Source organism: Adiantum capillus-veneris, chromosome 14 (assembly GCF_014529385.1).
Source record: "Adiantum capillus-veneris isolate H3 chromosome 14, ASM1452938v2, whole genome shotgun sequence".
Classification (NCBI taxonomy): domain Eukaryota; kingdom Viridiplantae; phylum Streptophyta; class Polypodiopsida; order Polypodiales; family Pteridaceae; genus Adiantum; species Adiantum capillus-veneris.
Genome location: NC_140944.1, coordinates 38352703 through 38424791, shown reverse-complemented (window position 1 = coordinate 38424791; position 72089 = coordinate 38352703).

Below are 72089 nucleotides of genomic sequence, written 5' to 3'. Positions count from 1 at the left end.
GAAGTTAGAATGATACCAAAAGCTTGTTCGTCTTTCCTTTGTTGCTCGGCAGAGAGGGCTCAAGTTACTGCAATTGTAGTGCTTGCTTCATCGATTGCGAAAGGCTTGACCACATTCTATAGGTTTTTTCGCATCAGATAACCTTTGACTTTAATTTGCCAGGTGTGGAAGACGGATCCATTAAACTTATCCACCTTTGATGCCATCCTTGATATGCTTTGTGATATGCCACAAAAAACCCTTGCTGACTAACCTCTCAAGCGGTGTTTTAAAGTGCTTTGGGAATCCCACTAATTAATGTGCAAATGCGGATTAAAAAATTCTTGACAAGCTACTCTACTATCCGTCCATACCTTCTTTTGTCGCCTTGGTAGACTTTGAAAAATTGCCTAGATTTCCTTGCATTTTGAGGTGCTTGTTGAAAACAATAGCTAAAATAAGCCGGCTTCAAAAGCTTAACCGATATGCTGCAAATTGAGTACGGAATACTGAACGTGGGAATAGGGTGTGACTGTCCACTTGCTTAGAGGGTTCATGTAGGTTGGCCACTATTATTAAATAGTGTGAACACAACCAAAAAAATTCTTCTTCGTTCTCTGTAGCAATCAGGCGATGACGAGCAAGATAGGTTTACTCATAGCGGGCTGTACAGGCAGATTTAGAAGCACTTGATGTTCAAAAATCGCTGCTTACGCCAGGGTGAATCCTCTGATGCCGATCATGGGAAAAATTATGTAGTTCGATTTCCTCCCTTCTCTCTACATAGGTGGCTGCTCCCGTGTTGCTGATTCGAGAGCCGAGGCCGGGTAGGGCTCTGATACCATATGATGAGCTCACAGCTATGGCGGGTGTCTTTGGAGCATGGCGTGCAGCTGTGGTGTAGCAGATGAGGAAGAGAGAGAGAGAGAGAGAGAGAGAGAGAGAGAGAGAGAGAGAGAGAGAGAGAGAGAGAGAGAGAGAGAGAGAGAGAGAGAGAGAGAGAGAGAGAGATTTGATATTGCAACTCAAAAAGTAATGCTACATACCTATTGCATTAAAATGTCTTTACATATATGACTTTGTGAAGTGACATCAACCACTCCTTGACTCATGCAATCTCCACTAAGCCTCTGCATGTGTGAAGAGGTGTTCCCACAGGCTAGACATCACTGCAAAGGTCTTGAATACCCAACAGTCACAAGGCTATCACTTATGCTTCTCAATTATGATTGGCTAAGCTTTGCAAGGTCCAATGGGGTGCCATCATGAGTAAATTGCAAGAGGGGTCGACCAAGAGAGAGAGGGGGCTGATTTTGTGAAGGCATTATCACACACACTCTCACACAATCTCATGTGTGAAGCAAAGAAGACTCTCTCCTCCTCAAGCCTTAATGAAAAGCTCATCACCTACTCCAAGCTTGTGAGAAGGGAGTCTGACACCAACAACTCTTGGCTTTGTGATACAAATCCAACCAAGAGCCAAGCTCCAATGCATGCTCATCTCCTCTACCATGCTAATTACTAAGCTACGCTAAGCTATTATGAGTGATTAAGTGAGGAGATATACTTCTTTCTCGTAAGACTACTCTTTCTTCCTCTCAATCTACTCTCATACCCCACTAGCTCTCACCATCTTTGAAGGTGTGTGAGGTCTTGTCTGAGACCGTGAGGGAATTGATGTTGTGTTTTAAAGTGTTTTCTTAGTGCTTGAAGCTTCCATATTCATTGCACTTGCTAGTTAATGAAGGAACACCAAGAATTGCATTGTAAAATGTCTCCCTTGATGGGGAAAACCTATAATACAAAGCCTTTTGGAGGGGGGACCGTTTCCATATAAATCCGGTCCTCAAATGTTGTCAATAGCTTAATTTATCTCTCTTTTGAAGTATTGTTCATGCCTATCTAACTAGGTGTTATACTTTTTGTTGCTCTCTCCATCCAAGCACTCTTGCTATGCTCATTAGGAATCTATTCTAATGAAATGATCACCGTGTCTATGCTATTTTTTGCTACACACAAGTTACTAGGACATTAAACCATTACAAAATGGTTGTTTTTTGATGTTTTGACATGGATAAGTGTTTCGATGCTTAAGGGGGACCTTTGCATATAGTTCAGTTTCAATTTTTTGCGATCGATCGTGATTTATGTACCTCCTTAAATGGTTGAAGAACTTGGTAGGATTGTGCCCCTGGGTGTTGTAACACCTCTCCTTAAGTTTCATTGCACTCCAAATTTGTTTGGATGCCAAAAAGGCGTGATGACCTAGAGCGGTGAGATTGGACGCATTCTGATTCTCTGATTAGGAAGTGGTTGATCTTCTTTTGTCGTAATATGAGTAGCTCTCTGAATTTAGTTTGGTGAGATTGACAATCTCATTAAGTCTCCGTGCCCTATCTTGAGTTGCTTCCTTGCATATTGACATTATGTTAGTACAGAAAAGCTGTGTGTCGGACGAACCGCTAACATTGGTGCCGCTGCCAGGGAAACCGATCCTTAGGTGGTGAGTGACTTAGTGTACGAAAAAATCCCTTCCAAAGCTTTTGACACCCATTCCGTTTACACATAAACAATAAGGCAGCTAAACGTAGGTTTAATTCGTAGTAGAGACTGGTGTCCAAGACCAGCCAGTGCTACTCCTTATGAGCACAGAAAGCTGTGAGTGAAGTACAAGAGAGTATTTCGTTCTTTGATTTTCCCATTCTTGAAAAGGACCGTTCCACCACACACTTTGTTGTCGTTTTTGTGTTGTTAAATTCATTTATATTTGTGGCTTTATTTCACTTTATAGGAGTAGGTTAGGTAGCAATTTACACCATCATTCTGGGCCAAAAGGATCGAGGAAAAAATTGTCAAGAACCTTATTTTGGTGTTGAAGACCGTAACTCTGAAAATTTGAAATATTGATGGTCAAAGCTTCAAAATTGAACCAAACCCAGAAAAACCTTCAGAAAGGGGATAGAAACACTTGCTAAAAACAGACTGTGCATAAAATTTCTAATTTGCCTGTCCAACATGGATCGTGATCCATGTACCTTTTTGGCAAAATGGCTAAAATTGTTTCCCTTGCTTTGAATAGGCTCTCAGGCATCAAAACCTTGAGTTTGGTCAGAAATATAGTGCTAAAAGACCATTTAAATCAAGAAATTGGGTTGAGCAGAGCAAAACCTTGAAAATTGAGGAAAATAAGGAAAAAATGAACTTTTACTTGAAGAAAAAAATCTTAAGGGTAGCCACAAGAGAAATACCTACATGAACGCTGGACCAGTGCTGACTCAAATTGCCTACCAAGCATTGGGAATGATTGCTGATATACCACATGTAGAAGCACACATAGATTTGATCCACAAATCCAAAAGAGCATTAAAATTGATAGCAGGACCTTCCACAAGGCCAAAACTAGAGGTCAAACAAACAAGGAAGGGTGCAACAAGAACTGACACTTACACTGAGAAGTTGGAGTCGAATGCATCTAATAGCGAGGAAGCTGGGTCTAAAGAAAGAGATACCCCTTCTGAATACTAGTCTTCAGATGACGATCATGGGAGTGAGTTTTCCATGAGATATACAATATTGAAGAAGAGAATAGCCTAGGCGGTAGAGGCCATCCCAGTTACCCAAGCCAGAAGAACAATGGAAGAAGCACAGGTGCAAAGAGAAAGAATCCACCAACAGAAGCAAGAGGAGAAAAGAAGTAAGGGAACAGAAGTGGACAATGAAAAAGAAGAAATTTAGCATTGGATCTCAGAATTCAAAGACCCCTCACACAAGGAGTTCCTGCAATATGAGATAAAAGTGTTGGAGTCAGCTACCCTGCTAATGATCACTCCAGATGAAGTAGTGAAAAAGCCTTGGGCATGAGATGGTCGGCCTTCCACTGATGCGAGAGGAGGCCAGATTATGGCTACAAAAAGTCTACATACCCTTGAGCCAAACAGCAGAGGGGATTACAGAGATGTTCTTGTCACCGTGCTACAAATTCAAACTATCATTGACAATCAGTCTCTTTGGCGAAAGAAATGGTTTGAGCAGTGACCATTAGATGAAAAATAATATAGGAATGGTCCACAGCATCTCAGGGTTGACCCAACTTACTATCCCATCAATAGACGGTGATCCTGAAACAGCTTTTACTCTTGGCAAAGCAAAAGACCGGCAGTATTGAGCTACTCTGTCATAGAAAAGCCAAGCAAAAAAAATCCCTCGTCAAAGAAGTATATGGTTTAGACACTCAAAGGGGTCATCAACATGATGAAGAAGATCCCAGATCTTGCATGCCAAATGCTCATGAAAATTGCCAAGATGCTAATTACCTGCATAATGGCATTCAATGATATAGAGGCAGCGTAGCATCCCTAGCAGGTTTTTGTGGAAGGCACAAGAGGGCTTTGCTGGAATATGGAGACAAAAATGCAAGAAAAAATGTCTTCATGGGATTCTATGCGAGAGTCATGTTCCTGTCCTCCCACTACATGCAGACCTTCGAGGAGGCATTCATGACAGGATTCTTTGAGGTAGACTCCTCTATATTTAATCCCATGACCGAAGATCTGCCAGCTCGACACATATCCTATCAGAGCACTCTTAACAATAATCCCTTCAGAGAGCTGTACAAAAGTGGAGATCGAGGCAAGGGCACAAAAGTTCAGGCACCTCACTGTGACATTAGAGAAGAGACTTATCAATCACTAGAAGACAGTCAAAGATAGATTGCATGAGGATGTGCAATGAATAGGAAGGGGGGAATGTTTGGTGGACATAGCATATTGACACGTAAAAAGGAGGATATACACCAAAACTTGTTGTACTCACTCATTTTTTCAAAAGAATCGGTGTAATTCTGCTAATAAGGATTCCCAATTGTAATATATTTTGTCATGTCCTCTTAGCTTCTTTGAGTCTACACCCCTTGTAAGTGGCCAAACGACCGTGGGAAAGTCCTCATAGCTCTTAAGTCAAACCCCTTAGTTTTGACTAAGACATGATCATTAGCTGGAGAAGTATTAGACGTTTATGGGTGAGAGCCTCTTGCTGCTACAACTTGTAATCCACTTTTCTCCTTGTCTGGTAATCAGAATTCAATTCCAAATAGCACATTGTGTTCCTTGTCTCTTGCTCTACAATTTAAGTGTAATCATTCTCAATTGTGTTGTAGTTTGCGACGTATTGTTTGTGAGATAAATGCATTGATTTGAGGTCTTAAATGATTTTTTTCTATGTTTTGACCTTGGAGAAGTGTTTCTATGCTTAAGGGGGACCTTTTCATGTAGTTCTGTTTCAATTTTTTGCACATCTTTTGTGATGGATCGTGATGCATGTACCTTCCCAGGTGGCTGCAAAACTTGGTAGGATTGTGTTCCTAGGTGTTATAATAACTCTCCTTAAGTTTCATTGTATTCCGAATTAGTTTGCATGCCAAAAAATGAAGGGGATCGGGGAGCACCACAGACGAAGAGTGAGAGAGAGAGAGAAGGAGACACACACGATGTGGGTGGGGAGACTCAAAAAGTGGCAGCTCCCCCTATACAGTATACTCACTATAAGTATAGGGTAATAGTGGGCGGGCGCCCATGACCTGGGTGACCGGTCAAGGCACATAGGCCTTAACCCCAACAACCTCCCACTTAAAGGCCAATGTGCCTTTAAGCAAGATCTACTAGTGTACAACTAATAGAAGGTGAGATATTCTCTCAACCTATGCCCACTGACTCTCGATGAGCTAGTGCATCCGGCTCTACTGATAGACAAATATCCCGCTGCGGAAGCCACACAGAGCTAGCTCCAAGCTCTGCAAAGAGTCTACAAGAGCTCATGCACTCCTGCAAGTATCTGTCTAATACCTGCAAACCTCCCCTATGCTCTATGCCGAGATCAGTCATCGAACAACTAATCAACCCTGCTGCAAATGCTCCCACTGCAGCTGCTATGTCGGGCCTCGAGATCAACATCTCGTACATGAGGACACCGAACGTTGATGCAACCCTGGCAACCTCTGCCACCTCCAACTCAGAACTCAACTCATGGCAATCCTGTCCCTTATCATAGAGACCATGGCACTCTGACTCCGAGCTCTGGAGTGATTCCTTGTGCCCACCACATATCACATGTGTACCAAGAGTATCCATCTGTCCTGAATCTGCATCAAGCTCTGTCATAAGCATATCAAGAAATGACTCCACAATAGCCGACATCTCAGCATCCATGTGAGTCATCTCTGTCATCACCTCTGATGACTCATCCTGCTGTGACTCACTAGAGCTGTCTCGCTCTACTTGTGCATCCGTAGACGCAACCTGCACAACAAGGTCACTGCTCTGCACTCCATGCAAAGCATCCTGCAACCCACAAGCAAAAGAGACTCGCCTGCTCTCTCGCTTTCTACCTGGCTGCATGATCACAGAGACAACACCGTCTCTCCCGTGATCCACATGCAATGAGTAACCTGTACCACTCCTGGCACCTCTCGCAATCACTAGCAAACCCAAATGCATCACAAAATCTCGCTCTCGTAGCGAAATCTGACATCCACAATCTCTAAGCTGACCAATCGAGATCAAACTCACTGTCAAATCTGGTACATAGCGCACATGTCGTAACAAGTAAGATGCACCACTCGGTAATGACAGTCTCACATCTCCTGCACCTGCTATCGCATGCATCGATCCATCGGTCAAACGTACACTGCCAAGCATCCCGCTAGAATAGCTACAAAACCATTCACGATGCGATGTGACATGAAACATAGCATCTACGTCTAGCAACCACTGCGAAGGGAGTGCACTATCCACATGTATAGCATCTCGTGCATAGCTCGAGGTAAAAGTGACATCCCCATCACTAGTATACTCCGACACTACATCTGCCTCAACTGTCAAAGCAACTGAGTCCATGGCATCACTACATACATCTCTGAGACTGCCATGTCTCCTACGATGTCGCATATGATGAAAACAGCGCCGTCTAACGTGTCCAGAATGACCACAATACCAACATGTCACCTGTCGGCGTACTGTGAATGTACATGTCTCACACGAGTCCTTGATGACTCAGATCTATCATACATATCATGTAATCTGCGCCAAAGGGCTCTAGAAGTGTCCGCAAGCTGCAAAGAGAGTGTAGATAGTGCCATCTCCTCTAGATCCTGCCACTGATCGTCAGACAAGCATGAAGGTCTACCTACATCACCACTCAATGGTACATGCAACCCTCGCTATGTCAATGCATCAAGCATACACTCTCTCCATGCTGCAAAGTCTGATCCATCAAACATGCGCATTTCGGAGAGATCATAATCTGAGCGATCACTTGTCTCTGCCATGAGCACAATGTAGCAAACTAAAAAGAAAAATCACCTCACCAACAACACCTTGAAACTGTCTACAAATATGGCCAGAAACACAATGTAAAACCTGTGAGACACACTCCAAAATAGAGCTCCCGCAATGTCAATACAAGCCTCGCCTACTCTAGTATCACACTGCAATCAAACGCACTACTTACAAGACGCATTCATGACGACCATAACCTTGTGCATAATCTTCACCGAATCAGCCCTGAAATTCAGCCCAAAATTACAAAATTCTCAGCCCTCTTGCATGGCCAAAAACAGTCCGTAATTCAGCCCCACACTACCAACCGTAGCGCATAAAGAATCAGCCCAAAACTTCTCCAAGAAGTTATGACTTGTTCGGTCTGAAGATCACCTGCACACACGTCGTCATAAAGCATACATCTGTGAGCTAATCACCAAGCCCACATTGTGCGGTATCGATGCATATACACGCACAAATCTCCCACCTGCAAAGAACACCGCACGCAAATGCTGAGTGCAACCTGCAATCTCTACCTAGATCGCATAAATGATGCGCATAAAACTCCTTGGAAAATTTCGCCAGAGTTTCGTCAGTAAAACGGCCACAAAACCAGTAACCAAACTGACTGCACGCTCAAAACCATGAACAACCAAAGCGCATCAACCGCACTCCAAATGCATGCACCAATCTCCACACTTTGCATACATCATTGCAAACACCTGCAAATCTAGTACACAAATATCTTCTCTACCTGTGACTGCCAAAAAACATGCTCGAGGCATACATTGCCGAGCTCAAAATGCAATCCCATTAGTCTCCCTGAGCATCAAACCACATAAGGCATACATCGTATCCTCCCACCTGTGAGGAAACTTGCAGCAAATATCACTCTCACATCTGAGAGCAAACCATGTGTGGAATCCTCAACACACAATAAACAACTGCTGCAGCAGAAAATTCAGCGTTCAGAATTTTAAAATTCTGATATGACGAGCGCGTCCGGAGCGTGCCAAAACCCCAAGGTAGACTCCTGGATCACATGTATCTGACTCCGGGTGTGAAAGCTATGCCAAAAACCTCCGTTTCGACCCAAAAACGCAGCAGAAACTACCAAAAGAGGGCTGAAAAATGTAGCTCCTCAACCGTAGCTCGAATGAGGTTTCTGATGGCTCGAATGGCTTCGAAAGGGGGGGAAAAACATCAGGACGCCTGGTGGAAACGCTCTCGAAAAGCTGAATTTGCCGATGCCGAAGTCGAAACCCTGTTTGCACTCTTGAAAGTGCGCACGCGCGCGGACGTGATTTCGGGAATGAAACTGGCTCTCCGCTGTCGTCGTGACTGTGCACACACGCGCTCCCTCCGTACCTACGCTCTGATACCAATTGAAGGGGATCGGGGAGCACCACAGACGGAGAGTGAGAGAGAGAGAGAAGGAGACACATACGATGTGGGTGGGGAGACTCAAAGAGTGAGCAGCCCCCCTATACACTTATGCTATGTATAAGGTATACAAGTCAGTGGGCGCTCAGACTCTGGGCGGCTGGGCAAGGCACAAACGCCTATACCCCAACAAAAAGGCGTTATAACCTAGAGTGCTGAGATCGGACATAGACTGATTTTCTGACCAGGAAGTGGTTGATTTTCTTCTTTCGTAGTATGAATAGCCCTGTGAATTCACTTTGGTGAGATTGACACTCTCATTAAGTCTTTGTGCCCTATCCCGAGTAGCTTCCTTGCATATTGACATTATGTTAGTACAAAAATCTATGTTGTAGACATCCGTCGGGGCGACCCGCTAACACCCCTTTGAGAGAGAGGGCTTGATAATACCTAGATAAATGTTTAACTAAACTAGATGCTCATTGGATCCCTTTTAAGTCTAACCAATAGGATTCAAACACTCCATGAGGTCAACATGGGGAGGAACTCCTCTTGTGGCTTGGGCTTGCCTTGAGTGTGTGTGTGTGCGCACGTGCACGTGCGCGTGCATGTGTGTGTGTTTAAGTATGAAAATCCCCTCATAATTGAACCATACTTAGACAATTGTATTAAATAATATATTAAATAACAATATTTTAAAACAACATGTCATAAACCTCAATTATCATTTCATATATACCAATACAACATTCTGTATCTAATGGATAATATAGTCATTTCGATCAAAATTTTGATCTCTGATCATTACAAATTGATATCTTGATGTTGTATCTCTGTGTGTCCATCCTTCGGGATGAGCTTCCACTACATCTACATGGAGAAGGATCCAACTGTTACCTGCATCCATACAAAAACATTCAGTTAGAACTGGCTATGTTTGTGCGTTTTGCAGGTGTCGACACTGGATCTAGTTGTCATCCATGTCACATTTGTAGACCTAGTTTACAACTTCCCCTTAGGATTGACTATTAAGTTAAGATTTCAACTAAGATAACCTCTAAATGTATATACATGTGTATCCCAATACTCACCTAGCTCTCTCAAAAAACTACTAGTGTCGGTTACCATATATGATGTAATTTCCTATGTATTTCTAGGTTATCGATCAATGTAAAACACCTGGTAAAAATCGGACAACACCTCCTTTGTAATTTGAGTAATATTTCAAAAAACTCAGTTTATGACATCTCACAACGAGATCCTCCACAGGAGATTTACGGCTTCAAGACCTAAAACATATCTTATGTCATGTATATAAATAGCGTAATTAACAGTAAAGTATGGATGCCTAGCAAGTCCCCAACCAAAAATCAATATTAGGTTAGTTGAAATTCATGATTCAATACATAGTTAAGAATTGTAAATCTGAATAGATACAATTCAAAGTCTTTCCGAAGATCATCAGTATTGCGCTTGTACTTGTTCCTTATTGTGAAGACCAGTCGTCTACCTCTTGTATGAATCCCTCGCATGAGATTGTAGACCCTCACAGTAAACCAAATGCTATTAGCAATCAACTAACTTGCTGAGTTTGAACAGAAAAAAATTTAGTAGCAATCAACTAACTTTTGTGTATTTATGTATATTGACCCGCCTTTCTAAAAAATCTGTAACATACCATGTAATCAGAAGAAAGGTTAGTAATTCACTTCATCCATCTACTGAAATGGAGATAACGTATCCCATGCTAATCCAAAAATCGAGGAACTTTTTTTGTGGGAATGACATATAATAAATGAGTATAACACACTTTTTTTCTTTTTTCCTTTTGTTGCTGACTGCTAATTTTTCCAAATATGTACTGCCTCAAAGAAAACCAGGTCATCCCAAAACCAGCAATACAATTTCCAAACTCTCAATATGGCTTTCAGGAATCACAAAATTACCTTGAAAGAAATTAAGAATTCTTACACTTAGGTTCTAGTTAAACTTTAAGGTAAGAAAACCTCTGAGTGTAGCGTCATATGTATCCTAGTATTCACTGAGTTTCCCCAAAGAAATGATGTATGTATTTTTGGGTTAATGATTATTGTAGACCACTTGATGAAAAATCGGGTAGCATCTCCCTTGTAATTTGATTAATTTTTCCAAAACTCAGCTCGTGCCATCTCTCCACGAGACCCTCCACAGGAGGTTTTATGGCTTTGTTGACAATTGTGTATGTAATGTATCCAAACTAGCGATAAGTCGCATGTTATTAGCTTGTATAACCATCTTAAAGAAATTCTGGTAGCATCTTGGTTGTATTTCAAAAGGACAAAAAATCATTTAAACATACCATTTTACTACATGTCTACATGTTACGTACTCGCAACTGATCCGAGGATTTAATTTAAACAAAAAACCAAAAGCGTAGTATCATATAAAAGTGTCCAATCTGATGTGCCCATTAATTGTAAATTGATAACTACATTTGTTCATTATAGTTTTTGTACCAAGAACAATCATTACCAAGTATCCACTAAGGGGGAGAGATTACAAGCCATCCGAACCAGGTACAATCGTGATTAAAACACTAAGAATTTTCATCAATGGTGAAATCCCTTCACCGCCTTTTAATGAGTCAAAAAGAGCAATTCCATAAAAATTATTAGCATCCTGTTTGTTTACTTAGATTTTTTTATTATTTTAGAAAACCTTAATCATAACACTGACTTTATGCTCAAATAAACCAGATCATTATCTTTTTACTTCATTATCCAATATTATGTATTCATCTTAAAAAGGTAAGAATTTCATGTTATCTATACCATTGTCATCATACGCCACAAATTCACTCCGTTTGATAGTGAAAGAATTCAGCATTTCTATTGAAAGACAGTGCATGCCTAATAATTCCATTTTACACTAGTTTTTTCCAATCAGTTGAATCAAAATTAGCCAAATATCCCAGTAGGCATTAGAGCCTACTGGGATATCCCAGTGGTTGCCATTTGAGGATGAATTTGCAAGTTTGAGAGTTTTCCAGCAAAACGCATGCCGAATGTGGCAATATCATGATGTGTGTGTGCGTGTCACTTCTTGCTCCCATATTTCTCAGCTCCAAAGTGGTCTTGCTGCTCGATGTTTTTGTCACTAATCCCTCCAGCTTGTGGATTGTAGAACATGCACTATGCAGCCTAAAAGCTATCAAATAAGTTTTTCTTGTAGGCACATTGAGACCATGATAAGAGGCACACCAGCAAAGCTGTGCAATGCCAAGATATGTTTATCTTGCAAGCAAATCGATACCATGACAAGAGGCACATCAGCAAATCTAAGGCCATGCCAAGAGGAATAGCAGCAAAGGTGTGGCATCACATACGGGTGCTTGTGTGTGTGTGTGTGTGCACGCGCATCTGTCTGTGTAGAGAACAACAATCAAGTGGTTATACAACCAACAATGTAGAATCGTCTTCTTATGCAAGCATTAATGAACACCAGATCTAGGTACTCAATGGCCAGATGCAAGCACAGAATTTGTCAGCAAATTTGGGAATCATTTTCAGCATAGTCAAATATAGAACTTCAAGGGCATGGTACTCTAGATGCGGGCCATTATAGCTAACCTTCAGCAACAAAAGTAATGCATGCTTTTGTGACATCCACTAGAGTTCCGACAAACCTAGTGCGTGTGTGTGTGTTGAAAACCTAGCGCGTGCGTGTGTGTTGAAAATGGTACCTTGTGTACATTGGAGCACAACTAATGATCTTCCCAAGCGATTGTGAGTGGCATGATACAAAAATTATTGCTAGGTAGGGTTTTGTGAGTAGTTGACAACATGCCAAAATTCATGGCGCTAATCTAACATGCTAAAATGTGTGTGTGTGTGTGTGTGTGTGTGTGGTGCATGTGTGTGATGAGCACTCATATGATTACGTGGAGAACTCACCATGAGAGGGCGGGCACACGGGAGACCATTGTGTCATGCGAGCAGGGAGCACGTCATGCAACACAGGTTCTATTGAGAAAGTATAGGGAGAAGGAATGCAGAGGGAGAAGGAATGTGCGAGCCTTTCTACTCAGAGCACAGAGAGGGAATGCAAAGAGAAACCGCTTGAAGCAGGAAAGCTATTGCCAACTTGTATTAAAGCTCCAGAGACGGCAATAACAACCAAACTTAAAGTAGGTACGGCATATAGGTATATTTCCTCCACTATTGCCAAGTTGTAGATGGAACCAATCCATAGTTGCTGGGATTCTTTGTTGATATATTTGGGCATTCAAAAATATTGTACAAAACATATCCACTTTATTCTACTTGCATGTGCATATATTTCATGTGGATAATAATGCGATATCAAGGGATGGCCAACCAAGGTTTAATAAATTCACTGCTATCGAGATAGTGAGAGCAAGATTGCCAAAGAGGAAAGCAATCAGCCAAGGGTCAATCAAGGAATTGATAGCCAGATAGGGGTGTGTGTGTGTGTGGCCCTCCCCCATCCAGAGGAGAGATCCCCTTGGTGGAGGATGGTCCACCAAGTGGACCAATCCCCCTCCAATTGTAGTAAATGCTTCCTAAAAATTTCAATGTTTATAGCTCAGTCACTTGTACTTTGATAAAAAGGTTTAGATGCGAGAATACCCATCTATAATGTGTTGAACCGGGTTTAGATGTAAGAATACCCGGTTGTTGTATGATAAAGGGTTCCTCCAGGGAGGAGAGTAAGGTACTATGAAAACTACATACCTGACATCTCATGATTTTGGTTGATGTGTCACCCCAAATTTGCGAACTATGTTGTCATCGTGGTTACTATACAATACTCCGATCTTGCAAGGTAAAGACTAGCTGAAATTCCACACTTGCTTGAGGGTGATCAATGATTACTATATATGGATTATATTTAAGCATGTAGGTGCTTGACCAATTTAGGAGCTGAGAGCCCTGACCCATCCCTTTGGATTGGGTGGATCAAGCTAGTAATAATGTAAATCGTGTTAGAGAGCAGGCAATCCAATTCTTAGGGTATAAATACCCATATCCTAACAAAAATCGTTTGATTGGAATCAGGATAAATTGGAGTAGCTACCTTATTATCTAATTCCAATTGCTAAGTATGGCACTAGTCTGACCAAAGACTAGTAGGGAAAAGGAGTGTGTGTTTAAGTATGAAAATCACCTCATAATTGAACCATACTTAGACAATTGTATAGAATAATATATTAAATAACAATATTTTAAAACAAGATGTCATAAACCTCAATTATCATTTCATATATACCAATACAACATTCTGTATCCAATGGATAATATAGTCATTTGGATCAAAATTTTGATCTTTGATCATTACAAATTGATATCTTGATGTTGTATCTCTGTATGTCCATCCGTTGGGATGAGCTTCAACTACATCTACATGGAGAAGGATCCAGCTGTTACTTGCATCCATATAAAAACATTCATTTAGAATTGGCTATGTTTGCGCGTTTTGCAGGTGTTGACACTGGATCCAGTTGTCATCCATGTCACACTTGTAGACCTAGTTTACAGCTTCCCCTTAGGATTGACTATTAAGTTAATATTTCAAGTAAGATAACCTCTAAATGTATATGCATGTGTATCCGAACACTCACCTAGCTCTCTCCAAAAACTACTAGTGTCGGTTACCATATATGATGTAATTACCTAAGTATTTCTAGGTTATCCATCAATTTAAAACACCTGGTAAAAATAGGATAGCACCTCCTTTGTAATTTGAGTAATATTTCAAAAAACTCAGTTTATGCCATCTCACAACGAGATCCTCCACAGGAGGTTCACGGCTTTAATACCTAAAACATATCTTATGTCATGTATGTAAATAGGGTAATTGACAGTAAAGTATGGATGCCTTAGCAAGTCCCCAACAAAAAATCAATACTAGGTTAGTTGAAATTCATGATTCAATACATAGTGAAGAATTGTAAATCTGAATGGATACAATCCAAAGTCTTTTCGAAGATCATCAGTATTTCGCTTGTACTTGCTCCTTATGCTGAAGAAAACCAGTCGTCTACCTCTTGTATGAATCCCTCGCATGAGATTGTGGACCCTATCAGTAAACCAAATGCTATTAGCAATCAACTAACTTGCTGAGTTTGAACAGAAAAAAACTTAGTAGCAATCAGCTAACATTTGTGTATTTATGTATATTGACCTGTCTTTCTAAAAAACCTATAACATACCATGTAATCAGAAGAAAGGTTAGTAATGCACTTCATCCATCTACTGAAATGGAGATAACGTATCCCATGCTAATCCAAAAATCGAGGAACTTTTTTTGTGGGAATGACATATAATAAATGAGTATAACACTCTTTTTTTCTTTTTTCCTTTTGTTGCTGACTGCTAATTTTTCCAAATATGTACTGCCTCAAAGAAAACCAGGTCATCCCACAACCATCAATACAATTTCCAAACTCTCAATATGGCTTTCACGAATCACAAAATTACCTTGAAAGAAATTGAGAATTCTTACACTTAGGTTCTAGTTAAACTTTAAGGTAAGAAAACCTCTGAGTGTAGCGTCATATGTATCCCAGTATTCACTGAGTTTCCCCAAAGAAATGATGTATGTATTTTTTGGGTTAATGATTATTGTAGACCACTTGATGAAAAATCGGGCAGCTTCTCCCCTGTAGTTTGATTAATTTTTCCAAAACTCAGCTCGTGCCATCTCTCCACGAGACCGTCCCTCCACAGGAGGTTTTATGGCTTTGTTGACAATTATGTATGTAATGTATCCAAACTAGCAATAAGTCGCATGTTATTAGCTTGTATAACATCTTAAAGAAATTTTGGTACCATCTTGTTTGTAATTCAAAAAGACAAAAAATCATTTAAACATACCAGTTTACTACATGTCTACATGTTACATACTCACAACCGATCCGAGGATTTAATTTAAACAAAAAACCAAAAGTGTAGTATAATATAAAAGTGTCCAATCTGATGTGCCCATTAATTGTAAATTGAAAACTACATTTGTTCATTATAGTTTCTGTACCAAGAACAATCATTACCAATTATCCACTAAGGGGGAGACATTACAAGCCATCCGAACCAGGTACAATCCTGATAAAAACACTGAGAATTTTCATCAATGGTGAAATCCCTTCACCGCCTTTTAATGAGTCAAAAAGAGCAATTCCATAAAAATTATTAGCATCCTGTTTCTTTACTAAGATTTTTTTTATTTTTTTTAAAACCTTAATCATAACGCTGACTCTATGCTCAAATAAACCAGATCATTATCTTTTCACTTCATTATCCAATATTATGTATTCATCTTAAAAAGGTAAGAATTTCATGTTATCTATACCATTGTCATCATACGCCACAAATATTTGATAGTGAAAGAATTCAACATTTCTATTGAAAGACAATGCATGCCTAATAATTCCATTTTACACTAGTTTTTTCAAATCAGTTGAATCAAAATTAGCCAAATATCCCAGTAGGCATTAGAGCCTACCTGATCGTTTGAAGTGGTTGCCATCTGAGGATGAGTTTGCAAGTTTGAGAGTTGTCCAGCAAAATGCATGCCGAATGTGGGCAATATCATGATGTAAGTGTGCGTGTCGCTTCCTGTTCCCATATTTCTCAGCTCTAAAGTGGTCTTGCTGCTCGATTTTTTTGTCACTAAGCCCTCTAGCTTGTGGATTGTAGAACATGCACTATGCAGCCAAAAAGCTATGAGATAATTTTTGCTTGTAGGCAAATCAAGACCATGCCAAGAGGCACACCAGCAAAGTTGTGCAATGCCAAGATAAGTTTATGTTGCAAGCAAATCGTTACCATGCCAAGAGGCACATCAGCAAATCTAAGGCCATGCCAATAGGCATAGCAGCAAAGGTTTGGCATCACATACGGGTGCTTGTGTGTGTGTGTGTGTGTGTGTGTAGAGAACAACAATCAAGCGGTTATACAACCAACAAAGTAGCATCATCTTCTTATGCAAGCATTAATGAACACCAGATCTAGGTACTCAAGGGCCAGATGCAAGCACATAATTTTTCAGCAAATTGGGAATCATTTCGAGCATAGTCAAATATAGAACCTCAAGGGCATGGTACTCCAGATGCGGGCCATTATAGCTAACCTTCAGCAACAAAAGTAATGCATGCTTTTGTGACATCCACTAGAGTTATGACAAACCTGTATGTATGCATGTGTGTGTGTGTGTGTGTGTTGAATACGGTACCTTGTGTACATCGAAGCACAACTAACGATCTTCCCAAGCGATTGTGAGTAGCATGATACAAAAATTATTGCTAGGTAGGGTCTTGTGAGTAGCTGACAACATGCCAAAATTCATGGCGCTAATCCAACATGCTAAAGGTGTGTGTGTGTGCACGCGTGTGTGCGTGTGTGCATGTGTGTGTCTGTATCTTGCGTGTGTGTGTTGAGTCCTCATATGATTACGTGGAGAACTCACCATGAGAGGTTGGGCGAGAGACCATTGTGTCATGCAAGCAGGGAGCACGTCATGCAACACAGGTTCTATTGAGAACATATATGGAGAAGGAATGCAGAGAGAGAAGGAATGTAAGAGACTTTCTACTCAGAGCGCAGAGAGGGAATGCAGAGAGAAATTGCTTGAAGCAGGAAAGCTATCGCCAGCTTGTATTATAGCTCCAGAGACGGGGATAACACCCAAACTTAAATTAGGTAGATAAGTAGGTATGGCATATAGGTATATTTCCTCCACTATTGCCAAGTTGTAGATGGGACCAATCCATAGCTGCTGGGATTCTTTGTTGATATATTTGGACATTCAAAAATATTGTACAAACATATTGACTTTATTCACTTGCATGTGCATATATTTCATGTGGATGATAATGCGATATCAAGGGATGGCCAGCCAAGGTTTAACAAATTCACTGCTATCCAGATAGTGAGAGTGAGATTGACAAAGAGGGAAGCAGTCAGCCAAGGGTGAGTGAAGGAATTGTCAGCCAGATAGGTGTGTGTGTGTGTGTGCTCTCATGCCCCTAGCTTGTAGGCTTGCCCCCTCTTTGTAGGACCTTGTTGACTTCAAACTCCTCAAACCCCTAGTCCCATAAGGATGGCAAGTACCTCAAGCACCTTAGTCAGCAAGCACAAAAAACACCTCAAGAACCTTAGTCAGGAAGCACCTCAAGCACCTTAGTCAGCAAGCACAACAAGCACCTCAAGCATCTTAGTCATTAAGCACGACAAGCATCTCAAGCTTGGATCAGGTTCCCACCTCAAGCTCAGCCCTAGCTTGCTTAAGGTCCTAGGTCTAAGGACTTTCAACATTAACCGTTGGAGGTCTTTAATGAAGCTAATCCTCAGGTCTTTTAGGCTCCATTAGCTGGCATTGCTCTTTGCTAGACCATCTCCCATTTGGACCCATTGCCTTTGGTCCCATGCTAAGATAAATCTAAAAGCACATGTCTATATTCTAACTCTTGTTCTCGTTTATTCTCCAACATTAAATGATGAGTTCAGTATGTGAAAATCATTTGGGTTAGTTAGATATTAGATTTTATGACACATTTACCTACCTGTGATCTTCATATCTACACTTGTACTTGAGTGTGTGCCTGTAAACACATAGCTTGGTGTGTATCCTCTTTAGCTTATACATACTTTGGTTGCACCATCATTGCCCAACCCACTTGCTAAACACTTATGTTCAACCAAAAGGGTGTTGGTTGACTCTAAAAATATAAAACTAGTACACTTGAGCACAAAAAAATTGTAATTGTATGTACAAAATTTTATTCTTGGTTCTTGGATTGTTTCTTTAGGTGGGTTGCTCAACCCTTACAACTACATTTGAGGCACATTTGGTACCCATAGGTGCTACTAGGATATGCTACGTAAACCTTGTATGGCCCCGTCCATTTTTTCTTGAGAGTCTTCGGGAAGGTGAAGTTGAGATAGATGTCATACGTCATCACTGAATCCCCCTTCTCTATCTTACTCTTTGACAAGCTCTGGTTGAACTTTATAATCCATTTCTTTGTTTGCTTTACATCAAGGTTTTCCATAGCCTCCATGTCAATCTTGAATGCTTCAGTGCAAGTAATCATATCATGAAAACCATGTTGGTCAGATCTATTAAGACGTCGCATGCCCTTCAATGCACCTGAAGAGAGCACGGGGCATGCAGAGTGTGAGGGAGAAGAAGAAGCATACACAAGCACAATGTGGGTGGAGATCTTACTGAGGGTTATAAAAAATACCTCCATCATCTCCATGCAATGTGCAAACCGCTTGAAGGGTAGGCCCTTTGTGAGAGCATCTATAGGGTTGTCATCCGTATGAACCTTGACTAGATCAATGCGCTTGCTAGCCAATATGTCATGTATACAGATAACGAACTTCTATGCGTTTTGACTTAGAGTGAAACATAGGATTCTTCGCTAAGACAATTGCACTTTGACTATCACAATGAAATACTAGAGTTTGAGTAATTCCAAGATCTCCCACTAGGTGAGCTAGCCATATGGTTCCCCTGCTAGCATCAAAAATTTCCACATAATTTGTGTCTGTGATGTAAGATGACGTACAATGTTGGAGACATGATCTCCATGGAATTACTACTCCAGCAAATAGGTAAGCATAGCTAGACATGGATCTTTGACTATCCACACAACCTGCATAATCCTCATCTATGTAACCCACAAAGCGTAAGCACTTTTTTGTCGTACCTTTCATGTATCTCAAGATGTGCTTCACCACTTCCCAGTGTTTCCTGCTAGGATCTTCCATAAATTTGCTAACCACTCCCATTGTAAACAGAATGTCCGGTCTGGTGGCTATCATGACGTACGTAAGACTACCAAGTGTTGAAGAATATGACACTTTGGTCATTTTTGATCTCTCATCATTAGACTTGGGAGCATCATTCTTGCTAAGTTCTCAATGTTCCTGCATTGGGGTACTCAATGCCTTCCCCTTGTACATATTAAAACGTTGCAAGTCCTTGTGGATATACATTTCCTATGACAACTCCAGTATTCCATGTTTTTTATCCCTCTTGGTACACAAACCAAGAAAGTGACTTGCATCTCCCAAATCCTTCATAGAATACTGCATGCTTAGTGACTTCTTCAAGATGGAATCTCATATTTAGACTTCCTAGAAAATAGTATATCATCAACATAAAGTATTAAGATGATAAATGAACCATCCTTCAATGTCCTGATATACAAGTAGTGATCTTTTGGACTCCTTACGTACCTTGGGACTGCATGTATTTGGCAAGATTCATGTACCATTTCCTTGAGCCCTTGTTTAGTCCATACAGTGCCTTATGATATCTACATGCCAATTCTACCTATGTAGGCTTTTGTGGTTTGAATTCAACACCCTCTGGTTGCTTCATGTAGACATCCTCATCAAGATACCGATGAAGGAAATATCTCTTCTCATCTATCTGGACAAGTTCCTTGTCTTCAATGGCTACTAGTCCAAGCACAAGGTGCAATTTCATCATCTTGACTACTAGAGAGAAAATCTCATCAAAATTATGCCTTTCTTTTTCTTGAAACCCTTAGCAACCAATCTAGATTTATACTTAGGCTTGATATATTTTGCCTTGTACTCCTTCTTATACACCCATTTGCAAGGCAAGGCTTGTTTGCCCTTTGGAAACTCTATCAATTCCTTCATTAGCCATAATCTAGCTATACTTAGATTGTAGTTCATGCTCCCATTTCATGATATCTTCCATCTCAATAGCCTCTTGGTATAGGTAGGCTCTCCATAGTCAGAGACCAAAAAATAGTCTAACAATGACTGAAAACACTCAAAGGCATGAGATACACTTGTAGATCTCCTCAATGCATGTGACTGTTGGACTCTGCTCTCTCAGCAGTATCACTAGCTTGCTTTGGAGCACTACTAGTTGGTAGGTACATCACTAGTAAAATGAGTTCTTTGCGTAAGTGGACTTGAACCTACATCCTCAAACCTCACTTTCCAATACTCAACCTCTTTCACGTTTTGTTTGTGCATCTTTGACTCATTAAAGATCACTTATGAGCTGCAAATAACTCTTTGAGATTTTGGGTGCTAGAGACAATAAACCATCTCTCCATCTACACCGTTACCAATGAAGATGCATTTGTGTGACTTCGGGTCCAAATTCTTTCTAAGCTCTTTAGGCACATGTAAAAATGCCTCACACCCAAACACACATAACCTATCATATTTAGGCTTCTTGCCTATTCACATTTGTTGTGAAATTTTTTAGTTCAATGATGTACTAGGAAACCTATCAATTATATGCACCACTGACATAACAGATTCTTCCCAAAACTCTTGAGGTAAATTTGTCACAGATAGCATGGAAGTTACCCTCTCCTAAATAGTTATATTCATGCACTTAGTAACTTCATTTTGATCAGGTGTGTATAAAGTAGTAAACTATCTTCTCATGCCTTGTTTTTTATAAAAGTCCTTGAACTCATTGGAGACATATTCTCCCCTATTGGGGAAAAGACTTCAAATTTTTGCCCGACTGGTTCTCAACCATAGCTAGGAACTTTTGGACTGCAACAAAAACTTTATCTTTCCTCTCCAAGAGGTAGACCCACACCTTTTGAGTAGAGTCATATATGAATGTCAAGAAATCTAATTCCCCCTCTAGAGACTTATGCGGCATAGGCCCACATAGATCACTATGAACCAAATCTAGAGGATTTTCTAACTTTCTATCCAATGGCCATGAGGTAAGCCTAGTTTGTTTTCCATTTATGCAATGCTCACAAGCTAAAATCAAAATAGTTTAACATAGCGATATAGCCAAAACGCTACAATTGCTTCATTCCCTTTTGACTCATATGCCCAATTTGGCTAGAGTCACAACTCAGTAAAAGGAAACTCCACTACGTAGATAGAGTTCTCTTTCAAACTAGAGACATACAAAGAGTCAATGAGCTAGACTTTTTGGACTTTGAGCATGACCATGTTACCTTTCTTGATTATCCAAGAGCCATTGCCAAACACTATAGTGTATCCAAGATCATCAAGTTGTCTTGTTGAAACCAAGCTGTTAGTTAGCTTTGGCACATGTCTAACATTTTGCATCACAAAATTCAGTAAATTTGTGCATACAAAAATTCACACCTCTAATGCCACATATCTTAAGATGAAGAGAATCACCTAGCTTAGCTGAACCATGTGTAGAAACATAACTAGTGTATCCAAGATCATCAAGTTGTCTTGTCGAAACCAAGCTCTTAGTTAGCTTTGGCACATGTCTAACATTTTGCATCACAAAATTCAGTAAATTTGTGCATACACAAATTCACATCTCTAATGCCACATATCTTAAGATGAAGAGAATCACCCAGCTTAGCTGAACCATGTGTAGAAACATAACTATTGCTTGCGTTCAAGCCTGAGGGGTTCACCTTTCAAAAATACCTATAGCACGATGTCGTGCCATGACACGTACATAGTGTGAAATAAAAATTTTCACCTCACTTTTGACACTTTTTGATGCATGGAAACAAAAGAAATAATGTACATATTGTGATATATGCTAAAGTGACTACTGTAGTCGCTATCATGTACATACCTATCCGGGGAATCCTGGTCCTAGATGTAATGTCTTTGCATGCTTTTCCACTTGATAAGATGCTTAATTTGGCTTGACAATGTACATATTCCAAGTGTTTCATGGTGATACGCTCATCTCGCCTATAAAGATCGTTGCGGGCAAAAACTATCGAAAATAGCAAGTAATAGGCGTCATTACATAATTGCATGGAAAGTGACCCAAAATGGTATATTGATGAAAAAGGATGCATATCTATGCCTTTTCTTCTTATGCTCGTGATCCCACAAATCTTTATCATCACAAGCCCGGCCGAACATAGTGTCATCCTTGCCCCCACCTCGTCCTTTGGTGAAGCAACCCCCACTGCCAATAGTGTCACGGCTATGGTCGCTTAACTAGCAGTAGCTAGCTCGACTCTCTCTCTCTTTTTGTCACCTAACAACGTACCCACAGTTCCCCTCATGCAACTACCCTGATCCACACACACACACACACACACACACACACAAGCTGCAGCTGTCGGTCTTTTCCCTCAGTAGTCCAACTAAGTCTCTCTCTCTCTCTCTGTCTCTCCCTCTCTCTCTCTCTCTTTTTCTCTCTCAACCTTTCTCAGTTGCCTCCCTCTCACCAACTGCAGTCGCCGTTTGCATGCACAATCCTGCAAAATGACACTTCCCAGTTGCAACCACCATCCCACCCATTTTTCTCTGGCCTACTGGTGGACACACACACACACACGCACACGCACACACACATGGATTTTTTCTCTCATAACTCTCTCTCAATCTCTCTCTCTTTTTCTCTCTCAACCTTTCTCAGTTAACCTCCCTCTCACCAATTGTAGTCGCCGTTTGCATGCACAATCCTGCAAAACGACACTTCCCAGTTGCAACGGCCGTCCCACCCATTTTTCTCTGGCCTATTGGTGGCCACACACACACACACACAGATTTCTTCTCTCACAACTCTCTCTCTCTCTCTCTCTCTCTCTCTCTCTCTCTCTCTCTCTCTCTCTCTCTCTCTCTCTCTCTCTCTCTCAATCTCACCTTGGTGGCTGTTAGTGGGCTGCAGCCTACACTCATCAACGCCTTTCTCTCTCTAGCTCTCTGCAATTGTCCAACTCGGCTCTCACACTCTCTCTGTCTCTCTACACCGACCAAACCCCCACTCCCTCTCTCTCTCTCTCCCCCTCGTATGCTACCATGCCCCCCCCCCCCAGGATTGGTTACAATAGCGGACATTGAGTGACGAAACTCTACAGCAATTGCTGCAATACTTTCTCTGATGACGCCTGACGCAGGTCATTGCCAAAGATGATGCTGAAATTAGCCTAAAGATTTTATTTTTAGTACTCAGAAGCTATCAATTCTTGCCTTTGCCCTTAATGGATATCAGTCTAACTGTAAACCAAGCATAAGGGCCTTACTATATTCCCTGTTTGAACCTAACTCAATTTCGCTAGTGCATCTTACAACCTTCAGCAAAAGCACAAGAAGTGTTGAAGAGTCATCTCTCTCTCAAAGGTTCAGGGTCAATCAAATTAAAGTTCTTCCCCCACTTTCTATCCAACAGAGCTGGCTAGTGGAGGTGAGGGAGGTGGTGATGACGCAAATAGTAATGATAACGACGATAATGATGGTTCCGGTAGTGATGATGGTGATGGTACACACGGCAACAATTCTGGAAAGCACACATAGAGGCTATACTAGTGTTGGAAAGCCTTGGAAAAGATATGTCCAATGTCCCTGGAGACTTCACGTCTGCAGTTCAAGATGGCAGGATTCCAAACTGCAGATGAATTGGGGCGCCGCAGAGAAAATTTTAGTAAGAAATTGGACTTTGTGTTTGCGGACATGGTAAATTTTTACTCTTCATTAAGCTTACAAACACATGTTTTACTTGGAAAATCTTTTCATCTATTTGATCACCCTGTGGCACAAATGCTTGTTGGTATATCGGTTTTCTCTGTGAGTTTTACAAGTTGTAAGGTGCATAGGCAAATGTATGCCAGGTGATAAATCTGGGCACCTCCTTAAAGTTTCTTTAAGTCACAACTTAGAAATATTTTAGTTTGTTTGTTCTTGCCAGGCTAGACTATTTTACATGATTCTTGAATTCTTTGGGCTTCGTAGATTTGTTTGCATCACCTGAGTGTTGTAATTCCATTAGGCACACTTGCAACGCAACCCTCATAGGACCAAGGAGCCATGAGTATCGTTCGTAGTCCATTTATTTATTCTATTTTATTTCTTTGACATGCTGTTATTTTGGGTTGATTTGCCAAGTTTGGTTGACCTCACCTAAGAGTAGTTATTTTTGTTCGTAACTCACGAGCAACCATACCTCATGCAATCACCTAACGAGGGTTGAGGGAATTGGTTTTTGACCGCATTTTCTAGAGAAAACTAAACACACTTACACACACTCACTTGTCAATTTGGATGATATACGGATACACACACGCGCGCACACACACACACACACACACACACACACACACACACACACACACACACACACACACACACACACACACACACACACACACACACACACACACACACACACACACATTGTATGAGTGTCTTGTTAATGCGCACACCATCATCCCTACTTGACGGATCCTTCTTCTTCTATTCAAGCAAATTAGACATTTACTTCACCCTAATTTTGACTGATAGGACCATACCTTGTGTGGTCTGCATTATCTAACTTTTGAGGCATTGTTTAGATTAGTTTAGGTAATTTGTACCTACTACAAGTTTAAACGAGAAGCTTAAGTATGTGATTTTGCACAGAAAACATAGATTCTTTTACATAACTATATGTCTAACTCAAAATGCCTGTCGTAAATAGAGGCTTCTAGGAAAGAGCAGCTCAGATCCAATGAATTTTGGCATTGTTTTTTTATTTGCTCACTCAATCTCCTATTTATAGCTTGGTTTTTACATGATATACAAGATATATGCGTGTGATATCATGACTTACACTAGTCCATGCCCTTTACCACAAATCGGATTTGGTTCCTATATTTTATGTCTGTTTGTGACTCTAGTGGATCTAAGCTATTAAAATTAAAACTTCAGAGTTTTTCTTCCCACTCAGTTGTCATCCTCTCCCTATCCAGTCTCTGTAAACTAATAAGGCGGAATATGCTTTTATTTCATGGACAATTATTAACACCAAATTAACACATTTTGAATTCGTTAACTATACTTTGGTGTCAGTTTGCTAGTTACAATTGTCTCCTACTTGTACCTCTCTCTCCATGCATAAAATGGTACATAGTTTCAGATGTAGTACATCATCTAGAGTCTAATGATTTACGAAAAGCACACAGGTAAGTTCTCTCCGCATTTTCAATTTTTGGTTTTGAAAATCCTTCTCGTAAACACAAGCAATCATACACTAATAGCACTCGAGCTCAAAATTCTATGATTTTCAAAGTTCTACACGTATACATTCCAAAGAGAACAACACGGTTATATAAATTCAACGCACATGGCTTATCAGCTTGATTAGCATCTCTTTTTTGACAGAGAGTATGGCTCTTTTACTTACTTACATTCTCTAACATTGTGTCAATACTTGTATTAAATGAAATTGCTATTGTGAATATTTACATTGCGCTATGCAGCTACTCACATGAGTTGAGGTACTAGTTCTGGTTTGCCATGAACATAAGCATATTTTCATCGACCAAGTAATGGTTTTTGTTGGTTGTGCTATGTATGAGGGATCGAGAATCTCTTCAAGAATTATCCATGGAATTTGTCCCTCCAGAGCATATACATTCTCATCAAACCCCCTCTCGTAGGTATTGTCTAAATCTTCTTGATATGAAACTACTTGGACTATACTCTGATTAGAAGGTGTTTCTATGCGGTTAGAAATTCGTGCCATGGCCCTATTGTCCTGGGGTAAAGGAGGTTGATGTCCCAACACAGGTTGAGGTTTTTCCTGCCCTTGGATTGTGCTATTTGGCCCACTTGGTATATTGGAGGGGGTGGAAATTGTTGCCCTCCAGGTGGTCTATATTGTGTCTCTCTAACATAGTTCCGATTATAGAAACATTTGTGGCTTTCATGGTTTGTCCATTTTTTCAGTAGCACACCAATTTAGTACTTGCGGTGCGTTTACTCCTGGCCTTTGTTTAAGGTTGCACCATGGGGTTGGATGATCTCCTCCACAAGTGTCACATTTTTGGTGAGTGGTTGTCGTGTGTTTTGGTTCGTCCTGTTTCCTTGATTTATCCTTCTGATCACTCCCTCGATCATTTGATCAACATCCGGCACAGTTGGGTTTTGCCCGCTCAATTTCATCGTCAACTCACTAGTGGTTAAAGAGGTACTAATTGTTCCCTGATCCGTGTCTTCAGTCGCCTCTCCATATGCCTTGTTATTATCTACTAGATACAACGCATCTTTCGTGACTTTCTCAAAAGTTATAGGTGCCTTTAACTACAAGTCCTTTTTGAGCGTGTCATTTTGCAATCCTTCAATGAAAAGGACTGATAGTCTTGCATCCTGGGGTAGTTCTTGAGCAGGGCATATTTCTATGTATTGCTTGAAACAAGTGATGCTTCCTTCACTTTTTCTTTCTCCTTTTGTCTAAATGCATAGATTTGGGAGACATTGTTATGCTTGATTCCTCTCTTTGATAATTCCTCAGTGAACTCTCACAGAAGTTGCTCAATACTTGGAAATTCCAAGTTGTTTAAAGGTTGGAACCAGGTCAAATCAGTCCCTTCTAATGTCAACCAAAACCTTCATATTGAGTATGAAAATCAGTTACATGTTCTGTGGTTACCACTTGTTTGAAGATCAAAATGTGAGCATACAGATTGTTAACTGAGTCAACGTTAGTTAATAAAAGCTGTTAAATATTGAAGCCTTACGAATGCACATCAAAGATGAATATGAAGAAGCAGTGGAGATTGGAGTTACACACTTTTCACATCTAAAAAAAAATGGCTATGTATTTTAATTTCTCGATTTATCTAGCCATTGTGATAATTGTAACGTGTTACGGGCTCAGTAAGAGTTCCAAGATGTAAAGCATAGGACAGTTAGTGTACCTAGATTGCATATACAATAAGTGTGGCCTTAAATGTCTTGGACGTCGGACATTACACATTTTAGACCTTGGCTAAGGTATAAAAGCCAACTTTGTAAAAATTTAATTAAGTTTTTGGATAATGAAATACACAGCGTGAGCTAACGACGCTCACTTCTCTCCTTCTTGTGCTTCCTACTCTCTTCTCGGTTGTCACATTGCAGTGTCGTTTGTTGCGATGCAACCGCAGGTAAGAGCTCTAGGCATTGATGTAAGCATTTCATGGTAATCCGTAGCTTTTGATGTCGCCGACCCGCAACCTAATTTCATCATAAGTAGGAATTTAAGCTTCAAAATCATAAAACAAGTATAGGTGGGGTATTGGGGCATCATTGCTAAGCATTTAGATGCATTCTGGGTTGAAAATGACTAGGTCAAAAACTCATTGTTGTTAATAATCATGATTTCTACACTTGACCTAAAGTGAGATTTGAGACCATAAGCATGTGTGCTTAGGTCTTATAGACATGTCCTAGAAATTTCATAACGTTTGGATGTCGTTTGGTGTTGTAACGGTTGTGATTTGTTTACCAATGAGCGATTAGCTTTTGGTGATTTCAGTCATTTGAGTGTAGCTTGAGTTAGATGCAAGTTGTTTGTTGTTTTCCAAGAGATTGACAACCTCTTGTTGCCTCTATGCACTAGTTGAGTCACCTTTGTCCCATGGATTGACAATTATATTCTTGGTTCTCGATATGTCTGCAATAAGATAGGAGTGAGGTAAGACATCCGTCCCACATTTGGCATCGTTGCCAGGGACGAATAGACCTAAACTAGGAAAAACACGAGCGTCTTGTGTAGTTGTCCATTAACTTACTCTAGGTTCACCTAGAGTTAAAATTTCTCTTTAAAACCGCATAGCATACGAGTATCGTCTTTTGATGTGTTTGTAGAGGTAGCTTGGGAGTAGAATGTACTTGCTAAGTACCTTGTAGGATTGTAGGATTAGATTAGGATTTTTAAAATGATTGATGGACAAGACAAGTCTTAAGATCAAAGCTCAAAAAACATTAAAAACAAGAAAACCAGTGTTTGTGGACACTTTCCACAACCCAATGGCAGAAGAACCTAGGAGTAGGGTAAGTAGAATTCGAGGTGAGATCTCAAAGCATTGCTCACTCCAAAAGAATCATATGTGAATTGTTCATGTGAAGTTGCAGAATTTCAGGTGTATAGCTTGAAACAACACTAAAAGATTGTCAACCAGTGAATCCGGCTGGAGATTATGCTTTAAAAGTTGTATGAACCAGTGGGTAAGCGCTTAAGGATGTATTTGAGGTACATTTTCAAGAGTTTGCAAAAACTCAAATTATTTACTTTTTCTTGAAATTTTAGGCCAAATATAGGTTTGACTTGACTCAGAGGCTTAAAACTGTCACAAAAAGACTGAGTATTGAGAAAAGTGCAAAGAATGTTCATTTTAGGTGAAAAGTAAATAATCACATTTTTTGCATTTGGCTCAAAATGGATCAAGGTTGATACCATAGACTTTATGCATGATTACAAACATCTTTTGTGAAGGCTCATAGAGTTTGGATCACAAAACAGACCAAAAACTTGGCAAAAACTGAAATCCGTATTGATTGTCAAGAAATTGTGTTTGACTTGATGAATCTTGTTCAAATTAAGTTTTCTCTTCACTCAAAAGCTTAAAACAGGTCATCAAAAGACTGCTGTCCAGTGAGAAAATTGCAAAAAGTATTCATTTTAGGTCAAAAGTAAATAATCGTATTTTTTGCATTTGACTCAAAATGGATCAAGGTTAATACCACAGACTCTATGCATGATTATAAACATCTTTTGTGAAGGCTCATAGAGTTTGGATCACAAAATAGGCCAAAAACTTGAAGAAAAATGAAATCTGTACTGAATGTTGAGAACTTGAGTGTGACTTGGTAAATCCTGTTCAAATTCAATGAAACTTGACTCAAAGGCTTAGATTGAAGTGTTAAACAAGTGTATATGCTCAGATGACCAAAAATATGTAAAAATTTGTCAGAAGTAAATAATTATGATTATTTACTTTTGTCCTATTTTTTAACGTTTTTTACCAACTAAGCATACCACAAGTTTAAGCATGTTATATTAAGCCCACATATCAAATTTGATACGATTTGGATCATTGGAGTGAAAATTGTGGCCAAATTTGTAAAGTCAATCTGTAGACACAAAATTGTTGACCATTTGAATAGGGACTATCCAAACTTGGTAAAAATTTGCTAGGGAGCTTAAGTTGAGTTTCTTAACCAATTGGTATCAACATTTTGATAAAAAATTGTTAAAAAATGCCAGAAGTAAATAATTGCGATTATTTACATCTGCTCTAGAATTGAGAAAAATTGCACAACTGAGTATACCACAAGGTCAAGCATATCAAGTAGACTCCACAAATCAAATTTGGTGAAATTTGGATCACAAAATTGAGACTTAAGCCAGATTCTTGGAATCAGAGTCTGCGGATAGTAAACAGTCGATAACTTGGAAACATCTTGTTCAAACTCAACCAAACTTGTCCAGAGACCACAACAAGGTGATTACTTGGCAAAACAAGCCTAAAAAGGGTAGAAATTGAGAAAAGTAAATAATTATGATTATTTACTATTGAGCCCCAAAAACAAGATTTTGGACTTTTGAGCTTGTACAGTGTTAGAGCAACATAATACAAGGTCATCGGTCAAGTTTGGGTTCCATTGGATCAAAATTAATACATGATAACTCAGTTTCTAGGTTGCAAACTAGTTCTTTAGTTCCTCTGCAGGCACAAAATTGTTGACCATTTGAATAGGGACTATCCAAACTTGGTAAAAATTTGCTAGGGAGCTTAAGTTGAGTTTCTTAACCAATTGGTATTGAGGCGGTCCGGGGCGGGCAACAAGAAGAGCAACCTCTAGACACCCTTCAAGGCTCCCGTGCTGCTCAATGAGGCTGGGGCACAACACAACACAAACCAAAACAACAAACCCACAGCCAAATCCCAACTACACAAGGGGCACCACCTAGTTTAAGGGCGAACTAGGACGCAACAGAGGAGAATCGTTAGAGCAACCCACAAACAAGCAAGGAATTTACACTAACCCTAACACCAATGGAACACTTTCACACACTAAAACACGAGAGAGAGAGAGAGAGAGAGAGAGAGAGAGAGAGAGAGAGAGAGAGAGAGAGAGAGAGAGAGAGAGAGAGAGAGTGCTCGGGCTACTTTGAAACGTATCGGCAATGATCAAGCAAACACAACTATATATTTAAGAAAGAGAGAGAAAGGGGGAGGGGGTGCTTGTTGCATTAATACCTTCTTACAAATCTGTCATGACAAATCAAAGTGAGATTAGTATTTGTTAACCATAGCTTGCGTAAATTTCACCACAACACATAACAAAAAAAAGCCACCCCAATCACTGTCTTAAAGCCAGGGGAGTCCTCTCCACCCTGTCGCCCTCTTACAGTATGTGGGATTTATGGCTAGATTGATGACAACACCAGAGACAAGCTATCAAGAACTTAACAAAAAACACCAAGACACTTACGCATCATTGTTGTCCATTACTTCACGTTGGAAGGGAGACAAAGTGTCCAAGCTTAGTCCAAATCCACCCTCCTTGATTCAGCAAATGTTGGGCTTACACTAGTAGGAGAAATGATAGATTTCCTACTCTCAATTGAATGATCACTCTCTCTCTTACAATGGCATAGAGTTCCCTTGCTAATCCCCTATTACAACACATGCACATGCATAAGACAATGAGCTTCCACTCAAGAGCTCCTTCTAGAGAGGTTGAGCTTGGCTTCTCAAGCTATAGCATAGTGCTCTTGCTTATGGCTCCCCACTTTTGTGCTAGCTACACCCTCCTTTTATAGCAATTTTGAAGGCTAGGGTTACTCCTCTAACCATGGTTGGGTTAGATTTTCAGCAATTTATCTAATTTTTTTTGCTTGGAATTATCAAGAAGTTGGTGGGGAAAGAGAGAGGAGAGAAATGGAGGTGATAGGACTTTTCATAGTGGGTTAGTGTTAGTAGAGTTAGTATTAATTTACAAATGGAATTGGATATTTACAATGGGAGTATCCATGTAGGATACAAATAAGGAAGAAAAAACTCTTAAGAGGTAAGAAAAGGTGGATTTCTTACAAGGTTGATGCTCCAAGTGTCTTGAGTAGGGCCAATTTTGACGCCTGTTGACGGTCCACTAGCTTTGACGGTACATTTTTTCTCCACTCTTGACCTTCCTTGAGAGACGAGGTAATTGAAGCTAAGTAATCAACCACCATGATGCTGTCTTTTAAGAGAAGAGGCTGAATTTTGTGGTTTTTTTGATAGATATGGGTAAATTGGAGGAGGAAAAATGAGACTAGGTGGTCAATTTTGGAATGGAATTGTGTGTGGGAGGTATGAGTTCACCATGGTTTCTCTTATTCTTCAAGGTTGAGGAGAAGGTGAGTAGGGTGCAGAGAGGAGTGGTGAGAGAGGTGGGGATGATGAGTGGAGAAGTGTGTGTGAAAGAGGAAAATGATAAAGTGGAAGAGAGAGTGTGGCTGCATAGCATGGGAAAACTGGGGTCCACTAATAAAATCATAGCTCACAGCTCGTAGCTCAAAAAAATATGAAAAAATTTGAGGCAAAAGTTCAGCTCACGAGCTACAACTTTTGTTTGTATCACCTTTTCAAATTCGGAGAGCAAGTGAACTTTAAAATTTCAGCAAAACCGACCGTTTTTTTCCACTGCACAAGGTCCTTGTGGGGTCCTTCTTTGGATGATTCTTTTGAATACCTCCAAGAGTGAGCCCTCCATAGTGCATGTATGCATGCCACCTACCCTTGACCTTATTTGGTAGGTCTATAATTGAAGATATTGTTGAGATCATGATATAAGTGAATAGTACAACTAAGAAAATCAAATATTGAGGGGTCTAAAAAATATGTACATGTCAAATATAAATAATATAAGTGGAAAAAATATAAAGGGGTCAAAAGAGATCTCTCTCATTATGAGGCTACCATAAAAAGATAAATATTTTTGGTGTTCTAATTAAAAAAAAAAAAGAACAAAACAAAATAGATGTAGGAAGGAAAAAATCACAATAGTGAAAAAATATACACATAAATAAAACTAGTTTTTTTTGGATTTTTGTTGGGGTGGAGTTACACCAAATATAAGAGAAGCTTTCATGAAAATATTTCTATATGGAATAAAGAGTATGAAAAATGGTAAGAAAAATTGTGGTAATGGTGAGGCAATGTACAGAGCATAAATAACACACACCTAGGTAGAAATATTTAAATAAATACCAAAATAATTATGAAAAAATCTTTTATTTAGGCCCTATATACAAAGAAATATTTACATACGCATGGGCCATAATATACTTATATTTTTTATATTTTTTATTTTTTTGGCTCAACTAGCCCAATGACTAGCTAATTGAGGGTTTTTTATTTCAGTAAGGAGATATGGGAAAAGTCCCCTAACTCACACGCACCTATATATAGTGAAAGGGTGAGGGTAACCACAGTGTTTGAGTGATTTGATAGGGGGGGATAACTCACTATGGCAATCACAGAGAGCCGAAAAACGGCTATCATTAGCCCTCGCCCAGGATGATGGTATATTCATGTACCATCATAAAGAATCTTTTCCAAAGAGAGTGCTTCAGAGTCCTTGACAAGATCTTCATTGTTTGGCCCCTTGGAATTTTGGTTTGTGTTACACTCATGCTTCATGGAACAATACTTACATGGGATAGTTGCCTTTTGCTCTGGTAGATCCTTTGGTAGAAGGCGACTCAAGTAAGGCTTCAAGCGATAGCCGTTTAGCTTCCTGGAGTGCTCTTTCCCATTCAAGTCCATAAGTTGATAGTAACTTGAATTGAAAGCTTTCTTGACTATATATGGCCCCTGCCATCTTGTTTCAAATTTGGCATCAAAGCGATTATCGAGTCAATTGTCATACCTTAGCACAAGATCTCCTTCATTGATGCCTTTGTCCTTCAGTTTCTTGTCAAGCTTCTCCTTTGTCTATGTGGCTTTCCTCTTATAGCATTCGTATGCTGCTTCTCTTTTCCACTCAAGCTCAGCTAAGGTAAGAAGTCCATCCATCCATGCTTCTTGATCATCTTGTGCTGATTTGCCATGAAGTCGCATTGTTGGAATGTTTAGTTCAATTGGCTGTAAAGCCTCTTGACCATAGACCAAGTGAAATGGTGTGAACTCCGTGGCTTCCCTATATGTGGTTCGATACGCCCACAAGGCACCATCCAAGAAGTCATCCCACAACTTTTTCTTGTTTTTCACCATCTTTCTAATGATGCCTGCAATGACACCATTAGCTTTTTCTACCAAACCATTTGATTGGGGATAGTAGGGTGTACTGTGACGATGTAGAATGTGAAGTTCTTCACAGAATTCTGTGAGCAATCCCTTTCTAAACCCTGGACCATTATCAGAAACAATCTCCAAAGGTGTGCCAAATCTACAACAAATGTGAGTGTAGACGAATTTGCTCACTGTCCTCTCATTTACCTTTGCCACACTTTGTGCTTCCACCCACTTAGTCATATAGTCTATAGCCACTAGAATGTAGAGTTTACCATTTTTTGTCCTAGGCAGAGGACCCATAGCATCAATGCCCCACTTTTCAAACGGTCCATTTGCAAGCACGATTTGCCTTGGACCATAAACCAATCTTCTATTCCCATTTACCTGACAATTGTGACAACTTTTACACCAATGTTGGACATCCACATGCAGACTTGGCCAAACATACCCCGCAAGCAAAATCTTCTTCACAGTTAATTCTTGGGCAAAATGACCACCACATGCTTCTTCATGCAAACCTTTTAGAATGGCTGGAATCTCCTCAATAGTTGGTACTCTTCTGCATACTTGATCCCTCCCTCTTTGATAGAGGGAGCCTTCTAGGAAGAGATATGCGCTTGCCTTCTTCATGAGTCTCCTCTTCTGAGCCTTTGTGAAGTCTTGTGGAAACTCGCCCTCCAAAATGTAGCTAATAATGGGAGTCAATGACTCTAATCCCTGGTATCTTGGTTGCTTGACAGTTGCTGCCACCATGATGACCTGCACTTCTTTCTCAACACCTGTAACTACTTGCTGTGCAAGTAAATCGGCATCTTCATTCTGTTTCCTAGGAATATGATATAGTTGCACTTCTTCAAATTGATTAAACAATCTACGAATGGCATGAACTTTTGTCCGTAAGCTTTCATTCTTGCATGCCCAAATACCTAAAATCTGTTTAACAATGAGAAGTGCATCTCCCTTTACCATGAGGCGTTGTATCCCTTGGCCAATGCACATCTTCAAACCATGAATTAGTGTGTCGTATTCTGCTTCATTGTTGCTAGCTGAACTTGGTAGATTGAACTTCTCTTTCATGACCACCTCTCCACTTGGGTTGAGCAACACTAGCCCTCCCCCTGCTTTTCCTGTGGCTCGACGAAAAGCTCCATCAAAGAACAAGGTAAAAGCATTAGGAATACTTTTTGGTGGTGGTAATGGTAGGGTCTTTACTTCAGGAACCTTAATCTCCTTTTCATGCACCCTATAAGTGAGAATCCTTGCCAATTGTGCACGCACACTATCTTCTACCTTGAAAGAGTATTGAAACTCTTGCAACTCCATAATCCACTTTGAGATCCTAGTACTAAGATTCATTTGAGATGACACCCAAGGGAACAAATTCTCTGCAGTGAGAATTACAAAAGGTTTTGGTAGCAGGTAGGATCTAAACTTTCTCACCGCAAACATGAGAGAAAGCATCATGAGTTCTGCTTCTGTGTAGTCTCTCTCCAAAGCATTCATGACCCTACTAGAAAAGTAGATGGGTCGCATCCTTGTACTGTGGGGATCTTATTGTAGCAACACAGCACCAATTGTTTCCCTTCCAACACTAGAGCTAACAAAGAATGTGTACTCCCAACAAGGAGGCATGAGTGTTGGTAGCTCTGACAAAATGACTTTAATGTTACAAAAATACTCTTCAAGCTCATCAGACCATGCAAATTCTACTTGTTGTGTCAACTTTTGCAAAGGATGAAGCAACTCCGAAGCTAAGTGAATAAAGCGTGACATATACTTCACTTTTTGAATGAATGATATGACCTCTTTGAGATTCTTGGGTGAGGGGAGCTCAATAAGAACCTTTGCCTTTGAAGGATCCACCTCAATGCCTTTATAGGAAACCTTGTGACCAAGCAAGATCACTTCATCCTCAGCTATGTGACACTTGTCGGGGTTGAGTTGACCTCCCATGTCATAGAGCTTCTTTAAACCTTCTTCTACCCTTTGTAGATGCAATGATTTTGAGCTATAAATGCAAAAATCATCAATAAAAACCCTAATGGACTTTCCAAAGAATGCTTGAAACACCATGTTCATGAAGCGTTGGAAAGTTGCAGGAGCATTTTTCAGGCCAAATGGCATGACTCTAAAAGCATAACAACCCCAAGGAGTGATAAAGGTTGTTTTCAATTGATCCTCCAATGCGATACCTATATGAAAGTAACCCGAGTAGCCATCACACACAGTGTACTTCTCATGACCAGCTACTTCATTTAGTATCTCATCCTGAATTGGAAGGGGAAAGTGATCTCTTTTTGTTGCCTCATTAAGTGGACGATAATCCACACACACCCTCCACTTGCCGTTTTTCTTATGAGTGACAACAACGGGAGAGACCCACTTTGAATTCTCCACTGGATAAATGAAACCTGCTACTAGAAGCTTTCTTACCTCCTTGAGTAGAGCCTGCTCCTTAATGACTCCTAGCCTTCGTAGCTTTTGAGCCTTAGGTGTGGCCTCTGGCTTCAACTCAATCTTGTGTTGAACAACATCTACTCCACGCACATCGGTGTAGTCTTTAGCAAAAAGCCTCAGAAATTTCCTTAGCACACATTTGAACTCCTCTCTTTCATCCTTTGTAAGTGTTGTAGACAACATACCTTCTAACATTCCTTCATCTTCCACCTTTTGGTTCTCTTGAGGACCTACCTCCTCCAAGCCTTGACAAGAGGTCTCTTGGTTGCTTGGCTTAAACCTTACCCCCATGACTTCGATGGAAGACTCCTCTTCAGTAATGATGCCGCTACTTTCTTCTTCTGAAGTGCTATCGGTCCAACCTTCTTCCGTCTCACTTTGAGATGATTCTTCATGGAGCTCCTCTTGGCGTAGCTCCTTCATGTCAAAGACAACCTTCTTATGATTGTCATTCCTGCAAATTAATTTCCCACTCTCCCAATCCTGCAAAGCTCGCATTTTCATTAGCCATGGTCTTCCTAGGATAAATGGGTAACCATTTCCCTTGGTAGACATGACATAGAAATCCACTGCCTTCTTAATGCCAAAGGCCTCCACAAAAACATTTTTACAAATGCCTACGCACCTAGCCTTGCTATTGTTTGCCATTTTCACTTTGATTTCAGGTGTCTCATGGATGTGCATGCCTAGTCTTTGCATGAGCCCTTCTGTCATAATGCAAATTTGTGCACCCCCATCCACTAGACCTTTCCTAACCAATTTCCTTTTATGTAACAATCTAGCACAGGTGTAATATCCTCGTTCATTTCAGCATGTGCAATTTTTACAACAGGAAAACTATCTTTTACCTTTCTCCTAGTGCTAACTGCCTTTGTTAAATCCCTCCTAACTTGTGGGCATAATGCAAGAAACTGAGGCCATGAGATATCAGAACCCTTACCTCGCATGTCTTCCAACAGGTTGTATGGAGCCATACCATGTCCAAGAGGGAAGTCTTGGAGATTGATACGACGTCGAGTCCTCTTAGCTTCCTTGGTCTCCTTTGCCTTCTTGCCTTGTCCATGGTCACTCTGTGATGGGACACCCTCTTTCTCTTTACCTTTTCCTCGGCCACGCTTAATGCCATTTGCTTCCATGTCAACCTCATTTGAGTTTGTCACCTCTACCACATGCACATTTGGATCTGGCAAAGGTGGAACTCCTTCTACCCCTTGTGGAGGTGGTCTTGGTCCATTTGGTCTTTGTAGAAGCCTTGGTTGTTGACAAGTTCCTTCACCTGCATTCATCACTGGGTAATTCAAGTTAGGTCTCCCTGGCTCCCCACGGGGCCAAGGACAATTATACATCCCATGTCCAGACTCTCCGCAATTCCAACATTGCAAGACTCTCCTAGGTCGTGGATCTCGCTCTTCAGACTTCTTTGCTTCTCCCTTTGGACCTACAGCTTGTGCAAGGTGAATTGACAGGCTGCTTAAAGATTCGTTTAACTTCTCAATTACTTCCGCCGTTACCTCAGGAAGCTCCCTCGATGTTGATGCTTGTGACTTACCTTTGGGTCTAAGACCTTCTATTGGAACCTCTCCCCTTAAGCACTTGAGTTTCCTATATTTCTCAGCAGCCCTAGTTTCAGCTGCATCAAAAGTAGTAGGTGCACCCGCCTCAACTTTTACCTTAAGGTCAGGAAAGAGTCCGGCTATGAACCTCTCCTTCTTTAAAAATTCTGCACCATCACCAGGGTTAGCAACATTTCGTATCCATAGAGCCCAAAGACGTAGAAACTCTTGCTTGTACAAGTAGTAGTCATCTAAGTCTTTTTGCTTATGAGAAACAATGTCTTGCCATAGTTTTTGAGTGTTTTGGGGATCAAAGAAGTATCTCTTAAAACGATTCAAAACTTCTGTGTAATTCCCCTTAACTTCCTCAGGCAAGGAGTCAAACCAAGTACTAGCATCTTTCCTAAGGACCACCTCAAACATTTCTACACGTTCTTGATCGGTTACTATCCTCTTGATACGGCAAGACATCTTAAAATTTGCTAAAAATAATTCTGCATCCTCTCCAGGCTCTCCAAAGAAGAGAGGATATCCAGACATTTGGCGTTGGCTCTCCATTATTATGAAAGATTACAACACGAGTTACAATAAGGGATACAATAGAGATTTAGAACCACTCACCTGCAAATGAAGAAGTAAGAAAATACCACTCTAGGTTTTCTTCTTCAGCTATCCAAGCTTCAATGAGGTCTCGATTTGTTTGATCAAAACAAAAAGGTAGACTATTGATGAGCTCTAAGAAGGGTTGAAATTCTTCAAAGCTAAGGCGATAAACAGAAATCTCTAGAACTTCATTTTCTGGATCCAAAAGAGCAACCACGTCCCAAGTGATAAATTGCACTTGTTCTACAATTCCCAACGCACAAGCGGTTTGTATAAAAACTAGATCTTCATGCTCGTCGAAGGCCGTGAGAAAGTAGCAATTGACTAGGAGCTCCTTTCCTTCGAGTTCCACACAGTCGGAGTGAGGCAACCTTCTCACAATTTCATAAAGAACATCCTCATCAAGTCCAATCAAGTTTGCAAGATTTAAAGACTCCACTTGTGCTACAAAATTCCTGGACAAAAACTCCTTAGGATTATGGTTAAATCATTCAAAAGCATAAAGAGATTTACAATGTCTCTATGAACAAAGTGTCATAGAAAGTAGAGAAGGATGAGAATTTATACAAATTTGCAATCTTCTCTATGCTCTCTTTATTAAGACAAGCTCTGAATAGCTCCTTATCTCCTTTGTTGAAAGCGAAAGGAAGACTATTAATAAGATGCAAATGAGGGAAAAATTCACCAAATGTGAGTCTATGAAGCATGAACTCTGGCCGCAAGTCTCCTGAAGAGTCTTCCTCAATGGTGAAATGCACTCGCCAAACGCCAAATCTCACTCTATTTACCAATCTTAGGGCACACACTAGTTGGATGAATGCGCGGTCTTCCTTAGTGCCCAACAACAAGAGGAAAATGGAATCCACGCGTAGGACCGTCCGTCTTAACTTCACCACCCTCTTGTTATGAGGGAGATGCCTTACTACTTGCTCCTGCAACTCAATTGGTAATAGAGCTAGATCTCTAAGGATTGCACTTTCACTGCACACACATTCCCAGTTAGAACAAATGATCGTTTTTTGTTTCTTGTAACAACTTGGACAAAGAAAAAACAAACATACACACTATTTTTCCAGGCTGCACTTCATTTTAAAATAAAATGAACACATGTACATCAAAAGAAGTGTGGTAGTTGATGAGAGGTAGAATGACAGGGTTTGGTGATGCAAGAATTTCTCCTACTCTTTGGGCACCAAACATGAACACCATACGTTGTTGAAAATGGATTTTCCTACTAATTGCAATGTTTATTCTAAGGTGTGGAGTGAAATGGAAGGGGAAAACCTCTATTCCTGGGCCATTATCCATGGTCTATGCATGACCTAATGCTTAAAACAAAACAAAAATATAGACGTCCAAACTAAGGTCGTACCTAATGAGAGGCAAAATAAAAGGATTTACTGAAGCGTTTATCTCGGCCAACGTAAGAGGACCTAAAATTCTACGAATGACACGTTGAAATTGCAACTTAGTACTAACAATTATGTGTACCTTTTGCCTTGCAATGGGAATGAAGGGATCATACAAATTTTCGTGATTCATGCAAACTACTTGACTATGCTAAAGGTTGATTCTACACAAAAATACACAAGCCGTCCTCAGTGGGGGCACCAAATTTGAGGCGGTCCGGGGCGGGCAACAAGAAGAGCAACCTATAGACACCCTTCAAGGCTCCCGTGCTACTCAATGGGGCTGGGGCACAACACAACACAAACCAAAACAACAAACCCATAGCCAAATCCCAACTACACAAGGGCACCACCTAGTTTAAGGGCGAACTAGGACGCAACAGAGGAGAATCGTTAGAGCAACCCACAAACAAGCAAGGAATTTACACTAACCCTAACACCAATGGAACACTTTCACACACTAAAACACGAGAGAGAGAGAGAGAGAGAGAGAGAGAGAGAGAGAGAGAGAGAGAGAGAGAGAGAGATAGTGCTCGGGCTGCTTTGAAACGTATCGGCAATGATCAAGCAAACACAACTACATATTTAAGAAAGAGAGAGAAAGGGGGAGGGGGTGCTTGTTGCATTAATACCTTCTTACAAATCTGTCATGACAAATCAAAGTGAGATTAGTATTTGTTCAACATAGTTTGCGTAAATTTCACCACAACACATCACAAAAAAAAGCCACCCCAATCACTGTCTTAAAGCCAGGGGAGTCCTCTCCACCCTGTCGCCCTCTTACAGTATGTGGGATTTATGGCTAGATTGATGACAACACCAGAGACAAGCTATCAAGAACTTAACAAAAAACACCAAGACACTTACGCATCATTGTTGTCCATTACTTCACGTTGGAAGGGAGACAAAGTGTCCAAGCTTAGTCCAAATCCACCCTCCTTGATTCAGCAAATGTTGGGCTTACACTAGTAGGAGAAATGATAGATTTCCTACTCTCAATTGAATGATCACTCTCTCTCTTACAATGGCATAGAGTTCCCTTGCTAATCCCCTATTACAACACATGCACATGCATAAGACAATGAGCTTCCACTCAAGAGCTCCTTCTAGAGAGGTTGAGCTTGGCTTCTCAAGCTATAGCATAGTGCTCTTGCTTATGGCTCCCCACTTTTGTGCTAGCTACACCCTCCTTTTATAGCAATTTTTAAGGCTAGGGTTACTCCTCTAACCATGGTTGGGTTAGATTTTCAGCAATTTATCTAATTTTTTTTGGCTTGGAATTATCAAGAAGTTGGTGGGGAAAGAGAGAGGAGAGAAATGGAGGTGATAGGACTTTTCATAGTGGGTTAGTGTTAGTAGAGTTAGTATTAATTTACAAATGGAATTGGATATTTACAATGGGAGTATCCATGTAGGATACAAATAAGGAAGAAAAAACTCTTAAGAGGTAAGAAAAGGTGGATTTCTTACAAGGTTGATGCTCCAAGTGTCTTGAGTAGGGCCAATTTTGACGCCTGTTGACGGTCCACTAGCTTTGACGGTACATTTTTTCTCCACTCTTGACCTTCCTTGAGAGACGAGGTAATTGAAGCTAAGTAATCAACCACCATGATGCTGTCTTTTAAGAGAAGAGGCTGAATTTTGTGGTTTTTTTGATAGATATGGGTAAATTGGAGGAGGAAAAATGAGACTAGGTGGTCAATTTTGGAATGGAATTGTGTGTGGGAGGTATGAGTTCACCATGGTTTCTCTTATTCTTCAAGGTTGAGGAGAAGGTGAGTAGGGTGCAGAGAGGAGTGGTGAGAGAGGTGGGGATGATGAGTGGAGAAGTGTGTGTGAAAGAGGAAAATGATAAAGTGGAAGAGAGAGTGTGGCTGCATAGCATGGGAAAACTGGGGTCCACTAATAAAATCATAGCTCACAACTCGTAGCTCAAAAAAATATGAAAAAATTTGAGGCAAAAGTTCAGCTCACGAGCTACAACTTTTGTTTGTATCACCTTTTCAAATTCGGAGAGCAAGTGAACTTTAAAATTTCAGCAAAACCGACCGTTTTTTTTCCACTGCACAAGGTCCTTGTGGGGTCCTTCTTTGGATGATTCTTTTGAATACCTCCAAGAGTGAGCCCTCCATAGTGCATGTATGCATGCCACCTACCCTTGACCTTATTTGGTAGGTCTATAATTGAAGATATTGTTGAGATCATGATATAAGTGAATAGTACAACTAAGAAAATCAAATATTGAGGGGTCTAAAAAATATGTACATGTCAAATATAAATAATATAAGTGGAAAAAATATAAAGGGGTCAAAAGAGATCTCTCTCATTATGAGGCTACCATAAAAAGATAAATATTTTTGGTGTTCTAATTTAAAAAAAAAAAGAACAAAACAAAATAGATGTAGGAAGGAAAAAATCACAATAGTGAAAAAATATACACATAAATAAAACTAGTTTTTTTTTGGATTTTTGTTGGGGTGGAGTTACACCAAATATAAGAGAAGCTTTCATGAAAATATTTCTATATGGAATAAAGAGTATGAAAAATGGTAAGAAAAATTGTGGTAATGGTGAGGCAATGTACAGAGCATAAATAACACACACCTAGGTAGAAATATTTAAATAAATACCAAAATAATTATGAAAAAATCTTTTATTTAGGTCCTATATACAAAGAAATATTTACATACGCATGGGCCATAATATACTTATATTTTTTATATTTTTTATTTTTTTGGCTCAACTAGCCCAATGACTAGCTAATTGAGGGTTTTTTATTTCAGTAAGGAGATATGGGAAAAGTCCCCTAACTCACACGCACCTATATATAGTGAAAGGGTGAGGGTAACCACAGTGTTTGAGTGATTTGATAGGGGGGGATAACTCACTATGGCAATCACAGAGAGCCGAAAAACGGCTATCAGTATCAACATTTTGATAAAAAATTGTTAAAAAATGCCAGAAGTAAATAATTGCGATTATTTACATCTGCTCCAGAATTGAGAAAAATTGCAGAACTGAGTATACCACAAGGTCAAGCATATCAAGTAGACTCCACAAATCAAATTTGGTGAAATTTGGATCACAAAATTGAGACTTAAGACAGATTCTTGGAATCAGAGTCTGCGGATAGTAAACAGTTGATAACTTGGAAACATCTTGTTCAAACTCAACCAAACTTGTCCAGAGACCACAACAATGTGATGACTTGGCAAAACAAGCCTAAAAAGGATAGAAATTGAGAAAAGTAAATAATTATGATTATTTACTATTGAGCCCCAAAAACAAGATTTTGGACTTTTGAGCTTGTACAATGTTAGAGCAACATAATACAAGGTCATCGGTCAAGTTTGGGTTCCATTGGATCAAAATTAATACATGATAACTCAGTTTCTAGGTTGCAGACTAGTTCTTTAGCTCCTTGCAAGATAGAAATTGGAAATCTCATTTGCTGACTCACTTAGCTCAGATTGAAGAACCAGGTTGCAGGCAAAGAAGTGGGAGCTTGACTGGAAAAACGGATAACAATCTAATCTGCCTGTTAGGTTATTTAAGGCCCAAATTTTCATTATTTCAAAATTTGCAATCAATTCTGCCACATTCAAGCTAGAGTTAGTCAACTCTTGGACTCTAAAGAGTGTGAACTGCAGAAATTGCTTTGGCCAAGTAGTTTTGTCAAGTTGAAGCAAGAGAAAATTGATCGAGCAACATTAAAATCTGCCAAAAGACATCTTTACAAATTAAGAACAACATGGAGTCAAGTCAAGCCAAGAGTTCAAATGCACGAGAACCAAAGCTAATCAGTAGCAGTAGCAACACATGCACAATTTTATAGCTATATGGCTACATTGGAGATAAGGTTTTGTATACAGATCCGGAAGGCCATAGGTATCTTATGAGTGGCAAAAGAAACACAGGAGCCATGATTTTATTGATCAGAGTAAAGCTAGATTCAGAGAACCCCCAGATGTTCACACAGATTTCAATGGAGCGCCAAGTATTGCAACCTCAAAGATGAAGTGCAGATAGAAGTTCAAAAAGTCAGCCCAAGTGTTTACCCAAAAACCTGCACAAGCCAGCAAAACATGCATATGCAATTAGGGTGGTCATTGTACATGGATTACAGTGGTCAGATCTATTGTCGAGAGACAGAATTACAGGATCCAATAGATCAGCCAATAGAAGCAAGTCTAATTGGGGGACCAAGCCAAAGACGGTACAAAGGACTAGATGGAGCAATCTACAACTTGATGCTAAATATTAATGTTCTAAAAGAAAATGCTGACAACTTGGCCAGCATAGAAGAAAAAACTTCTCAGCTAGAGCTTGACATGACAGAACCAAATGAAATACCACTAGTCATGGAGTATTGCTCATATTATGGACAAAAAGGTGGACATTTTTCGGAAGATTGTGTAAGAAATCCAAAAAACAAGGACGCAACAACTACTAACAAGCAACACACAAAGAAAATTGGAAATACAAATCTTGATGTAAGTGTATCTAACTCATCACTTTTAATGCAATCAGATGATTTTGCATTACCATCAGAAGCACCAATAAAAGCAATGCAAGTTCTAAATCAGCAAAAAGATGTACAGACACCAGAAAAGCTTAAAATTGATTCTTTGAACAACAAATTCCTGCATGAATTTGGTCAAGATGTCCAGATATCACCGAAGGTTTAAAAGACTGTTAGGTTTGCAAATGATTCTTCATCCACTACCACAAGTGTGCAATCATTCATGAGTCTAAGGGACACATCAAATAGAATGTTGTTAGCATTGTATGGTACACATAATTCATACGCACACTATGTAGACCAAAAAGGAAAATTGTACAAAAAGGATCAACCAGTGTTTGAACAGCCCACATACCAGCTCATAGAAGTGCGTCCAGTGATAGATCATAAAGGATGGTTCAATTCAAAGGAAAGAATCTATTATAGCCCATCCTCTCTAGAGCTGAAGGATATTACGCGAGTGAATCCAAAAATCTGTTCAGAGCCAAACACTCCCAATCATCTCCACCACCATTGAAGTAAGTCTACAGATTACCATAGCTCAATTCCTTGTGATCACAACAAAAGATATGCTAGAAGACATTATAATGGGAATGCCAATGGCTCAGAAGATGTTCGAGATACTGAATTCAAACATGATGGAGTCATCATAGACATTAAAGAATGAGGACCAAGACTGGTCACCCGCGGGCGACATCACAAAGTCCTCAAGCACAATTCAAATGGAAGATCTTATTGAAGATGATTCATCTCCATCAATTAGAATTGCAAAAGAGCTCAAATCAAATCAGGCATCAAGAAGTGTAGATCAAACAAAGCAAAGAGAAACCACAAAAGCTATTGAGCAGATGATGCCACCAAAGCCAGAAGTTAAGAAGAATGAGGTTGCAAAAAGTCAAGAAGCAATAGAAAGTCCAAAGATCAATTACTCATTGCCAACTGAATCAGATTAGAAAGCAGAGTCTTAATCAAATTAGAAAGCAGAGTCTCAATCCACCCTCCATAAAGACACAACTAGATCAAGATGAGACCATGGCAAAAGCTGGACAAAAATATTCAATAGAACCAACAATGATAATAGCTGTAGTTCTTAGCAGTACAAAAGGAGAAAGTTCCAGATGCAATGCTCTAGTTGATAAAGAAGCAAAGTGCAATATGGTTGTAGATAGCATCCATAGAATACTCAAGATCACTCCAAAAAAACAGAACAATAAGGCAATGCTAGGTATGCCTACAAGTAAAAAAGAAATGGTTGCTACCCTTATCATCCAAAATCATGAAGAGCAAGTGAAGTTTCAGGTAAAGTCATCAAAAGATATGCATGCAAATGTCATACTTGGACATCAATGGCTAGATCAACACAAGTTTGACAAAGAGGATAAAATGCTAATACTCTCTTTTCCAAGAAGTAGCAAGCAACAGTTACATGTACCATTAATGTTGGAATCAGAGTTGCAAAAGTCACAAGAATCAAAGAAAAATCTTGCACACAAAGATAAAGCTAAAGTGGAACTTCCACTGACTAGCACAAAAGGTGTAACAACATATGCCTCTACATCAAAGAACCCTCATGGATCAGCTTCTTTAAGCAAGTCAAGATTTCAAAACTTCAAGTCAATTGTGCTGACCCAATAGAATCCTCTAAGGAGTCACCCAAAAAAGGAAAGATATTTCAGCCAAAGTACTCAAGAAAGCAAAGGAAAGTCAAGCAAGTGTTTGCCCATAGCGATTTAGTCAAATTCAATGATCCAATTTGGATTAAACATGGGAAATTAACACAGAAAGACAAACACATGGGATGGATAGCATCACAATGGAGATTAAAAGAACAAGAGTACTATAGAGGTAACATATAGATATGGGTACCAAAACTGTAGGTTAGGGCATTTGAAGTAAATTCAAGTCCCTCCCCAGAAAGAAGGCCCAGAATATATCAACCTCAACAATATCCTAGGATACCTAAGAAGCAAGTACACAACAGAAGAACATTGAAAGATGCTAAAGTAAACCACAACTCTCAAGAGGATACAAAAAATAAGATGGATCTCAAGAATCTTTGTCTTGGACAAGGATTCTACAAAAGATACACAAAGATTTGGCTACTAGTCAATTGCAATCCAACTGCAGCTACACGAGACCTGCATGAAGATCTAAAAAACTCAACAAGACCTAGAGCTCAACAAAGTCAACAATGGAGATACAAAGGTCATCAAGAGATTTGGATTCCTAAATCTTCCAATGCTGCTAGTCAAAAGTTAGATGCCGATAGTGAACATAGGCCTACAACAACATCAAAGACTCTTATCAATAGGACTAATGGAGAATCAAATAGATAATGGAGTCTTCACAGTCAAAGAAGGACGACCCAACCAACGTGGATGCAGATTCAAAGAAGATAAAACAAGTATGGCAAAAGAAACCTTCAATGCCAACTTGGTCCTTCACTAATCCTCTTTTTGAGGATTCAAGCTTACTTTAATGTTCGTGAAAAGTCAAGTCGCTAAAGTGCAAAAAACACTCTATGGCATAGTCAGAGTCGGGTTGCTGAGCCATAAAATGAGCAAAGCATTAATCTCAAAGCTTCAAGTCATATTTAACCCTGTGCTAAGAGTCGTAGTTACTAGGCTTATGCTCAAGCTAGAAGAGTTGAGCATATCTAAAGTCATGTTGCTTATGCTGGATGAGATGAGCATAAGGGTCAAAGTCTATTAACTTACTATTGGTGGAGTGTAGTGGAGTCCAACACTCACACACATTGCACAGTAAGATGAGAGCACATATCCTCTGTAAAAAAAACCATTCTTAAAGGGGTGCCAGCTTGCAAAGCCATGTCATATGCTTTTATAGCTGCACCATCTTTTGAAGAACCCCTCAAAATCTTTCTTGCACAACATATTGGTTTCCATGCATTTCTACGTATGCAAAAATAGGATGTCCCACCATTGTACATATGCATTAGACACTCTTTTTTGCTTCCACCTATGCACCTTGAACAAGAAAACCAATGTTCCATCATGCTACCCTCTCATATTTGCCACCTTTTTAATTCCATATCTATCGGCAAATAATCCCTTGAGTACTTTATTAATATTTCCAATACTAATAAGTATCCCAATAATACACGTATCCCAAAGGCACTTTTTTCCCACTGGGTTTAATTTAGAACCTCATCATTCTACTTCCCTTCTACATACTTTTCATAAATAAACAGCAGCCTCATCATTATGCTAATACAACGGACAAATGAAACATCATCACTCACAACCGACATATATTGAATGAAGATGTTGTAGCAAGTTGAGCCTCATCAACAAATTCAACGACAGATAAAGACAATCATCCCATCAACACCCAATCAAAAACCTTCCACAACCTCCACGAACACTTTTCAGCAGTGCCCAAGGACGGGCACTAAAATCAAAAGAAGGGAATGTTAATTGAGCCAATGTCAGTTAACAGAAGCTGCTAAAGATTGAAGCCTTACAAATTCACATAAAAGATGAATATTAAGAAGTAGTGAAGATTGGAGTTACACACTTTTCACATTTTTCCAAAACGGCCATGTATTGTAATACCCCGATTTATTTAGCCATTGTGATAATTGTAATGTGTTACGGGCTCAATAAGTGTTCCAAGATGTAAAGCATAGAACAGTTAGTGTATCTATGTTGCAGATACGATAACTTATCATATCTATAACTTAGGTACACTAACTATCCTATGCTTTACATCTTGGAAAGTGTGGAGCCTTAAAGGTCTTAGGTGCTATACATTACACATTTTAGACCTTGGCTAAGGTATAAAAACCAACTTTGTAAAGATTTAATTAAGTTTTTGGATAATGAAATACATAGCGTGAGCTAAAGGCGCTCACTTCTCTCCTTCTCGTTCTTCCTACTGCCGTCTGTTGCGTTGTTGCAACCACAGGTAAGAGCTCTACGCATTGACATAAGCATTTCATGGTTATCCGTAGCTTTTGGCGTCGCCGACCCATGGCCTAATTTCATCATAACTAGGAATTTAAGCTTCAAAAAGCATAAAATATGTATAGGCAGGGTATTGGGGCATCATTGCTAAGCATTTAGATGCATTCTGGGTTGAAAATGACTAGGTCAAAAACTCACTGCTATTAATAATTGCGATTTTTACACTTGACCTAAAGTGAATTTGAGACTATAAGCATGTGTGCTTAGGTCTTACAAACATGTCCTAGAAGTTTTGTAACATTTGAATTTCATTTGATTCTGTATAAGGGATGTGATTTGTTTATCGACGAGTGATTAGCTTTTGGTGATTTTACTCATTTGAGTGTAGCTTGCGTCAGATATTAGTTGTTTGTTGTTTTCCAAAAGATTGACAACCTTTAGTAGACTCTAGACACTGAGTCAAGTCAGCTTCATCCCATGGATTGACAATTATATTCGTGGTTCTCGCTATGTCTCCTATAAGATAGGAGTAAGGTTAGACACCCGTCCCACACAGATCTCCTGATCCACTATACTTTTTGGGTACGCATTTTGCCACTTGAGAGGGTCACATACCTCTCGCCTCCACAACCGTTCTTACAATACCTGGTCCTCCTGGTGTGGTTTCTCTAGGTCTATAATCTCCTCTTGGCACTACAAGTGTTGACCTTCAACCCTTAGACATTCCTTTACAGAAGTGGGAGTCTATATCTAGAGACTTTATCATTAGACTTCCTACTACTCGTGGAGGGTATGATTCGATCTTTGTGGTGGTACAATACAAGCTCACCTTCTTCCTGTAAAAATAACTGATACTGCATTGACCATTGCACGCTTTTTTGTGAAAGAGATATTTCGTTTGCATGGCATGCCCAAGAGTATAGTGTCTGATAGAGATTCTAAGTTCACTTCTCATTTTTGGAGAGGGACTTTTGACTCTATAGGTACCCAGTTATGCATGTCTACTTCTTTTCATTCTCAAACTGATGGGAAAACCGAGAGAGTGAATCGTATTTTAGAAGATATGTTACGAATGTATGTCAATGAAAACCAATCTAATTGGAATGAATATTTGCCTTTGGTTGAATTTGCATATAACAGTTCATATCATTCATCTATTAGGATGACTCAATGTATAGCTATAACTGTCCCAGACCTATTAATTTTCTTAACTCGAGGAATAAGGTAGAGCTGTCACGTGAGATGCTTGAGAAAATGCATAGTGAGTTGGATAAAATCAGGGGAAATATTAGAGAATCTCAAAAGAGACATAAATTGTATTATGACAAGCACATCGTGTTGTGGAGTATGAAATTGGTGACAGTTTTCTTAAAGGTTATCCCTGAGAAGTCTCATTTGATTCTTGGAAAGGATAAAAGATTGTCTCCACGATTTGTTGGGCCATTTAAAATTTTGAAGCGCATTGGTGCATTAGCTTACAAATTGGAATTGCCTTCTCATGTTAAAGTGTATCCTGTATTCCATGCGAGTTTATTGAAAAAGTATGTTCCTAATGTGCATCATGTTTTACAGGACAACTCTAAGTTGAAAGATGACGGAACATTGACAGTAGAACCAGACTTAGTGCTAAATAGGCGTATTAAACATATGAGAAATAGCGACATTGTGGAAGTTTTGGTTAAGTGGCAGAACTATCCAGTAGAGGATGCATCATGGGTTGCCAACTTTGAGGACAGAGTTAATTTTGATAAGGGAAGAATGTAATAGGACTAATCTTTGAAGTTCTTAAAGTCGAAAAGAATGTAGTGGGGCATATCTTTCGTTTAGCACGATTTGAAAGATTGTTGAATACTCTATTAAATAGAGCTTATATGAATGAGTTTGAGATATTAAGAGAGAATATATATTCTTTTTCTAAATAATACACTAAAGACGTATTTGATAAAGATTAATGAATAACAGATAGTCTTTCTATGAACACTAAAATTGAGATTTTTATTAATATGAGTATTTTAGCTTAAAATGCATGGGTAGGCTTAAAATGAGAGTAAAAAGTAGTAGACACCCAAAAATAGAGGTTTTATGAGTCGCGACCTAAAAAGTTGCGTTTTCAGCCAAAGAAAGACGTGTTTTGCAATTCTGTCTCTGCGCTGCCTTGTAGACCAGAACTATTCCCGTCATTTTGAGTACCTAGATTGCTCTGTTCTGAGTTCGTTTGTAAAAGTTATGATGAAAACAAACAGAAGGCAGCAGCAGTGTAGTATACACAATGAGGTGACAGGCAGACATACAACATCATACAGCTCTTCCTCCAATCAACCAAGAAGTGGATTTGTTTCTTCATGGTAGACTATTGCAATTGAGACTATGAAGGTACATAATTATGTTTTTTTACTTTGATTATCATGTTGAATTGGTTGCACGAGTATGTTCTTTTGACTATTTTGTAGGCAATGCAGAAATCAATGTGTGAAACATGATCTGTGCAAAGTGTCATGATAAAAATCTAACCTTCACGGATCGCTTAGCGATCACGTTCTTATCTTATTCTCGCAGGTATACTTGGTGCGAAAATCGAGTTGAGTGAACGCCTAAAAAGCGACCATTTCGAGAAGTCGCAGGCTTCTCGAGGAAAGAAGGATAAAAGAACGATGGGTGGTGCGTTTGGGGATCATTCATAGATCTCCTCTTCTGCAAGAGCGAGTGCGAGTGAGACGCTGCATGAAAGCGGACTGAAGCTCGCGGGTGGTCGGGAGGTTCAAGCTCTGTACAACGGAGTGCGCCCATATTCAATTTCTCCTCTGTTGTATCAAAACTCTACAAATATTCATCAATACAAAGATCTCTTTCTCTATCTTTTTCTGTCAATCTCTATTATTATGTTCCTGTGATAGAGCAAGCGGTTGATTCTGGACATGGAAGGATATGAGAGGAGGATGAAGGAGCAAGAAGACCTGATTCGGCGACTACGAGAAGATTTGGAACAAGCAAATCGGGAGCGTGCTGAGGCTCTGCGGGGCAAAGCAGCACGAGAGCCTGATATCAATTGGTATCAGAGCAAGCGGTTGATTCTGGACATGGAAGGATATGAGAGGAGGATGAAGGAGCAAGAAGACCTGATTTGGCGACTACGAGAAGATTTGGAACAAGCAAATCGGGAGCGTGCTGAGGCTCTGTGGGAAAAAGAATCACGAGAGCCTGATATCTATGTGGACCTTGATGGCAAACATGAAGGCAAAAACCATGCTACTCCACCAGGAAACAATAATCACCGTGGCGGCACTGGGGCACCTGACGGTGGTGATAGTGGTGATGGTGGGAACGGTGGTGGTGGACATAGAGGTCGTTAACGCGAAAAAAAGAAACGATGACGATATGGGAGAAGCGACAACCAAATCATTCTTAACGAAGGCTAAGCTTAAAGAGTTTGATGGCATACGAAAGATATGCGAAGATTTAGAAGCGTGGATTGAAGAACTCAAAGATTTGGATTATACTTTCAATATCGAGAACACGACCACCAGACTTTCGAATGCTCGAGTAAGGTGACCGATAAGACAATACGTACCAAGATGGCTAAATTGGAGACTTTTGGCGATGCGTACGATAAAGGTAAGTCATCTACCCCTTCTTTGTGATGTTTTATGTCTTTGATACGTCCTTTGAAAGCTTTTAGTGATCGAATTTATGCGTAAAAGTTGAGATTTAAATTTGAATTTCTTAATTGATTTGGATAGTATTCATTGCTTCTTATCGTCTAAATTGATTGAGAAATTAAACTTGAAATTAAATCGAGAAGTTAAAAGACTTGTCGACTTAACCAGGGGTAATAATAGTTTCACGAAAGAGTTAGTAAAAAATTTGTTTTTTTTTCTTTGAAGCGTCTGAAGCATACAGATAATTTCTATATCATAAACATTGATATGCATGATGTTATCATTGGTATCAATTAGATGATTGAAAATCATGTTTTGATTGATTGTTAAGAACGAAAAATATATCTTTAATCATTTGATGATGATAAGTCACACTCTTCGTGGAGAGAAAGATATTCTAAATCTAGTTTTGGCCATGGAATTGATAAGGTGACTTAGATAAGAGTGTGAGACGTTTCTTGTGTTGCTAATGAGATTAAAGAAGAATCTGGGGATAAACAAAAAGAGACAATCCATAATTTGTAGAGGATCTCTTACATGAATTTAAGGATGTGTGTCCGGAGGATCTTCCTGGTATGCCTCCGCCTAGAGTAGTAGACCATGCCATAGATCTATATCCAGGAGCAACACCTTATTCAAGGGCTCCATACATGTTCAATATTGATGAGCTTAAAGAGCTCAAGATACAACTTGATGATCTTTTGAAAAAGGGTTTCATTAAACCTAGTGTATCTCCTTGGGGTAGTCCTATGTTATTCCAAAAGAAAAAAGATGGTACATATAGGTTATGCATTGACTATAGGGGATTAAACAAACAGACCATTAAGAACAAATATCCTCTTCCTCACATAGATGAATTCCTTAGCCAATTGAGTGGTGACACAATATCCTCTTCCTCACATAGATGAATTGCTTAGCCAATTGAGTGGTGCCACAATATTTTCAAAGATTGACCTTCGTTCTGGCTACCATCCAATCCGCATTAAGGTTGGGGATATTCCAAAGACTGCTTTTCGTACACGTTATGGGCATTATGAATTTACAGTTCTTGCTTTTGGTTTGACTAATGCACCAGCAACTTTCATGTGCTTAATGAATAATATTTTTCACCCGTATCTTGATGACTTCATTCTGGTAAATTATTGGATGATATTTTTGTGTATTCTAAGAATGAAGAAGATCATGCATTGCAATTAAAGAAAACATTTGAAGTTTTGCGTGAACATAAATTGTATGCCAAAGCAAGTAAGTGTTCTTTTGCAAAGGATCATATTGTGTATTTGGGAAGAGTGATTTCTAAAGAGGGGATGCACATTGATCTTGATAAAGTTAAGACTATGTCAGTAAGGGATGTAAGAAGCTTTATGGGTCTAGCACAATATGAGAGAGCACACATTAAAGATTTCTCTAAGATATCAAGTGCTTTGACCGAATTGACCAAGAAAGACAAGGGTTTTGTGTGTACTTCTAGCTGTGAGACTGCTTTTGAGACCCTAAGGGCTAAAATAGCAGAAAATTGTGTTTTAAAAGTTCGTGAGATGGACAAACCATTTGTTGTGTCCTGTGATGCTAGTGGTGAACAATTAGGTTGTGTTTTGACACAAGAAGGAAAAGTGGTTGCATATGAGTCTAGAAAATTAAGACGACATAAATTGAACTATGCAACACATGATCTAGAATTGCTTGCTATTGTTCATGCATTGAAACATTGGCGTCATCTTTTGCTTGGTGTTAAATTTGAATTGCGTACTTATCATCAAAGCTTGAAGTATATTTTCACTCAGCCATTGTTAAACGACAGACAAAGAAGATGGATTGAATTGCTGGCTAAGTATGATAGTGATTTGAAGTATTTGTGTGGAAAAGAAAATAAAGTTGCAGATGCATTGAGTCGTAGGCCCATGTGTAATTTGTTGACTGTTGTGCGGTCCAATTCGATTGATGATATACATGCTGAAGTTGAAAATGATTCTTTTTATATGCCTATTTTGAAATTCTTGCGTAAGAATATTGGTGAGATGTATGAGAACAGATATCACTTGTATAAGGGAAATCCGTATTATTATGATCGCTTGTGTATTCCTGCAAATTCTACTTTTAAGAGTCAAATTCTGCATGAGTGTCATAATTCACCTTTTCCTGGTCATCCTGGATTGAATAAGACATATGAGAAGAGTAAAAGTTCATTCTTTTGGCCCTGTATGAACTTGGATGTGTTAAGAATTATGTGTGTGAGTGCTTTCAATGTCAACAAGTTAAGATTGAGCATAAGAGGATGCCTGGTGACCTTCAACCCTTAGACATTCCTTTACAAAAGTGGGAGTCTATATCTATAGACTTTATCATTAGACTTGCTACTACTCGTGGAGGGTATGATTGGATCTTTGTGGTGGTAGATAGACTCACAATACAAGCTCACCTTTTTCTTGTAAAAATAACTGATACTGCATTGACCATTGTACGCTTTTTTGTGAAAGAGATATTTCGTTTGCATGGCATGTCCAAGAGTATAGTGTCTGATAGAGATTCTAAGTTCACTTCTCATTTTTGGAGAGGGACTTTTGACTCTATAGGTACCCAGTTATGCATGTCTACTTCTTTTCATTCTCAAACTGATGGGAAAACCGAGAGAGTGAATCGTATTTTAAAAGTTATGTTACGAATGTATGTCAATGAAAACCAATCTAATTGGAATGAATATGTGCCTTTGGTTGAATTTGCATATAACAGTTCATATCATTCATCTATTAGGATGACTCAATGTATGGCTATAACTGTCCCACACCTATTAATTTTCTTAACTCGAGGAATAAAGTAGAGCTGTCACGTGAGATGCTTGAGAAAATGGATAGCGAGTTGGCTAAAATCAGGGGAAATATTAGAGAAGCTCAAAAGAGACATAAATTGTATTATGACAAGCACATCTTGTTGTGGAGTATGAAACTGGTGTCATAGTTTTCTTAAAGGTTATCCCTGAGAAGTCTCATTTGATTCTCGGAAAGGATAAAAGATTGTCTCCACGATTTGTTGGGCCATTTAAAATTTTGAAGCGCATTGGCATTAGCTTACAAATTGGAATTGCCTTCTCATGTTAAAGTGTATCCTGTATTCCATGCGAGTTTATTGAAAAAGTATGTTCCTAATGTGCATCATGTTTTACAGGACAACTCTAAGTTGAAAGATGACGGAACATTGACAGTAGAACCAGACTTAGTGCTAAATAGGCATATTAAACATATGAGAAATAGCGACATTGTGGAATTTTTGGTTAAGTGGCAGAACAATCCAGTAGAGGATGCATCATGGTTTGATCTTAGTGTTTTGCAAAGATAATTTCTCTCTCTTTCCAACTTTGAGGACAGAGTTAATTTTGATAAGGGGGGAATGTAATAGGACTAATCTTTGAAGTTCTTAAAGTCGAAAAGAATGTAGTGGGGCATATCTTTCGTTTAGCACGATTTGAAAGATTGTTGAATACTCTATTAAATAGAGCTTATATGAATGAGTTTGAGATATTAAGAGAGAACATATATTCTTTTTCTAAATAATACACTAAAGACGTATTTGATAAAGATTAATGTATAACAGATAGTCTGTCTATGAACTATAAAATTGAGATTTTTATTAATATGAGTGTTTTATATTTATGTGTTTTACTTAAAATGCATGGGTAGGCTTAAAATGAGTTGAAAAAGCAGTAGACACCCAAAAATAGAGGTTTTATGAGTCGCGACCTAAAAAGTTGCGTTTTCAGCCAAAGAAAGACGTTTTTTGCAATTCTGTCTCTGCGCTGCCTTGTAGACCAGAACTATTCCCGTCATTTTGAGTACCTAGATTGCTCTGTTCTGAGTTCGTTTGTAAAAGTTATGATAAAAACAAACAGAAGGCAGCAGCAGTGTAGTATAGACAGTGAGGTGACAGGCAGACGTACAACATCAATCAGCTCTCCCTCCAATCAACCAAGAAGTGGATTTATTTCTTCATGGTAGACTATTTCAATTGAGATTATGAAGGTACATAATTATGTTTTTTTACTTTGATTATCATGTTGAGTTGGTTGCACGAGTATGTTCTTTTGGCTATTTTGTAGGCGATGCAGAAATCAATGTGTGAAATAGGATCTGTGCAAAGTGTCATGATAAAAATCTAACCTTCACGGATCGCTTAGAGATCACGTTCTTATCTTATTCTCGCAGGTATACTTGGTGAAAAAATCGAGTTGAGTGAACGCCTAAAAAGAGACTATTTTGAGAAGTCGCAGGCCAATTGAGTGGTGCCACAATATTTTCAAAGATTGACCTTCCTTATGGCTACCATCAAATCCGCATTAAGGTTGGGGACATTCAAAAGACTGCTTTTCGTACACATTATGGGCATTATGAATTTACGGTTCTTGCTTTTGGTTTGACTAATGCACCAGCAACTTTCATGTGCTTAATGAATAGTATTTTTCACCCGTATCTTGATGACTTCATTCTGGTAAATTATTGGATGATATTTTTGTGTATTCTAAGAATGAAGAAGATCATGCATTGCATTTAAAGAAAACATTTGAAGTTTTGCGTGAACATAAATTGTATGCCAAAGCAAGTAAGTGTTCTTTTGCAAAGGATCATATTGTGTATTTGGGAAGAGTGATTTCTAAAGAGGGGATGCACATTGATCTTGATAAAGTTAAGACTATGTCAGTAAGGGATGTAAGAAGCTTTATGGGTCTAGCACAATATGAGAGAGCACACATTAAAGATTTCTCTAAGATATCAAGTGCTTTGACCGAATTGACCAAGAAAGACAAGGGTTTTGTGTGTACTTCTAGCTGTGAGACTGCTTTTGAGACCCTAAGGGCTAAAATAGCAGAAAATTGTGTTTTAAAAGTTCGTGAGATGGACAAACCATTTGTTGTGTCCTGTGATGCTAGTGGTGAACAATTAGGTTGTGTTTTGACACAAGAAGGAAAAGTGGTTGCATATGAGTCTAGAAAATTAAGACGACATGAATTGAACTATGCAACACATGATCTAGAATTGCTTGCTATTGTTCATGCATTGAAACATTGGCGTCATCTTTTGCTTGGTGTTAAATTTGAATTGCGTACTTATCATCAAAGCTTGAAGTATATTTTCACTCAGCCATTGTTAAACGACAGACAAAGAAGATGGATTGAATTGCTGGCTGAGTATGATAGTGATTTGAAGTATTTGTGTGGAAAAGAAAATAAAGTTGCAGATGCATTGAGTCGTAGGCCCATGTGTAATTTGTTGACTGTTGTGCGGTCCAATTCGATTGATGATATACATGCTGAAGTCGAAAATGATTCTTTTTATATGCCTATTTTGAAATTCTTGCGTAAGAATATTGGTGAGATGTATGAGAACGGATATCACTTGTATAAGGGAAATCCGTATTATTATGATCGCTTGTGTATTCCTGCAAATTCTGCTTTTAAGAGTCAAATTCTGCATGAGTGTCATAATTCACCTTTTTCTGGTCATCCTGGATTGAATAAGACATATGAAAAGAGTAAAAGTTCTTCTTTTGGCCGCGTATGAACTTGGATGTGTTAAGAATTATGTGCGTGAGTGCTTTCAATGTCAACAAGTTAAGATTGAGTATAAGAGGATGCATGGTGACCTTCAACCCTTAGACATTCCTTTACAGAAGTGGGAGTCTATATCTATAGACTTTATCATTAGACTTCCTACTATTCGTGGAGGGTATGATTGGATCTTTGTGGTGGTAGATAGACTCACAAAACAAGCTCACTTTTTTTCTGTAAAAATAACTGATACTGCATTGACCATTGAACGCTTGTTTGTGAAAGAGATATTTTGTTTGCATGGCATGTCCAAGAGTATAGTGTCTGATAGAGATTCTAAGTTCACTTCTCATTTTTGGAGAGCGCCTTTTGACTCTATAGGTACCCAGTTATGCATGTCTACTTCTTTTCATTCTCAAACTGATGGGAAAACCGAGAGAGTGAATCGTATTTTAGAAGATATGTTACGAATGTATGTCAATGAAAACCAATCTAATTGGAATGAATATCTACCTTTTGTTGAATTTGCATATAACAGTTCATATCATTCATCTATTAGGATGACTCAATGTATGGCTATAACTATGCCACACCTATTAATTTTCTTAACTCGAGGAATAAAGTAGAGCTGTCACGTGAGATGCTTAAGAAAATGGATAGCGAGTTGGCTAAAATCAGGGGAAATATTAGAGAAGCTCAAAAGAGACATAAATTGTATTATGACAAGCACATCGTGTTGTGGAGTATGAAACTGGTGACATAGTTTTCTTAAAGGTTATCCCTTAGAAGTCTCATTTGATTCTTGGAAAGGATAAAAGATTGTCTCCACGATTTGCTGGGCCATTTAAAATTTTGAAGCGCATTGGTGCATTAGCTTACAAATTGGAATTGCCTTCTCATGTTAAAGTACATCGTGTATTCCATGTGAGTTTATTGAAAAAGTATGTTCCTAATGTGCATCATGTTTTACAAGAAAACTCTAAGTTGAAAGATGACGGAACATTGATAGTAGAACCAGACTTAGTGCTAAATAGGCGTATTAAACATATGAGAAATAGAGACATTGTGGAAGTTTTGGTTAAGTGGCAGAACTATCCAGTATAGGATGCATCATGGGTTGCCAGCTTTGAGGACATAGTTAATTTTGATAAGGGGAGAATGTAATAGGACTAATCTTTGAAGTTCTTAAAGTCGAAAAGAATGTAGTGGGACATATCTTTCGTTTAGCACGATTTGAAAGATTGTTGAATACTCTATTAAATAGAGCTTGTATGAATGATTTTGAGATATTAAGAGAGAACATATATTCTTTTTCTAAATAATACACTAAAGCATTAGTTGATAAAGATTAATGAATAACAGACGTCTATGAACAGTAAATTTGAGATTTTTATTAACATGAGTGTTTTATATTTATGTGTTTTAGCTTAAAATGCACGGGTAGACTTAAAATAAGTTGAAAAAGTAGTGGACACAAAAAAATAGAGGTTTTATGAGTCGCGACCTAAAAAGTTGCGTTTTCAGCCAAAGAAAGACGTGTTTTGCAATTTTGTCCGCGTTGCCTTGTAGACGAGACCTATTCCCGTCGTTTTGAGTACTTGGATTGCTCTGTTCTGAGTTCGTTTGTAAAAGTTAGGATGAAAACAAACAGAAGGTAGCAGCTGTGTAGTATACACAGTGAGGTGACAGGCAGACATACAACATCATACAGCTCTCCCTCCTATCAACCAAGAAGTGGATTTGTTTCTTCATGGTAGACTATTGCAATTGAGATTATGAAGGTACATAATTATGTTTTTTTACTTTGATTATCATGTTGAATTGGTTGCACGAGTATGTTCTTTTGGCGATTTTGTAGGCGATGCAGAAATCAATGTGTGAAACAGGATCTGTGCAAAGTGTCATGATAAAAATCTAACCTTCACGGATCGCTTAGCAATCACGTTCTTATCTTATTCTCGCAGGTATACTTGGTGCGAAAATCAAGTTTACTGAACGCCTAAAAAGTGACTATTTTGAGAAGTCGTAGGCTGTTCGAGGAAAGAAGGATAAAAGCACGATGGGTGGTGCGTTTGGGGATCATTCACAGATCTCCTCTTCTGCGAGTGCGAGTGCGAGTGAGACGCTGCATCGAAGCGGACTGAAGCTCGGGGGTGGTCGGGAGATTCAAGCTCTGTACAACGGAGTGCGCCTATATTCAATTTCTCCTCTGTTGTATCAAAACTCTACAAAAATTCATCAATACAAAGATCTCTTTCTGTATCTTTTGCTGTCGATCTTTATTATTATGTTCCTATGACAGAAGAAGCGAAAAAGAACCGATGATGATGATGAGGACGTCGATGTAGGAGAAGCGGCAACCAAATAACTCTCTAAGAAGTCTAAGTTTAATGTGTTTGATGGTGTAAGAAAGACATGCAAAGATTTAGAAGCGTGGATTGGAGAACTCAAAGATTTGGATTATGCTTTTAATATGGAGAACAAGACCACCAGACTTTTGAATACTCGAGCAAAGTGACTGATAAGGCAATAGGTACGAAGATGGCTCAATTGGAGACTATTGGCGATGCGTATCATAAAGGTATGTCATCTAGCTCTTTTTTGTGGTGCTTTACACCATTGGTAATTTGAAACCTTTTATGATCAAGTTTATGCATAAAATCAAAAACCTGAATTTGAATTTCTTAGTTCATTTGAGTAGTAAACATTGCTTCTTGTCCTCTAATTTGACTGAGAAAGTAAACATGAAATTAAACTAAAAAATCAAAAGACTTGTGGAATTTGTAACATTTAATGGCCTAGTAGCTTGTGTGTAGCGGAAAATAGCATGAACATAGTGAGCATTTCATTAGAATAGATTGCTTATGAGAATAACAAGAGTGCCTGGGTGGAGAGAGCAATAAAAAGTATATCACCTAGTTAGATAGCATGAACAGTACTTCAAAAGAGAGAGAAATTAAGCGATTGACAATAGTTGAGGACCGGATTTGCATGGAGCCGGTACCCCCTCCAAAAGGCTTTGTATTATGGTTTCATCCATCAAGAGAGACATTTTACAATACAATCCTTTGTGTTCCTTCAATACTAGCTAGTGCAATGCACATGGAAACTTCAAGCACTAAGAAAAACACTTATAAAACACAACATCAATTCCCTCATGGTCTCAGACCCAAGACCTCACACACCTTCAAAGATGGTGAGAGCTAGCGGGGTATGAGAGTAGATTGAGAGGAAGAAGGAGTAGTATTACGAGAAAGATGTAGATCTCCTCACATAATCACTCATATTCGCATATATAACCTTAGTAATTAGCATGGTAGAGGAGATGAGCATGCATGGAAGCTTGGCTCTTGCTTGGATTTGCATCACAAAGCCAAAAGTTGTTGGTGTAGGCCTCCCTTCTCACAAGCTTGGAGTAGGTGATAAGCTTTCCATTAAAGCTTGAGAAGAGAGAGGGAGAGAGAGCCTTCTTACTCCACACATAGACTAGTGTGAGTGTGTAATGAAATAATGCCTTGAGAAAATCATCCCTCTCTCTCTCTCTCTTGGTTGACCCCTCTTGCTATTTGCTCATGCAGACACCCCATTGGACCTCCCGAGGCTTAGCCAATAGGATTTCAAGAACATAAGTGATAGCCTTCTGATATGTGTTCCCCTTTCCCCTTTTGTGAGATCTTTAGGTAATTAATTACTACAACTAAACTCTCATTGGACCCCTTTGTCTCCGCGCCAATAGGAATCAGGCAAGCCATTAGGCTGCCGAATGCTCATTGGACCCCTTGGGAGACTGTCCAGTAGTCTTCTAACGATATTAATTCTTATTGTCTCTTTTATTAAGGGTTTTTAAATTAATTAAACTAGATTTACTCTAGCCTAATTCTCATTGGTCCACCTCCAAGTCCATCCAATAGGATTTGAGTACACCTTGTGGGCATCTGGGCTAGGGAGCTGACATGTGTCCCTCATTCCCTTTGTATAAAGGGAGCTTGTGTGTGTGTGTGTGTGTGTGTGTGTGTGTGTGTGTGTGTGTGTGTGTGAGTGAGTTTCTCTCTCATATCCTACAACTAGGGCTCGTTCCCTCCTATGTAGGGATGCATGAAGACTTTTTGGGACACACAAAAAGCATCCAATTTCCCTAATGTTTGACCTTTGGACAAAACCTTTGAATTTTGGAACCTCAACATTTTGGAAGTCTTAATGGGCTGAACCTTAGGGCCTTTAAAGCCCATTGTTGCACATTGCTCTTTTGTAGATGCCCCCCCTTTGGATCCCTATTTTACCTCCTTTGGATCCCTACTTTGGCCGATCTTCCAGCTTAACCAATATTCTAGCTTTTTCTCCTATGACACTTCCCCATATTAAATGATCAGTTTAACATGAGAAAATGATTTAGGAGAATTAGATATTAGTTATTATGACATTACCTCTGTCTTGAAATCATAGTCGTCCTTGACTGTGGGGTAGAGAAGATAAAGCATATTCATTAGTCCTTTTCCTAGAGGGTAGAGGATCCCTATGTTACCCTATGATATCGTTCCAGAATGGATGAATATTCCATTTTTGGCGCTTGAGAGCCTAAGCTGCGCAAGCATGTCTGCACATTAGTCCTATCAATCATCCATAGTAGAGTGACAAGCTCTACTTGGTGTTCGGGAGACTTAGTCTCCGCAAACTTGATTTAAGCATGCATATCACTTCATTTTTGTGGACAATAAAAAAAAAAAGAGTCTTTAAGTCAAATTTTTTTTGTCATTTTTGCTTTAGAAACCGCATTCACTCTCGACCGTCTTGGGAGTGCATTGGCCACTTGATTATGCTTGCCAACAATGTGAGCAATATGAAAATGAAATTGCGAAAGAAAGTTTGCCCACCTCATTTGTTTGTTGGAGAGGTTGGTCTGCGTCATGAAGTACTTAAGACTTTGGTGATCCGTTCGCAAAATGAAAGGAGTCTCCAATAAATAGTGCTTCCACGAGTCTAAGGCATGTAGAACTGTGAGGAGTTTCTTTTCATATATGCCTAGAGCTTGCTCAACACGGTCGAGCCTTTGACTTTCATAGCCTATGGCGTGCCCTTTTTGGAGCAAAATAGCTCCAAGGCAATCACCACAAGCATCATATTGGACCTCAAATGGCTTTGAGAGATCCGGTAGTGTAAGCATAGGTTGAGAGATAAGCTTTTCTTTAAGATTTTCAAAAGCATTGCTTTCCTTGGTAGACCATGTGTACCTAACGTTTTTCTTTGTTAGGTCATGTAATGGTCCTGCTATTAGTGAGAAATTTTCTATGAAGCGTCTATAGTATGCACATATACCTATAAAGCTTCTTAACTCATGAAGATTCCTTGGCTTAGGCCATCCTTTTGTTACCTCTAACTTTGATGGATCCATTTGGATGCCATCTTGAGAGATAATGTGACCTAAATACTAAATCTCTTGTAAGAAAAAATCACTTTTTCTTTTATTAACATAAAGTTTATTCTCTCTTAGAACTTCAAAAATTACGTGGTGGTGTTGCTTGTGTTCGTCTAATGAATTAGAGCAGATGATGATATCATCAAAGAACACTCCAGTAAAGGTTTTGTGAGGCCTGAATAGCTTCTCCATCAAGAGGTTGAATGTGGCTGGTGCATTGGTCAAGGCATGACTATGTATTCATAAAGACCAAACGTACTACGAAATGCGGTCTTTACAATGTCTTGATCAACTATCCTTATTTGATGATAACCACTTTTTAGGTCAATCCTACTGAAGTAGGTGGACCCTTGAAGCTTATCAAATAGGTCTTCTACTCATGGAACGGGAAACTTATTCTTGATAGTGATCCTATTTAGTGCTCTATAGTTGACACACATACGATATGTGTCGTCTTTCTTTTACACTAATAGCACAGGAGAACAAAATGGAGATGATCTAGGCCTAATCATGCCCTTCTCAATTAACTCATGCACTTGCCTCATAATCTCCTCTTGCTGAGCTTGAGAAACTCTATAAGGAGGTTTGTTAGGCGGTGAACTTCCTTGAAGAAGTTCAATTGCATGGTCATCATTGCCTCGTTTAGGAGGTAGCTAACAAGGGATGTCGTCAAAAAAGAGTTCTATTTCTGTGTACATGATTTTTGTTAAAGATTCTCAAAATGAACCTAATGTTTTAGCAAAAGAAAATATACACAATCAAAAGGGATTAGCAAGTTTCTCTCGCCATGGATTAGTTTTACAAGAAGATAAGTTTAGCCTTGTCCCTAAATTCTCAAAGAGACCCTTCCAAAAATTACTGGTCATTCTAGGCTCTCTATCCGACACTATGGACATTGGCAAGCCATGGTACTTGAAGATTTGTGAAATGAAGAGGGTTGCCATTTGATGGGCTTTGATAGTCTTTTTGATAGGTATAAAATGAGCTTGCTTATTGAACCTGTCTACTATAGTCCATATTCCCCTATTCCCATGGATAGACTTAAGCAATCCAAAGATAAAATCCATGGACATGCTCTCCCATGGTGAATTAGGGATTGTCAAAGGTTGAAGCAATCCAGGTTGCTTCCCTCTATCAAACATCGTCTTTTGGCATACCACACATTTAGAAACATCGTCTTTCATGGTAGGCCGATAGAAATATGTTTCAATCCCCTTTAGGGTATACTGAATCCCTTTACTCCCTGCATAAGGAGGAGCATGAGATTCATACATTACTTTCTCGCGTAGTGAGCTAGTAACGCATAGTCTATTGCCATAGAGAAGATAACCATCTTGTAAAGAAGATGGTTCCTCTTTCTTCGCTAGTGCAAGGGATGAAATCACATCTCTAAAATTGGGATCAATAGCATACTCATCTATCATAAAAGATAGATCATTGTGAGTTGCTTTGGAAACCGCATTCACTCTCGACTGTCTTGAGAGTGCATCAGCCACTTGATTATGCTTGCCAACAATGTGAGCAATATGAAAATGAAATTTCCAAAGAAAATTTGCCCACCTCATTTGTTTTTCGGAGAGCTTGGTCTGCGTCATGAAGTACTTAAGACTTTGGTGATCCGTTCCAGAATGAAAGGAGTCCCCAATAAATAGTGCTTCCATGAGTCTAATGCATGTAGAACTGTAAGGAGTTTCTTTTCATATATGCCTAGAGCTTGCTCAACAGGGTCGAGCCTTTCGACTTTCATAGCCTATGGAGTGCCCTTTTTGGAGCAAAACAGCTCCAAGGCAATCACCACAAGCATCATATTGGACCTCAAATGGCTTTGAGAGATCCGGTAGTGTAAGCATAGGTTGAGAGATAAGCTTTTCTTTAAGATTTTCAAAAGAATTGCTTTCCTTGGTAGACCATGTGTACCTAACGTTTTTCTTTGTTAGGTCATGTAATGGTCCTGCTATTAGTGAGAAATTTTCTATGAAGCGTCTATAGTATGCACATATACCTATAAAGCTTCTTAACTCATGAAGATTCCTTGGCTTAGGCCATCCTTTTGTTACCTCTAACTTTGATGGATCCATTTGGATGCCATCTTGAGAGATAATGTGACCTAAATACTAAATCTCTTGTAAGAAAAAATCACTTTTTCTTTTATTAACATAAAGTTTATTCTCTCTTAGAACTTGAAACATTACGTGGCGGTGTTGCTTGTGTTCGTCTAATGAATTAGAGCAGATGATGATATCATCAAAGAACACTCCAGTAAAGGTTTTGTGAGGCCTGAATAGCTTCTCCATCAAGAGGTTGAATGTGGCTGGTGCATTGGTCAAGGCATGACTATGTATTCATAAAGACCAAACGTACTGCGAAATGCGGTCTTTACAATGTCTTGATCAACTATCCTTATTTGATGATAACCACTTTTTAGGTCAATCCTATTGAAGTAGGTGGACCCTTGAAGCTTATCAAATAGGTCTTCTACTCATGGAACGGGAAACTTATTCTTGATAGTGATCCTATTTAGTGCTCTATAGTTGACACACATACGATATGTGTCGTCTTTCTTTTACACTAATAGTACAGGAGAACAAAATGGAGATGATCTAGGCCTAATCATGCCCTTCTCAACTAACTCATGCACTTGCCGCATAATCTCCTCTTGTTGAGCTTGAGAAACTCTATAAGAAGGTTTGTTAGGCGGTGAACTTCCTGGAAGAAGTTCGATTGCATGGTCATCATTGCCTCGTTTAGGAGGTAGCTCACAAGGGATGTCGTCAATAAAGACATCTTGAAACACCTTGAGAAAATTGGATAACTCTAATCCCTTTTGATTGTGTATATTTTCTTTTGCTAAAACATTAGCTTCATTTTGAGAATCTTTAACAAAAATCATGTACACACAAATACAGCTCTTTATTGACTTGTTGAAAGCTTGTGTATGTACAATGGGTGTAGCGTTACCCATTTCCTTAGCATCTGTATACATATCTTTTTCCCTAAACTTAAAGGATATTCTTCTTTCAAGGAATTTAACATTGGCAGCCATGTGGTCAAGCCATGGTGCTCCTAGGATTACATCCTCATGCTTGAGAGAAGAGATAAAGAAGTCCTCTTTGTCCACATAGCTTTGGACGTGGAGCCTCAATTTCCCGATTAAGGGAGTGACTGAAGCTTCTTGCCCCCTGAAAGCACCGTTTGCGAGTAGGACATCTCCCATCTCGTAAGCTTGTATGCCTAGCTTGGTGGCCAACTCTGTGGATATGAAATTGTGAGTAGAACCAAGGTCGAAGAGAATAAAATCATCATGTTCTCTTACCTTTTCCCAAGCATGGCATAGAGGAGATCCTTTGTGGTGAATTTCCTCCTCTTGGATTTTGACCAAGGTAGCTCTAGGAGGTTCATGGTGGGTGTTCTTTTGGGGACAAGCGCGGTACGCATGCCCTTGCTCGCCGCACTTGAAACAACGATTATCCTTGCGATAAATCTCAAGCTCTTCAGGAGAGAGTTTATTTTTGCCTTTATAAACTCCCTTCTCTTTAGCTTTGTTGGAGTTTCCCTTAGGAGACTTTTTGAAATTTTCCTTCCCCTTAGGCTCATTGGAACCCTTGTTTTCTGCGGGCTTAGAATTTCTTTTAGCCCCCGTTTGGAAATTGATTTGAGAGGCCACCATAGCATGGTGTATAACCGCCGATATGGTGCGTGGACTTTGGGAGTTGACATACTCCACCATTTCTTCACTTAAGCCCGCACAAAATTGTTGCTTTTGCTCTCCAAAATCCAACTTCTTGAAGTCAGTGGCTTTGAGTTGTAAATCCCAAAACTTGTCTACATATTTGTGAATGGATTCATAGGGAGAGAGCATCAAGATTCGCCATTCGGTGAGTATTTTGTCTTTGGCATCGGTGGCCAAAAACTGCTTCATAATGGAAGCTCTTAAAGCTTTCCATGTTTGTGGAGCTTCACCGTTGGCCTGTAGGCTGTCCACCATTGCCTGGCGTACTTTTGAAAGTGCATAGCTACATGGCATAGCTTAGAGGACTCCATGAAGCCCTCATCTTCAAACTCCGCATCAAACTATTGGATAAAGGCCAAGACTTTGTCCGTAGCACCAAAGGGGCCATTGTAGGTAAGGAAAGAGATTCTCTTCCCTCCCTCTTTGAACTTCTTGGGCTTGGATGACCTCTTCCACGCGGCATAGGATTTCCTATGGCCTCTTCTTTTTGACGGTTCAAAGGTTGCACCATCACTTTGTTCAGAAGGTGAAGAATTTGAGGAAGATGGAGAAGAGGGTGACCTCTTTCTCACCTTTTTCTTGCCTTGCTCTTCCTTGTTGGAACCATCACTTTATTCATAAGAGGAAGAGGATGAAGAATATGGAGAAGAGGATGTCCTCTTTCTCACCTTTTTCTTCTCTTGCTTTTTGTCATCCCTCTTTGAATTATGGTGTGGAGAAGTGTGCAATGGTCTTCTCTGTTTTGGAGGTGATGGAGAGCGTTTAGCCCGCCGTCTTCGTGGAGCCATCTCCACCGAGGTGGTAGGAGACTCACTTCTTTCTCGTTCCTTCAGTGGGGGCTCTTGAGTTATCCTTTGAGAAGGAGATGTGTCATCAAGAAGAAAATTTTTGAGCCCTTCATATGGATCCTCTTCTTCTTCTTGAATCAGAGAGAGACCTCTTTTGGAAGTCTTGCAAGGAGGCTTCCTAGGTGCTCCCTCGTCATGGTGGGGAGCTTGGAGAATCCCACGAGCACGAAGCTACCGTTCCACTTCATTTTGGAGGGATGGATTGCCCATGGCTTGTTGAAGCCTAAAAACAAGATAGATAACAAGAATCGGGGCATCATTAGTAGCCTTCTCATTAGCAAAATCAAAATTATCAACATTAATATTTCACTCTCTTTACTATTGTCAGCCATTCTAACAACTTTTAGGTGTAAACTTTTTACGTGTACTTTGGCACTTCAAGCCCTAGTTGCTACTCCTCTTTACCCCTTTAGAAAAAGCACTCAAGCTACTGTACCCGTGACTCGAATACCATTAATTGCAAGGAATAGAAGAGAGGGTCGTTCAACACCAAAACAACATCGGCTCCTGTGAAGCTTCTAATAGCTCAATAGTGGTTAATCCGTAGGCAACGGTGATGCCACGTTAACTGCACAAAGGCAGGTGCACTGGAAGGCTGAAAAATCCCTATTCTACTTACTCACATGCAGTTAATATTACCAACCATTTATAGCTAGCTTGAGGACCTCCCTTCTTGAGCAAGAAAAGAGAAACCTTGTGCTCTGATACCAATGTAACATTTCATGGCCTAGTAACTTGTGTGTAGCAGAAAATAACATGAACATAGTGAGCATTTCATTAGAATAGATTCCTAATGAGAATAACAAGAGTGCTTGGGTGGAGAGAGCAACAAAAAGTATAACACCTAGTTAGATAGAATGAACAATACTTCAGAAGAGAGAGAAATTAAGCAATTGACAACAGTTGAGGACCGGATTTGCATGGAGCCGGTCCCCCCTCCAAAAGGCTTTGTATTATGATTTCTCCCATCAAGAGAGACATTTTACAATACAATTCTTTGTGTTTCTTCAGTACTAGCTAGTGCAATGAAGATGGAAAATTCAAGCACTAAGCAAAACACTTATCAAACACAACATCAATTCCCTCACGGTCTCAGACCGAAGACCTCACACACCTTCAAAGATGGTAAGAGCTAGCAGGCTATGAGAGTAGATTGAGAGGAAGGAGTAGTTTTACAACAAAGATGTACATCTCCTCACATATTTAGTCATATTATCATAGCTTAGCTAAGTAATTAGCATGGTAGAGGAGATGAGCATGCATTGAAGCTTGGCTCTTGGTTGGATTTGCATCACAGAGCCAAGAGTTGTTGGTGTAGGCCTCCCTTCACACAAGCTTGGAGTAGGTGATAAGCTTCCCATGAAAGCTTGAGAAGAGAGAGAGAGAGAGAGAGAGAGAGAGAGAGAGAGAGAGAGAGAGAGAGAGAGAGAGAGAGAGAGAGAGAGAGAGAGAGAGAGAGAGAGAGAGAGAGAGAGAGAGAGAGAGCCTTCTTACTCCACACATAGACTAGTGTGAGTGTGTAATGCAATAATGCCTTGAGAAAATCAGCCCTCTCTCTATCTTGGTCGACCCCTCTTGCTATTTTCTCATGCAGATACCCCATTGGACCTCCGGCTTAGCCAATAGGATTCCAGGAGCATTTAAGTGATAGCCTTCTGACATGTGTCCCCCTTTCCCCTTTTGAGAGAGCTTTAGGTAGTTAATCAATGCAGCTAAACTATCATTCGGCCCTTTGTCTCCTCGCCAATACGAATCAGGCAAGCCATTGGGTTGATGAATGCTCATTGGACCCCTTGGGAGACCGTCCAATAGTCTTCTAGAGAGCTTAAACTTATTGTCTATTTTATTAAGTGTTTTTAAATTAATTAAACTAGATTTAATCTAGCCTAATTCTCATTGGTCCACCTCCAAGGCCATCCAATAAGATTTGAGTACACCTTGTGGACATCTGGGCTAGGGAGCTGACATGTGTCCCTCATTTCCTTTGTACAAAGGGAGCTTGTGTGTGTGTGTGTGAGTTTCTCTCTCATCTCCCACAACTAGGGCTCACCCACTCCTATGTAGGGATGCATGAAGACTTTTTGGGATACACACAAAGCATCCAATTTCCCTAATGTTTGACCTTTGGACACAACCTTTGAATTTTGGAACCTTAGCATTTTGGAAGTCTTAATGGGCTGAACCTTTAGACCTTTAAAGCCCATTGTTGCACATTGCTCTTTTGCAGATGGCCCCCCTCTTTGGATCCCTATTTTCCCTCCTTTGGATCCATACTATGGTCGGTCTGCGAGCTTAACCAATATTCTAGCTTTTTGTCCCTTGACACTTCCCCATATTAAATGATGAGTTTAACATGAGAAAATCATTGAGGAGAATTAGATATTAGTTATTATGACAGAATTAACTAGTGGTAATAAATGTTCACAAAAAAACTCATTGAAATTTTATCTTTTTCCTTGAATAGTCAAAATCATAAAGGTAAATTTTCTGTCATAGACATCGATGTCTATGATATGATTTTTGGCATGGACGGGGTGACTGAAAATCACGTTTTGGTTGATTGTGAAGAAAGAAAAAAAGCTTCTAATGGGGATAGTCACACTATTCAAAGGGAATAAAGGGATTCTAAGTCTATTCTAATTTTTTTCATGAAATTGATAAGGGGACTCTGACAAGGGTGTAAGACCTTCATAGTTTTTGCAAGTGAATCAAAGATGAACCTCAAAAAGAAACGATGAAGACTCCAAAATATGTGAAAAAGATTGTTGATGATGAGCTCAAGGATATTTTTCTTGATGACTCGCTTTGTATGCCTCCTCCGGAATTACTAGTCCATGGGATTTGTCTATATCCACAATCTGAATTGTACTCTTTATCTCCTTACAGATTCAACATACATGAACTTAAGGAACTTTAACTCCAACTAAATGACTTGTTGAAAAAAGGGTTAATCAAATCTATTGTGTCCCTTAGAGGTAGCCCTAATCTTCTCCAGAGAAAGAAGTGTTGAGAGAGAAGGAGAGAGCACCATAATAGAACCTCAAAGTGTATAGAATACACACATGAGATGATGTATATATAGAGGGGACCTGGGTGCCATATATAGAGAAGTCATGTATTGAGTAGATTCACATATAAGCTCAACACCCCCACTCAAATAAGGGTCGCTAACTGTGGATTAAAAAACCCTTGGGGGATCAAGGGAAAAACCCACAACTCTATATACACCCACCGTTATATTATAAAAATCATTGAATGTACAAATGTTCATGAGGAGCTACATCACTCCTTTTACAATGAATATTTTATGAGGAGCTACATCACTCCTTTTACAATTAATGTTTTATGAGGAGTTACATTGTTCCTATCCTATCAAATACAATAATGAATACAAAGGTTCAATAAAGAGGTGTAAAGGCTATCGATTAGCTCGTAATCAAAAGTGTCTCCGTGAATCTGCTGTGTAGCTTGTTATCAATATGGCTTTACCAAGCACGTCTTCATGTTGTCATCAATATGGCATCACCAAACATGTCTTTATAAATCTTTTATTGTCATCAAGTTTGTCTTCATGAAATCAATTCTTTGATCAATCCTACATAGATCATAAACTCAAAAAAAAACATAGTCATGATTTTTTTTAGCATCGTTAATAAAATAATTACGTTCACAATGCCATAAGAGATGGTTCACGACGCCACTCTTTTGACAACATATATACTCACGACAACATATGTGTACATAAAGTATGGACGTAAAAGTATAAGATGCATGATTACGTGATGCAAATGACATGTGTATATACTACATAAAACGCCATTTATCAATGTAGTGATGTCAATGAATATCGTCAAAGTATTAACAAAACATCATCATTGTATCAATAAAAATAAATAAATCATCATGATATCAATGAAAAGTGTCATAAAATCTAATATCTAATATCTAACCAGCCCAAATGATTTTCTCATATTAAATTGATCACTTAATGTGGGAGAATAAACGGGAACAAGTGTTCAGATATAGACATGTCTCAACACAGGGCCAATGGTAAAGGGGCCCAAATGAGAGATGGTCTATCAAAGAGCAAGGCTAGCTAATGGAGCATAAGACCTTAGGGTTAGCTTCATTGAAGTCCTCCAATAATGTGTGTAAACGGCCTTTGACCTTAGGTAAGACCTTAGGTAAGCTAGGGCTGAGCTTGAAGCGCGGGAACCCGACCCAGCTCGAGGTGCTTGTCCTGCTTGTCATGCTTGATGAATAAGGTGCTTGAGGTGCTTGATGATTGAGGTGCTTGAGATGCTTGAGGTTCTTAATTATTGAGAAGCTTGAGGTTCTTGACATGCTTGAGATGCTAGGGTTGCACTTAAGGTGAGAACCTAGCCCAAGCTTAAAGTGCTTAACGACCAAGCTTGTGGTGGGAACTGGGCCTATGTATGAGGGGCTTGAGGTGTCAAAAAGTCAAATATTCAATCCCTACAAGGAGGGGGCGAGCCCTACATGAGGGGGGATGAGAGAGAACACCCACACTCACACAAGGCATGCATGGTACAAAGAAAGCAAGAGGGACACTTGTCAAGTTCCTCCTCATATTGCCCTCATGGTGTGCCTGAAGCCTATTGGTTGGCCACCCAAGGGGTCCAATAATAATTTAGGATATTTAATTAATTGATTTAGCATTTATCTAGCCCTCTCTCTCAAAGGGAAAAGGGGGACACTTGCCTCAAGGCTACCCTTGCTGCTTGTAATGCCTCCTGCTTGTGATTG